Source organism: Malaya genurostris, chromosome 2, assembly GCF_030247185.1.
Source record: "Malaya genurostris strain Urasoe2022 chromosome 2, Malgen_1.1, whole genome shotgun sequence".
NCBI classification, from domain to species: Eukaryota; Metazoa; Arthropoda; class Insecta; order Diptera; family Culicidae; genus Malaya; species Malaya genurostris.
Genome location: NC_080571.1, coordinates 295,626,359 through 295,693,491, shown reverse-complemented (window position 1 = coordinate 295,693,491; position 67,133 = coordinate 295,626,359). Strand labels below are relative to the sequence as shown.

Here is a 67,133-nt window from a genome sequence, read left to right as displayed (position 1 = left end):
TTTTCTTCGGCGTTTGTTATGCGGAAAGGCGTGATCTTGATAAAGCATGGATTACTTCAGTTTCCGTTGATGGGTGATTATGGTGTGTGAGAACTTTTGACAATCTAAGTCGAGAATCGTCGATGGGCAGAGGGTTCTTTGAGCAGCAGGTAAAGAACACACCTGCCCAATAAAAAGATGGGATGGACGCGCTTCGATGTACCTTTCAACTTTTTTTCGGTTTGTCCTTTTTCTTTTTTTCTCGGCAAACGTTGAAAAAGGATAATTTGCCTTAATAGCCTTACTCCAGGTAATTTCTCAAAGAAGCAACTCAAACAGCACACGACGCTGTTTGATCTGAGACGACCGATAAGAACACCGTTGTTACTCGAGTGTGAATCATGTTTCCGTCAATGTTACTAGATAGCGGCACTGGTCTGCTCAAAAGAAACAGGAAGAAGTAGTTTTTCTCAACGTTCCGGACCGGGTGACGGTAAAAAATTACTGCTCGAAACGCCACCCATCCGCACGGGCAGACTTAAGTCGAGCACGCGTTGTCGTTTGGCCACTGTTGCAATGAAGGACGGTGTAGGATTTGCAGACATGATATTTTCCAACGTGGCAAACTCCGACCTTTTTCATGTTTCGTTGGGCTGAGGGCTCAGTTGCAGTGGCGTGTGCTTGATGGACAAGTACATGTCATCAAGATGGAATTAGTCAACTAGAACTTTTCGGCAGATGACAAAATTATCGTTAAATGTTACCATTTAGACAACATACATCGTGCAAGTTGCTAGAAAAATAGAACGATGCTCTTCTAAACACAATTATATTTTATAGAGTAATTTCTACAACCACGTTTCGACCAATACCGACCATTACGCGACTGTTAAATCAATCACCCTACATATAATGGAGAGAGAGAGCGCGCTACATAATTCATCGAACAAGATCAGGTTAAACGGTTCGAGTATGATGTGGTGATCAATATTCATTCCCGTCCATTCGGTCGCTCTGGAAATTATGCAAACATCCGATATGAATAGAAATGACACCACCTGGAGGCATTCAGATTGCGAGACTTTCAATAAAGCTGGCCAAATTACAGCCAGTCGAAGTCAATCTATCAACATTTTGTCGTAAACGTAAAATATTTCTGTTTTCGTTTCGAACCGACACCGGGCGGCACCGATTGCTAATCAGCCGATCGAAGGGGGAAATAATTCACCATATCTGCGCAATCCCCCGGTGAGGGAAGTGTGAGTATCATTGACTAGAGTGGTTCAGTTCACCGTTTGTTGATATATTGCGTATGAAAGGCATACAAAGATTCCTCGTGATTAGGGTGAAGAATCAGGGTGGTTGAAAAAGTTGAGGAAATATTTTGAAATAATCGCTTGATTGTTAAAAAAATATGTTGTACAAGAATGCATCATCTTGTGAACTGAAGTTCGAGTCCCGTTACATTCGGACGTAAAAAAATAATTTCTGCTTAGGACTTTTTAATAATGAAGTAAGTAAGTCTAAAGTGTCCAGTTAGAATCCGGAATCACTTATTGTGTTGCTGCGGTACGGAAAGTAACCGCTGCAAAAATTCTTTTACAACCTAGGTGCTCACTTTCTGTGGTATAAATTTCACGGTGTTTTGTGCAGTGAGTCGAGCTGAGAGGAGAGAAAAAATTCTGTGCACCCACTTTGATAATCCAACGTGCTCCGCAATAAATATCCCAAACACGTTGAAAATCGTCGAATCAAACGTGTATGATGTACTCAGACGTTTCAGAGAGCGTGGATCAAGTGCCTCAAGGTAAGCGTCGTAGTGAAACATATGTTCGTAAGCTGACTCAGAAGATGTTGAGAACCGTCAGAGCAAATCCTGGACTATCAGATAATGAAATCTGCTCGCAGTATCGTTCGAAGAATTCGTTGAGAGCAGGATATCGTTCTTATCAAGCCAGCAAGCAACCAAACAGAGCGTTGAAGCAAAATTTCGTCACCAAAACTCGAGTTCGGAAATTGTACCGGCAGGTTTTGACTAAGTACCAAGGATGCCTCCTCAACGACAATGAAACCTACGTCAAAATGGATTTCGGACAGCTTCCAGGCCAAAAATTCTACATGGTGACGGCATGAGGAGATGTTTCTGCGAAGTTTAAGTTGGCTTTTTTGGACAAATTAGCAAAAAATTAACTGATGATTTGGCAAGGGATATGCAGCTGCTGAGCAAAGACCAAAGTGTTCGTGACGAGAAAGACGATGGACTCGAAGTTGTACAAGGAAGAATGCCTCAAAACCGCGTACTTTAGCTTTATTAAAGCCCATAAAGGTCCCGTGGAGTTTTGGCCAAATTTGGCAAGTTGCCACTACAGCCGGGAAGTCATCTAGTTGTACTGCGATAATAACGTAGATTTTATCGATAAGAACAAAAATCCACCTAGCTACTCTCAGTTCCGGCCTTAAGCTTAAGAGAAGTTGAAAAACGGCTCGGGACGCGACTCAGATGTGCCAAGGACTTTATAAGGCTGGTGAACAGGTAAAGTAGTGTTTATTAATTTTATTATTGGGGGGAAACACATTTCACTCCTCATCTCATCTAATTAACAGTCTTTTTGTCAATTTTAACGGTCATTTTATTCCATATCTCTAAAGTAGCCAAGTCATTTCACAAACATTTTTCAGGATATACTTAGCAAGTGCCCATTATATCAGACTCTTTGCATGAAATCCACCCTGTTTTCACGGTACCACTGAATTTGAAAAAGCTCTCGTGTGCTTTGATGATTGGTAGAACTCGTTGTTTCAGATACTATTCTTCGTAAATCTTCAATTTCATAATCGCATAAAACTTTCTACCGGAAATCTACCCAGAATCCATTTTTGGATACCTCCAGGGAAGCTCTCGGTTTTGCTTCAGTGTCCGGTTTAAGTGCTTGCGCGATAAGAAACATATCCTTTTCTTAGTCAGATATTCCAGATGATGCTCAAAGTTGGTGCAAAAAATTGCCTTTCAGCTTTCATATATCAATTGTTTTGAATCTTATTGAAAGCTAATAAGATTTCTGCTACTGAAAGAAGATAGCTTCCTGAATAATCTGCCGTCAAAACACCCCCAAAATCAACCACTAGAGGTGCTGCTTGCGGCAGATATTAAGTGAGTTGAGTTTAAATGAATCCATACGAGCTTTCAATCGATTCTAGTACATTGAGAAAATCGTTTTAACCTTCTTATAACAATTTATGTGGATTCCATTTCGTAGTCTTCTGACCCCAACTTAGAAAAAAATAATCTAAAGTCAGGGTAATTCATTCCATTGTGAAACTTGACCCTGTGTTTTAACTAATTTTTAGGCGAACTCTTAGTGGTGCAGTCCTACGATTCTGTTAGACCAATGCCTTATCTAAAACATTCCTCTCTCGCGGCACAGAAAGAAATAAATATATTATATATCAATATGGATCACTTTAACGAATTCAATACAAATCGAAAAAGACATCACAGTAACACAATCTCGTGACGGAAAAGGCAATTAGTTCAGTCATGTTTAATAGTTTGAGTTTAGCGTGCACCCAAAAGTCAAATGTCAAAAATAATTGAGCATTACGCTCTTTTAGACCTATCGTCTTCACTTTCAAGAGTTATGAAGTAGTATTTAACTTTGCTCATGAATGTTATGAATAGTACTGAAAAGGAGAAACCTATAGGCTGTGAAGGCTATGTTTGGCAGATCACTTCAGATATTTATAACAATATAAAAATGAAATGAACGGTGTATTACAAGTTACATTGATTGCGATATTTTTTTCATTGCGTTCATGACATTGAATTTAAATTAGCTGCACATTATCGTTTCTCTCAGGGAAAGTTAGAATGTAAACGAAAATTGTCATTTTCATAAATTGTCCATGAATTAAAAGTGCATTTGTACTAAGCGATCTGCCCCTTGCTGTGAACTGTTTTGCGAATAGTTGAAACTTTTAGTCAAAATTTGAAACTTCGATATTTATTTTCTAAAAAGTAATTGAATTTAATTCAACAGACGAACCATTCCAAAATTCGACAAGTCGAAAGTTTGTTTAGCACTGGAAAAATGTTAAAAAATAGTATGATAAGTGCAATACAGTAAGCAAAAGAACAAGTTAGACTTATTACTTTTACTTCAATTGATAGCTCTCGTTGAGGCGAATGATGAGTTATTCATATACTAAATTGGTTTTGTTTTAAAGCATTTATTTATTTATCAAACAACCTGATATTGTAATTTATATCACCGTAACCGTAATTTTTCAAATCGAGAAATTGTAGTACATAATTCGGGAATGTTGGTAAAATTTTGGAGCTAACATTAAGATTAATTTGTTTAGTTCTGCGTGCACATTTCCCGATCAGATGCACATAACTAAATTATAACACAAGTGTATCAACTGCTGATATGTATAACAATTTGTGTTATTTTGAGATATGTAAAAATGGAAACTGTTGAAAATTAAAACTTATTATAACAATATAATAACAAAATCAGTTATGATGTTTTATTTTCATTTGCAAGACTCATGACAACGTTCATTATTAGAAAAAATGAGTTCTTCCGTTGCTTTATATCGAACAATAATGATCAGAGTTTCAAAAAACTAAAAGAAGAAATCAGATCACTAAATAAATTATTCATATCATAAAAAAATCATTCAAAAATTTTGAAATGAAACGATGCTAAAAGTTAGCTGGGGTATAGTTTTTCTGTGTTAAATTTGGTATCTAATTTATTACAACTATTGTTATAAATTTCTTCCTCCGGACCTCTGTAGTTATATCAAATTCAATAAAAATTGTGATACAAACGTTTCAAAATCTGTTACGATTTTGTTCCCGCTAGAGTCTTTTTTGTTATGATTTTTGTTATTTTAACAGCTTACCAGCCGGAATATTTCAAAATTTGTTACCAAATATTTCTGAAATAAATTACTCCAGTTGTTATAATTCTGTTATTCCCATCTGATAGGGTTCACATATATTTATATAAATATGGATTTTTATAAAAAAAAACACAAAATCATCCGAGTTAGTATCAGATTACGATTCTAAACCGTATTTACACCTTATTTTTTCATGCAGTGTATATCGAGAAATACTCCATATATTTGGAGTTCGGTTCAGTGTACTGATTGGGAAAACTGTCATATCTGCATTGAAAAATTTGTAGTGTATTAGTAACCTTTTTTTGTCACCGCATTTTACTGTGATGTCCCTCGTGAATCGCTAGAGTGATCCATATTGATATATAGTGTATTTGGAAAAAACTAACATAGGAAGTTAAAATCTTTTGGAAGTTTTCTCAAAAACTTTCCTTTGTAGGCATATTGGCAACAGTATTGACATCGATTTTCGTTTGCACCAACGATTTACGAAGTAATCCCGTATCATGACCAAACACCACGCTAGCAGGAATAGGCTTTCATAAGCGCATTCGCCGAATGGGTTGCCATTTTAAAAGCATAACTTCGGATATTATTCTTGAATAACTTTTTAACTTCCGTTGGATGGTCATGTATTAATATTTGTAATATTTGAAAAACTGTGGAAATGCTTGTTTCTGACATGTGGGGCGAGTAATGGATTGATCAGCAATAAATGTAGTTATGTTATGTAGTGAAATTGATACCTAAAACTATTTATACTTAAAGGGAATTGATACTTCTGGATTCAGAAGTAAGCATTTTGAATACTCGGCAGTAATCGATGAATCGCTAGTCGAGCAAATAGAAATAATGCTAACATTTCCAAGCTGCATGGAATAATATTCAATTGGAAAATGTCTTCTGGAAAAAAAACACCTCAAGTTTCCTAGAGTTATTGAACACATTAATAGTTACTCTCTTTTAGGATTCGAGCTGCCAGGAAAAACTTTAAAACAATTCTCATTTGGTACAATTTATTATAACCAAATATCTCACTCAAGTTGATTCACTCCGACCCGACCGACTTGATATCATTTCCCATTCAATATAACTTTCGTTCTCTACTTTTACAGCCCCCTTTGGAACCACCCTCCGTTCAGTTTTCACCTTTGGCCCATTGTGCATGCGGATCGGCGATAAATCTTCTTGTTCACACTATGTCAAATCTGAAAATAATAAACTTCCACTTCTCGCTGAACTCAATGGGAAACCGCACTCCGGAGGGCAGCTCGGAATGGGAAGCCACCAGCGAAGCAGCAGTTTATATTCAATTGGACTTTTATTCGCATCTCTCGTGCAAAATGCGACTGACTTTTGGTAAGGAAAATCACAACCCCTGATGCTCGTAGCTAGGCTCGGTGTGAGCCATCTGGGCGAGGAAACAAAGTCAAAAGAACCGTACAATAAAATATAAATGTTTATATTATTCACTCCAAAGAGGACTAATATTCTCTTACCACAAAAGCAACGATAATTTATAGCTTGCTGTTGTTGTGATATAGTGGAAGAATCCTGTGCCTCGAAGGGGTCCATCAGGTCGATATACAAGCAGCAAAAAGAGCGAGTTGGTTTGAAAAACCAACCGATACAAAACGATTGGATTAGATGATGATTTTATTAATGGTATTCTGTTCAGAGCGGTCGCGACACAGTCGGAAAAAGGACACATAATTTACCACTCTATTACCGGTGTTGAAAGTGAAGGATTTGACTGTGGGTTAGTTTATCATTAAATCGGTATGTGATTCGGACTGGAATAAGCATAGATGTCAACCACACTCACAGCTTCAAACCGTTGAAGAGGTGTGAAAAGGGATCCTGGTACAAGTGAGAAGTTTTATTTAGCCAGATGATTATAGTTTTCCGGAGAATTTCTTTTCAGCTACATGAAGCCATAACGGAGACAATATATTATGTGATAATTGGTTGAACATATGCGTGCATTTTGCTGCAAGGGCTGCCGGGAAAGGCAGTTGAGAGTTGTTGACATTGGGAGTAGTAAGCAAACAACAATATTGACATTATTTCATACCAAATTTATTATCATCATTGTTGTGTTCTGAACTGGCTTCAATGGGCTGTGCTGTATCATGGTTTTCATACTTATGGAGACGGTTTTTGCAAGAATGCTTCCACTATTCAAATTACATGTGATCAGAAAGGAACTAGTAAATAGTGATTTCAAAGCCATCTTACTTGGGTCGCATGGTTTCGTGTGTTCGCATCCTATGTGAGTCCGGCAAGACTTTCTAATGTAGATGTTTCAGATGAACTGAACAGATGATAAATTTCCTCAATTTTGAAAATTTGTTAAATTACCTTGAGTAACATAATACATGACCCAATATTCCGAAATAATTTTTAAAGCTAACTCTAGTAATTAAGTCGATTCGATAAGTCGATCGAATCTTATGGTCAAATTTACATAAAAATTGCATAAATTTCATAAAAAGGACTTTCAATTTTAAAAACTTACAATGAAACTTAGACTAAGTTCCATTGAATTGTTAGTATATAAAATATGCATTTAGCTTCCGAGAATTCCTAAATAGTTCCATTTATTTGGACGAAATGATGAATCACACCATCTCACAAAATTAACGTCGCACTCATCATTCAATGAGACTCAAAGAGACACAACGAATTTTCAATGTCTTTATCGTGCTATGATAGGAAGAAACCTTTATGAGACTAAAAATTGAAGAATTCCGACCGTGCAAAGTGTACACGGGTAAATATCCATTGCCGGTACCATAATTTAAAAACATGAAATCATGAGCAAAATGATTGATATCATGAATAATAACACTTCTTTCATGAATATTTTCATGATATCAATTATTTTGCTCATGAAATTTCATAAGAAGGCATGGTTCATGATTTCATGATTAAAAAATTATGGTACCGGTAATGGATTTTTATCCGTGTACTACAGTCAACACCGATATTTTGCATAGTGGTTCAGCAACTTGCTTATTGCTTCGACTTCCCCAAGTATTTTGAAGCTATTGCTTATGTTAATTTGGGTCCTTTATCAGCGAACATGAGAAAGACCTCGAAGTACGAGGCCTAAGTAGCACTTCTTTCGAAAACCCATACAGCATAGAGAATTGTGGTGTCTTCTGTAACATAGAAAATGAAATGGATCTCACTGAATTTTTCCGCGTGTAACAGTGTCACGCTGTCAATCGCATCAACTTTTATTGCAGTGGTCGACCTTTCCCTATTGTTTATACGCTAACTGCGCAGCTCCCGAAGCGCCACCGTGTGGCGCATAGCGGCTCCATCAAGTCCATCAGCTGTCCAACACGGTGTGATTGATTGTTCAATACAGCTGTTATGGTGCGGCAAAAACTCGAAGCGAATGCACCTATTTTCATCTTACCTTTCGAGTCAATGGATCGAATACATACCCTTACACACCTAGAAAAAATCGTGTAAATTTACGCCTTCTGTGACCGACATATATGATCGTCAGAAATGACTCAATTTTACGGTAAATCTAATTTATATTTAATGCATTCTGACCTATTTTTAAGTGCTAAAACATGTAAATTTACACGTTTGCTTGAAAGGCGGGGCTTGTTAGACTATATTTATATTATTCTTGTAGAATTCAGTCATTTCACGGATTACGTTCTTGTAAATTGAGTCAAATGTGGATTTGTGTCACCTGTAAATTTCATAATTATTTGCTATGTAGAGTCAACAATAAAACGCAACTGGTATTTTGAACACTCCTATCTGCTTGTTTATCTGCAAAAACGAGTTTTTTTGTGAGTTTTCAAATTAAAACCTGTTTTAATCAACCTAGTTGTGTAATGATGTCTTTCTCATGTTAAACATTCTTATATATATAATACTAATTTTCTTCGATTCTTGAAAGAATAACCGGAATCGGTTCAATTGACCGTTTACTGATAATGACAACCGATTGCAGGCCCGTGCACAGAATTCATCCAAGGGATCAAAGGGGGGTTCAAAAGGTGTGTGGTTCAAGGGGGATGGGCGCTCAAGAGGTGGGGAAAGCGCAAAAATTTGTAAGAAAATTGCATCATCCAAAATATTGATACTATAAAACAAATTCTGAGAACGAAGTATGAATTGTCAATTCATTTGCACTTTTATATAATAAGTACTCTATTATTCATGAAACTTAATGTTGAAAAATCTTCCATGGGGGGGGGGGGGGGGTGTGCTGCCGGATTGGAATAGTTTTGAGGCAGATTTAGAATATTTTCACATTTTCTGTTTCGCCCCTTTAAGTGATGGTATAAAATTTTAAACACACTTTACCCTATAATTCCGGAACCGGAAATCGGATCCGGATGAAATTCAGGAATTTCGCACAAGACCACAAGACCTTCCATTGAAAACTAAGGTTGTAAAAATCGGTCAAACCATCGCTGAGAAAAGGGAGTGAGATCCATTTGAGGAAATATGACCACTATTGTCTGTGCCTCCGGAATCGGAAACTGAGTATCAGCATTACCGAAATCAGTTTGTTTGGCCAGCTACTGCTAATGACTATCGAATGGAGTAGTTTTGAGGTCGATTTAGAATTTTTTTTTTCGTCTTTTGTTTCGGCCTTCTAAGTGATGGTATAACAGTTTTCAAACACTTTATCTTATAATTCTGGAACCGAAAGTCGGATCCAAATAAAATTCAGAAGTACCATAAGACCATTCATTTGAATCTAAGTTTGTTGAAATCGTTCAAGCAATCTCTGGAAAAAAACGAGTAAGTAATTTGAAATTCGATTTTTTACACTAATCACCTTATATTTCCGGAACCGGGGGCAGGATCCATATGAAATTCAGAAGTTATGTGAAGGACCATAAGACCATCATTTGAATCTAAGTTTGTGAAAATCGATCACGCCATCTCTGAGAAAAATGAGCACACATATTTTGATTTTTTTGCGCATTTTACCCCGTAACTTCGAAACCGGAAATCAGATCCAAACCAAATTTCATAAATTTTTTATGGAACCGTAAAAGCTTCCATTTAAATCTAAGTTTGTAAAAATTAGTTAAGCCTTCCTCTAGAATAGTTGATGCACTTATTTTCACAATTTTCTGTACATTTTACCATATAATTCCGTAACCGAGAATCGGATCCATAAAATATTGAGGAATTTTGTATGGGGCCATAAGACCTTTCATTTGAATCTGAAAATTGTGAAAATCGGTTCAGTCATCTCCGAGAAAAGTTAGTACAAAAAAAAAACGTTACATATACACATATTCACATACACACAGACATTTTGCATACTCGACGAACTGAGTCGAGTGGTATATCAGGTGTACAACTTTGCTTCCGCCGTTTTCCGATAGGTGCTGTACCGGCTGAGGCTGGTCAAAATACATAGATGATAATGCCTTTAAAGTGAGTGTGTACAGTGCCTAACGAATTGTCATCGCCGTTTCAGTGATAGTTGTTCTTGTTTTCGTATTATTCACGCTCGAAAATGTCTGTTTATGTGCCCAATTCTCGCCATTTGCATTTGTTACGAGCCTCGGTTTAAAAGTCGGTTTTCACGGTGATTGCAAAACCTTTATATATGAGAGAGGCAAAAAAATGTATGGGTGTCAAGATGGGATCATGGTCATTTCGCCGAATGGGTTATTTCGCCGAAAGGGTCATTTAGCTGAAAGAGTCATTACGCCGAAAGTCATTTTGCCGAATGTCATTTCGCCGAACTCTTCAATATTCTTCATATTGTGAGCGGTTGTGATTTGAAATAAAGACAAATGAAAAATGATAATGTTAACTCCCGTTTTGTTTAACTACAATCGTACTTCTGAAATAATCAGTGGCGTCTCGTGACAAAATTGACTAGTTGTGCACTGCTTATGTGGTATGATATATTTTATGGCTGAGCTGAGTAATTATTTCTCTTCTTGAATCTGTGCGGGAACTCATGTGCACGGAAAAGACACTAACACAGCGACAACAGATACTTGAAGTTTTATGTCTGATGTATATGAGATGCGTGTGAGTACACGCAATTTCGAATATATAAAGATTGCAAAAGAATAATTGAATTTGGTTGAGGTTGGGGGCGCAGTTCATCCCTTCAATTCAGTTGTGCAGTGCACGAGGTGCACATGAGGACGAGACGCCACTGGAAATAATCCATAGAGACTTAAATGATTTTCTTATTTTCTTTTTTATTTTATTTTTTAATTTCAAAATCTTCAGAACGGAATTCCCAAGCAAACTTGATGACTTTATTAGAGTATCTACCAGGCAATTGTTTGCGGTATTTCCCGTGCAAATGAAAAAAATATCGAATACGGCTTCGCCACATAGTTTTGCTAGTGTGCTATCTGAGCTCACTATCGCTCGTTCGGACCTAACTGAAGTAAAGAAACCTAGCTTAGAACAGACCGGGCGAACGAGGCGGTTACAAGTTTTTTGTATGCAAGAGGTCACGCTTCCGACGGCTGGTCGGCGGCCAACTCATTGGCGAAATGGCATTCGGCGAAACGACTTTCGACGAAATGGCTTTTGGCGAAAATATCTCCTCCCGTCAAGACATGAAGTTAATTGAATGGAAGCCGTGTAAAAAAATCGAGTTATCTCAAGAAATTGTGCATATTTTTTTCTAGAAACTTCACGAGTTGTTTCTGCATGTTCTATTGAAATAACACGTTTGTTTTTGCACGGTTTATTTTGAAGCACTTTTGAATGTTAATTGTGTGTATTCTCCGTGCAAAAACAGATATATGGTAGGCAGGCACGTACCCAGAGGGGGGGGGGGGGCGGGCCCCTCCCGAAATCGAAGTAAAGTAATTTCCATTTTGGGATTTTTAACCACTATTTCCGGAATCAGGAACAGAAATGAGTTTTTGGCCATCAACTAACAAGATGTGCTAATTAGAAGATTGTACCAACCAGTTTTAAATAACCCGCTTCTTTTTGCAATCGAATTTATTTTCGAGGCTCAAAAGTCGGATTTCACAGTGATTACAATCAATGTAAAAATTAAAGTAACTGGATGATCAGGAAGTGCCATGAAGATTAGTGTTGAGCAAACATATCATGCACTGTTGATACGTAAAAATAATAAAAACGGTTATGTGCCCTAGCACAACATTTGGCTAACCCCTAAATGACCAAACCTGCATCGGCCGTTGCAAAACAAAAAGTGTTCTGTAAATAGCAGAAACTTTACGTCTGCTTGGCGGTTCAAATTGAACTGCCGAGTTTAGCACTAAGCAGTTCAATTTGAACTGCTCTGCACTGATGAGTCAAAGACGAAACGTAAAAATAATAAACATATCATAGTTTTAGCAAAATTTTGCGAATGAAAGAAAAGGCCTGCCGCTGGTTGTTGCACTTGCATACTCAGGATTAAAAAGATGAACGCGAGCACACTTCGGATGCATGTTCGCCTATGCTGATGATGATGGTGTCGGTTAGTTACTGGTGACGAAGTCTAGATCCATTGTTTTACGCCAGAAAACAGAAAATTACCGGATTTTCGAAAATAGAAATATGTGTGCATTATTGGAGCGATTTAAAATCGGTGTGAGCTCTGAAAAAATTATGTGAGTTCCGTTTTTGAGTTTTTGAATGCTACTAAGAAAATTTTTCTGTTGTTACATCATCACTCCCAATGACGAATTTAAATTTTTATACTCATCACCCTGTAAAATTTCAAATCTGCGGGTCTGGCATCTTCCCCTTAAAATTTCAAATATATTCAAAAATTTTGACTCAAAAAAAGTCTGCGAACTCCAAGTTTTTTTTTTAAAGAATGAAGCATGGAATTGGTATAGAGAACAAAAAAAAGACCGCGGAAATTTCAAAAATCGGTAAATTTTTACAAACGTCTACTAAAAACGTGATTTTCAAAAGTCTACAAAAAAGTCTGCAACTGAAACATGTCTACAGCTTATTTTATAAATCTGCGGGTCTGGGATCTCTGATCCAGACACGGAAGTTGACTAGATGAAATTAAATCGGATCATGTGTTATTATAAGGCACTTCATTTGAATATAAATTTGTTAAAATCGGCTTGACCATCTGTTTGACAAATAATCCACAAATTTTGCAAGCTAGAAGAGCTTACTGAATAGTTTCGAAATATTTGTTCCTTTTTACATCGTGGCTTATAAGAACATACCATTGGAATTGAAGGTTTGAATACTCATCACTCAGCTTTCCATAGAACTTCTTGCTTTAATCTCTAAATTGAAAGAATGCTGCAGTGTTGTTCCTTTTATATGAAACCTTGAAAATTTCTTAGAGTAGAAAAAAAAAGTTAAGTGTTTTCTATGTTTGTTTGTCCCTTGTGTATAGGTAGTAACTTAAAAGGCCAGGAAGACATATTTCCTTGGTCTCTGTTTAGTAAGGAAGTGGAATTATGTTTGAAAATTTCTAAATTTTCAGCTGTGTCTAATTTCCATGGGTTAAAAACTTGTTCGAAAAAATTTTTATGTCATTAGTAGTGAATTCGTGGTTTTCAGAAAATGCATGTTCTGCTACTTTTGACTTGAAATAGTGGGATAATCCCTTTCCAAATCCTTAGATGCTTTCCCTAGTTCTGCTATGTGTTCCTTGAAACGGGTACCTAATGTTCTCTTTGTTTGTCCAATGTATAATTTATCACAATGAGAACATGAAATTTTATATACCCAAGATTTTTTCAATTTATCAGTATTGTCTTTTGTAGATCCTAGCAAAGTTTTCAATTGGTAGTTAGTACTACTGAATACTAAATCCAAGCCAAAGGCTTATAATTTTGATTTAAAGGGATATGCCATGTTTGTGTTGAAGTCCATCGATATTCTTTTCAAATTTTCTGATAAGGGGGTCAAAGTTGTGAGTGATAGTTTTTTCAACAATCTTACTTTTTTATCAAGGATTGTTTGGATTGAGCGCTCCGGATATCCATTGAGCTTTCCAATTTCGAAAATAAATTTCTTTTCTTTTATTAACGCCTCATCACTGAGAGGTAAGGTAAGCATTCTATAAAACATATGATGGAATGTTGCCATTTTGTGTTGGTGAGAATGATTGGAAGTGTTTGGTATGACGCGGTCCGTATTGGTTGGCTTCCTATATATTTCGAAAGTTAAAGATTTTGCCTTTCTAACAATAAGAATATCTAAAAAAGGTAAGCTGTTGTGTTCCTCTATCTCATAGGTGAATTTAATATTTTTATGTAAATTATTAATTATTTCTAAGGAATTTGATAAATCATTTCGTTTGATGATGCAAAATATATCATCAACGTACCTCCACCAGCGATTAGGTAATAATCCCGGATTACCCATTGGGGCCCCTTTTAACTGTTTAGAAAATTCCCCTCTAAATTTGAAATAATTTACATCCATGCAAAGTCGAGTTAGGTTGAGACAAGACCTTACTTTACATCTCCATAATCTGCTACTCTTTTGTTGAAGTAATTAATCGTCCAACTAATTGATTGAGTCCTTCACCGGGACACTTGGGAATTAGGCGGTTACATCGAAAGATACGATTATTTCGTCATCTTCGATTTCACCTGAGTTCAGAAGTTGAGTAGCGAACTCTTGCGTATTGGGAATAGACTTACTAACAAACTTTTTCGGCATATTCTTGAATTCTTCCACTAGCCATTTGGAGATTTTTTGGGTAGGGGCTCCTATTGAAGAAATAATTTCCCTTATTTCATTCCCCGGTTTATGGACTTTAGGTAATCCTTTGATTTTTGGTAATGAAGGGTTAATTTGAGGCGGCTGAGGTTGATATCGAAGTTAGGATTACATTCAAGGAGAGTTTTATCTACCCTGCAATGTTGCATGTTATATACTGGCGGTTTTCTCCAATAAATACATAATTTAGTTTCAACATTTAAGAAGTGTATGATGCATCTTTAACCTCAAAAACATCGTCATGATTTTTTTTTAACCATCGCTGATACTGGTGTGCCTTATCACCTTTTTTCCTAGCTTCCGCAGCGTTTTTTTCCTTTAAAAGGTATAATTGCAAAATATAATTGAAATGCGCACAATCTTGCTATGAAAACCAATAAATTTTCATGAAAGAACGACATGACTATTTAGCTATTCATCGGCTTACATCGCGAAGAGCGACTGGATCTAATCAGCATTTTTTTCGCTAAGTTCAACATTTAAATAATTCAATCGAAGATCTACACATAGCACCAATAACATAAACAGATAGCAACGATGTTGATGTACAAAGGCAAACTATGAGTGGAAGGTCTGTTGAATCAATCATGGAACCTAACAAGATAAATGATACTAATTGCTATATACACTCAAAAAGCCTTTACAAATGCGGTATATTTTTGTTAAACCCAGAACCTCCGAATACCGAACAGAGTAGAACATGCGCTCCTCAAAATTGCCGAAACGATGCTTCGCTAGTCTATACGTGCACCAATTTACTTATTACCGATCTCAATGCAGTTCAACGAAAATGTATTGCACCTCTTTACCTCACCACAAAGCATCAGGCATGTCGATTGCATAAGATCAGCGACCCTCTATTGCAAGCGACACACATTACGCCACGTTATGCGAGCAATTCGCAATTACACACTCCAAATGCAACAACGTGGTTCGGTTCGACGCGACCCGACGCGGTACCTCACACTAATGCTCTTTTGCCATCACCTACCTGCCGCCTACCGACTGCGCGCGTGCCAGCTGAAGTGTGTGGAGTTGCAATAACGAACCGAACCTACCTCAGCGTAACAGATTTGATCGTATCTCATTACGCGCTATGCCGGCCAACCGTACTCGGTCAATTGGCCACGCTCATCCGCAAGGAGTTGCATTTCGTCACTCCGTTCATTCACGAGCACACCCGTCATCATCAGTTACCATTGCTCCGATTTCGCCACCAGCGCTTGGCGGAGCTAATCGCGATCCAATCCGATACCGTTTGCTAGTTTATGCAATTGATTTCAATAATATTAGAACCAATTAATTAATTGGTAAGTGGGTGTATCAAATCAGGGCCAAACGATTTCTTCCGATCATTTTTTCGCATTATTCCCAAACAATGGCTAAATCTGGTAAATATGTGAAACGTGATCACATACCATACCAGCAATTGTGAAGGTGAGAAGGAAGTTGCAAATTTACTATCGAAATAATTACCTGTCGGTCGATTAACTGATTTTTCTTTCGAAGTTTAATTAAAAATAACAATGCTCGAATAATTTGTTATAGTTTTTATGCCGTAAAAATGATCAAAAGCTAAACATAATTACGGTTTCATTTTATTTACCTTGGTTGTTTACATCAGTTCGAAAACAGAATAGTTATATCACATTTTGTTTCCATTAGGAAAGATTGAAATGTAAAGAAATTTGATCAATTTTACATCATAAATATTCGGGAGTATTGGAAGTTCAATCATAGGTAACAATGTTTTTCTTTTTTTGGTACAGCTTTCAAAGTTCCAAATGTCGTCGCTGGGTCGATAACCAAATGATAGAATAAAGATTTAGTAGGTATTCGTATTCTCGTTAAGATATTTAAAAACAATAATTAACAACGGATTTACTTCTCGAAAACCGATTACCAGCATGGGAACGGTGCTCTAAGAAGTCAACACTCTCTACAAAACATTTCTCGCTTTAACAACTACATTAAGATCACAAGTTTATGAAATGATTCGTATGGATTTGCTCGTAAACTGCGGAACAAAAGAAGGAACGTTGAACATTTTCAAAATCAGTTCAGTTCAAGCGGAAAATTCAGGCGGGAACTGGGTGAGCTATGAGGTGACCTAAATAGTTTAGTGGAAATCGTGGTGCTCATAGGAATGATCATGATGTTCTTCTTTGTGCACATGGACTGGTACATGAACTGGAACCTTCACTGGGTATGGGACTTCCTTCTCAATTGGAACTTTCACCTCCTTGTAGACTGGATAAGGTCTGTCAACTGGAACCTTGACCTCATAGGGGACGGCCTTTTCGACGGTATAAGGTACCTTCTTCTCAACAGTGTAAGGGGCTGGGTATGGAACCTTGACTTCGACCTTGTATGGCTTGGGCACTTCAACCTTGTATGGTTTGTCGACTGGAACCTTCACTTCGTATGGGACCTTCTTCTCAACCACAACTGGGTATGGTTTGGGTACCTCAACCGGGTATGGTTTCTCTACTTCGACTTTGTAAGGCTTGTCGACTGGGACCTTGACTTCATATGGGACCTTCTTGATGACGGTGTATGGTTTTGGCACTGGAACCTCGTACTTCACTTCGTATGGGACCTTCTTTTCGACGGTGTACGGCACTGGAACGGGTACCTTGACTTCATAAGGAACCTTCTTTTCTACAGTGTAGGGCTGTGGGACATGAACCTTAACCTCATAGGGTTTGTCGACTGGAACCTTGACTTCATAAGGAACCTTCTTCTCAACGTGGTAAGGAGCTGGCACATGCACTGGGTATTTGACGTATTCCTTCACAGTGAATGGAACCTTCTTTTCAACAACGTAGGGCTGTGGAATTGGGACCTTCACTTCATATGGTACCTTCTTTTCAACGGTGTACGGTACATGTTTCTCCACGGTGTACGGGACAGGAACCTTCTTTTCAATGGTCACAGTCTTGATGTGCTCATGCTCATGATGGCTGCCACCAATATCATGCCAGTCGCCAATGGATCCGTACAGACCACGTTTCTCAACATTCTGCGACTCCTTGGCTTCAACTTCAGTTTCTTCTACTTTTTTGTTTTCTGCAGCAGTACCCTCGCATGTGACCAATGCCACAAACAGGGCAAGACAACAAGGAACAATAATCTGAAAAAATGGCAGAGAAAACCAAACATTAATGCACTTCTCTTCACTAGCCAAAAATCACGATATAAAGTCCATCCGTATTGCATCACGCTTGCACAACTTCATCACAGTCCATTAAATGCATTTCCAATCATTCCTTAATCCACAGTAGATTAATTATACTCCAATCAACTTTCGAAAATCCCTCGAGCTAAACAGTTTATTATTCATCTTTTAAAGCGTTTTATTTTTATTTTTTGTTTACGCATTCATGCTCCACTTTTAACACGTTCCACTCTATTTTCGATTCACTTTCAACCCGTGAGTTTGTCGGCTTTGTGCTTTCGGCCAGCTGTTTTTAATTAACAATTTTTCCAAAAAATAAACCTAACAACAACAACAAACAACGTACCATTCGCATTGTGCGCTTCAAGTGTATAGAATAAGCGAGACCAAAGTAGGTACTGATTTGAAAAACCCACTACACCGGGTATATATAGTTGATCGGGAAAACGCTTCGATCCCCACCTGGCCCCCAACGATCGGAGGGTTGGAACGGTGGAGGCATCCCTCCGAGAGGAGAAGAAAAGCTTCAAACACCATGAAGAAACTTTCGCCTATACGCCTGCTGAAGAAGCCGATGGTGCACGGTGCCGGGGTGCAATCCACCCCATGCAAGACATCAACAGGCAACCAACACTCACACACACATACACTCCGATATAACCCCATACCGCATTGTACGTAGTACGAAAGCCAGCCGCACAGGACGAAAACCGTACTGCGCTGGGGCCAAACAATTTGGACTTGGCAGCAGTTAGGCCAGAAGAAGTTTCGACGCACCACCGCAGCAAATAATCGGTAAGTAACCCATACAACAGTCTAATTGTTATGCTACTTTGATGAATCGAATGTGCGCACTTCTTCGCGCATGTGGTAGCTGTTGCGAGCACAGTTCATGGATCGTTTCACATAGAACTAATTTTGTTTTATTACCTCTGACCATGTTTGCAATGAATTGCAATGTTCGGTCATAAAATAGCACATACATACAAGACGTGTTCTTGCTGGTACCCTTGCTTTAGTTCGTTGGAAAGCCAGCAAACCCGGCCCGTGAGATGATTAGTTTAAATCTCTAAGTTACGAAATCGAGCTAATTATCTAAGCGTGGAAAGTTCATGCATAATGTTTTTTTTAATTAAAGTACAGATGCTTCGATGCTACAGACGGTCATCTATAGATTCGATAGTAAGATCTATTTGGAGTGACTACACACATTCTATCTGACTAGACATTCTATCTATTGCTGATGACGTGTTTCGATTCATCAATACTATCTAAACATAACTTAGATAGATGTAGGAAATACGCTGAAGCCTAAGTAGCAAGTAGTAATAATGTTCCGAGGAGTCAATTCTAGCACTATGAAAGTATTGGACTTTCATGTTAGACGCCATGCACAAGTGATGTCACGCTAAATTGCTAAAAAAAATTCCCCATCTTCCCCATGTCGCAATTAGACCCAAATTAAGAATTACCCTTCAAGAACTTTTTAGACTTCCGGTTCTGGATTCCCAACCATCATTTGAAGCGACGAAATAGCGATTAAAGCGACACCTTGTGAGGGCTGGCGACGTCAGCGCGGTACTCTGTAATATCCTTAATCATAGTTGTATAAGCCAAACTCGACAATTTTAACCCTCCGTCTGACAGATATTTTTATACCTTCGGTCTGTCTGATGGGTCTGGCCAGACCCCTATTCATTTACGTGGATTTTTACGCATTTAGGTGTAAATTAGAAGTGTATTCAGGTTCATTTCTATACAAACCAGGTATATTTCGTTTCTTACATTTCTTACTTGTCATGTCATATGATTTTCTGAAATCTTGTAAAGTAAAAATATAACACGGAAAAATGGAAATAATAAAACCAATAATGTTTTTGAGCGTTTTGCCTTTCTCATATACGAGGTCTGTTCAAAAAGTTCTCGGAATTTTTTAATTGCGCGTGTCTGGAGAGTCCGGCGGTCAAATTTTTTTTTATTGTGTTGGTACATATGTCCCTAATGTATGGTGAAATTTTCAGCTGTATTCATTGTTTACATTCTGTCTTGTAGCGGCTGGTGTAGACGTGTTTTTTGGGCTCGGCGATTTTTGTCTTGGTGACGTTGGGTGCTTCCACGTGGACGATTGTGTTTTTGTTTCGACATCATAACCGTACACCCATGTTTCATCACCAGTTATGACCCTTTCAAGTAAATTTGGATCGTCGTTGACGTCGTTTAACAGCTCCTGAGCGATGGTAATGCGTTTGTTTTTTTGATCAAAATTCAGCAGTTTTGGAACGAATTTTGCTGCCACTCGTTTCATGCCCAAAACATTTGAAATAATAAGATGGCATGAGCCAACTGATATGCCAACTTCATCAGCAACTTCTCTAATAGTGATTCGGCGATCATCCATAATCATTTTTTTCCACTTTTCCCACATTTTCATCGATTATTGACGTGCTGGGTCGACCGGAGCGTTCGTCGTCTTCAACGTCTTCGCGGCCATCTTGGAAACGCTTATACCACTCGTAAACACTTGTTTTTTTTCATAGCAGACTCACCGTAGGCTCTCTGTAACATTTCGCACACTTGGTTACACTTTATTTCATTTTTCACGCAAAATTTAATACAAATTCTTTGACTCTTCAATTCTTCCATTGTTTAAACTAACAAAAATCGCCGAGCTCAAAAAACACGTCTACACCAGCCGCTACAAGACAGAATGTAAACAATGAATACAGCTGAAAATTTCACCATACATTAGGGACATATGTACCAACACAATAAAAAAAAAATTTGACCATCGGACTCTCCAGACGCGCGCAATTAAAAAATTCCGGGAACTTTTTGAACAGACCTCGTATAAAGGTTATGCAATCACTGTGAAAACCGACTTTTGAACCGAGGCCCGGGGGGCCGAGTGTTATATACCATTCGACTCAGTTCGTCGAGTACGCAAAATGTCTGTGTGTGTATGTGTGTGTATGTGCGTATGTGTGTATGCAACAATTTTTTGCACCAACTTTTCTCAGAGATGGCTGAACCGATTTTCACAAACTTAGATTCAAATGAAAGGTCTTGTGGTCAAATTCCTGAACTTTTTTTTTATCCGACTTCCGGTTCCGAAGTTATGGGGTAAAAGGTGAAAAAAATGAAAATATGTGTTCTAACTTCTCTCAAAGATGGCGCAACCGATTTTCACAAACTTAGGTTCAAATGAAAGGTCCTGTGGTCCCATACGAAATTTCTGAATATCATCCGGATCCGAGTTCCGGATCCGGAAATGTAGGGATAAGTGTGTTAAAAATTTTATACCATCACTGAAAAGGGCGAAAACTGTAAAAAGTTTTCTAAATCGACCTCAAATCTTCTCCAATTGATAGTTTTTATCAGTAGACGGTCAAACCAAACGATTTCGGTTATTCTTTTAAGAATCAAAGAAAATTATTTTGAAGAATACCACAGTATTATATATGATAGTATGATTGATATGAGAAAACAATCATTACACTACTAGGTGGATTAAAACAGGTTTTTTAAATTTTATTTTATAAAACCGTATATTGAATTTACTATAAGAGATTTTTCATGAAATATGATTTGAACATTTTTGTGAGTTTGTCGTTGTAATATTTATTGAACCTTTGAATACTGTTTGAAAACTGGAGATGAACAAATTGAAGCAATAAAAACGAGTTTTTCGGTGAAGTTTTTCTGCTTCATGTACACATATCTTGCAGTCTCTCTTGCATATAAGGGTTTCGGCTCCGATGCTTGTACGATTAGCCACAACATTCAATGGAATGTTGATTGGTTTACTGAAAAAAGTTTCAATAGACGAACATACGACAAAATGTTTGATTATATGAACATTATTCATTCGGTTTTCATGTTCATGTTCGCAAAACTAGAGCTTTAGAAAAAGAATGGAGAAAATGGAGAAAAGTGCGTCTTGCATTATTTTTGTTGCATCGTCGAGTTCTTTGCAAATACAATAGGCCGCCAGTACCATCACAGTGTCATGTTCTTGAAAAATTACAGTCTTGTGTACGAGACTCGACCGATCATGATGACATTAAAGATGCAATTTTAAAACTCTCCTATCAACAGATTTAAATTTGAAAAATAGGCAAATAATTACGAAATACTATCTAGGATTCTGAAGCTAGTTTTAAAAATTCATTTATCAGCGTTTGAGCGTTTATTAGAATAATTTCACTAGGATAAAATTTCTATTTTTTTAGGTGTTAAAAATTCAGTTACTCATATATCAAGTGCGTTTAAGAAGTATTTATAATAATATTCAGGCCCGTGCGCAGGGGGGGGTTTTGGGGGTTTTAACCCCCCCATGAAGAATTTTTTTTAAATTAAGTTTCATGAACAATGGAGTACTTATTATATTAAAGTGCAAATAACTTGACAATTCATATTTTTTATCAATTTATAAACTGACATTAATTTGAAACCCCCCCCCCCCCCGCGCACGATCCTGTCAGAATTCGTTTTACATTTTTGGACACCCCCCTCTCCCCTTGAAACCCCCCCCATGGATGATTCCTGCGCACGGGCCTGATAATATTTATAGCAAAAGTTTTTTTTGCAAACTTCCGCTTTCGTTAGTAAATAGAGATTGCTGTGTAGCAAACAAATGCTATGTTTGATGTCTGTTTTTAAGTAACTTTGAATAATGGCTCGTGACTGTGTATTGTATGAAAATTGGACTTCATTACTCATTAATTTATATGAAAAAGTATCAATGTGAACAATCAAACAAATAGGCCCGTAAATAATATGTTTACTGGCACTTGTGTCCTATGCGTTCTACTTTCATTCCTAAAATAAGACGCAGATATGATGAATTTAGCAGCCGATACTAACAGAACACACGCAAAATATATACACAGACGTATGTGTGTTTCCGTACCATTTCCTCGGGTTAAGTGTTCGTTTACACGGGGGCGGCCCGTTTGGCATAAGATCATTTGGCATAATACCGTTTGGCATAACGCTATTTGGCATAATGGTTATTTGGCATAACGGTTATTTGGAATAATGGTCTTTTGGCATAATGGTCATTTGGCATAATGCCATTTGTCATGATAATAATTGGATTTGTAAATTTTCGTTTGCGTTTCGATCGAGTTATGTTGTGCAAGGAAAACTCGAACGAAATATGTTAATTTTATATTCAGTCCACATACTTCGATAATATTAGGTGAAATAGCATTTTTGCATATTTTTACATATTTTTTATATTTAAAATTCTGTAGTAAATAGCACACTATCATTTTATACAAGCAACTCACTTAAAGCTAGCATAGTATTCTGTTCGTCATAGATGATTCAGGTCAAGACGGGCGAAGGCCGCGAGTGCGCCGGCGACCCGCCGTCGGAAGCGCTGGCAACTTCGGAGGGGCAGCGCCCCCGCAGAAATCACCTCTATCTAGTCTATGTACGATGTGTGCTTAAATGGAGGTTAGGGTGGAGAAATACAACCAGAGAGGCCAGATCTGCAGATTTGTCTGTAAATCTGCAGATTTTGTACATAGTGCTGCAGACATTTTTTGTTGTGCAAACTTTTGAAAAGCTAGTTTTTCGCAGACTTTCGTCAAAATGTACAGACTTTTGAAATTGCCGTGACCTTTTTTCGCTCGCCAAGTCAGTTTAGTTTAGAAATAAAGACATACTTGCTAACTGCAGATTTTTTTCGGATATACAGACTTTTGCAACCCTGTCGGAAGATATTTGAAATTTTTACCTGGTATCTCTGAATACAACAAAAACATTTAAAAAATCATGAACATATATTATATTATATGTCTTTCTATACTACATGTATGGGGTCCAGCCAGATAACATTAGTGAGATCGAGGGTAATGTTTCAAACCAGCCGCGTTTCATCCTTTTCGAGGACACTGTCTATATTGCAAATTTCATAGATCGAAACCTCAAGTCGATATATAAATTATTAATTTGTAAAATTGATGGTAAAATACGAAAAAGGTCTGGTTGGACCCATCAGTCAGACGGAGGGTTAATTACTATTATTTACAAAATAAGTTGAAGTATGAGCTCGGTTATTGAAAATCTCTTTCAAACTGTAAAAATCCTAAGTTTTCACCATAAATCGTTGAGGAAGGGAATAAAATTAATTACTGAATTCCGCGCAAGTTCAAGGAGCGAAATGATAATGGGTTTCTCCCGGGAACTGTTTTACGCGCCACTAGCTTGTATTATTCCGTTTTTTAGGTATCTTTACTTCTTCTCGATTAAGACAACTCGCGTACAAAAAGGATTAACCACATTTAATCCTACTTCATACATTTGAATACTCTTGCATCAATGTTTCTGTAATAGAATTACCTTATTTCTTCTATAAAGGGTAATAGAATGACAGGCAAAACCGACTTTTGGTCGAACTCGACCAGACGATCAGCTCGACGAGATCGGAAAATGTTTCTTAGTGTGTGTGTGTTTGCCTGTGTGTGTATGTTTGTGAGTGTAACATCTTATATGTATCTGGTTTTACACAGAGAATACATACTATGACAAATTAAAATCAGAATGAATATGTGTGATTTAAAATAAGCCTTGCAAAAAGCACCAGATTTAAATTAAGCCTTGAAAAAGCACCATAGGGAGGAGTACATGAAATTTCCGAAAATGAAAATCTTGTTTGATGCCAAAAATCTTAAAATTGCATGAATGGCCAAGATTTAGTGTTATATCAAAAAAAAATTTTTTTTTCGAAAAAATTGACTTTCTTAGACCTAAAAAAAGTCCCCAAAAGTCATTTTTCTCGAAAAAAATTTTTTTCGAGATGACACTAAATCTCGACGTTTCATGCAATTCTAAGACTTTTGGCATCAAATTTTTTTTTTCGATTTCGCAAATTTCATCTATGAAAATTCCACTTAGTGGACTAAGATGGTTTTTTTAGATTGTGCATCACTGTGCTCATACAAATAGGCAACGCAAATGTCAAGCACTAGTTTGGAAAAATGATGCTGACTGTGTGACATAAACAATGAAGCATGCTTTTGTGAACTACTCGAATCAATCTGAATCAATTGGTGTCAAAATTAGTATCCGAAATTATTTAATAAAAGTATGAATTATACTTTCATAAAACTGTTATGAAAGAAGAGAAAGGCATTATCACACCACTAGGTGGATTAAGAAGGGTTTTTACCTGCTTTTTGTTTTTCGAATGTGTAAATGAATCAACAATTATAATTATTGTTTATAGTATTGGGGGGTCACTAACTATGCCTTCTTAATCAACCCAAAGTCACAGAAAAAATAGCTGCTATCGTGAATGAGTAATGCATATTATAGTGCTAAGTTTAGTAGCGAATCCCAGCGAATGAGACACTCTTTCGCAAAAGTGTATTTTCATATTTATTTAAGGCCTGTGAATAGTGAGTCGCATAAAAAAATTGTGAATCGACCACGTAGCTCCCTCAATTCCCTTTTTCGTCTGTGTATTCAAGAAAGTTATGATGAAAAACTACATTTCAGGAGCCCCATATCAATTATGCTCCATCACCAATGCATTTTAAAGAGTTCGTGTGTTTGCCATATTTTCTTGTAGTAACATGTTCTACCATTTTTCCGAAGGCACGCATTCTCTACCACACAATGTATGAAAATTAGAACTTATAACTCACTTCTAAGTGGATTGATGACAACTTTGATTTTATTCAAAGAAGAAGACAGTTCAAAACAAAAATTTTCTGAATGCAATGAAGCTCTAAAATTAACATCTGAAACTTAAACAGAAAACATATTTTGATGTGTTTGTGACCACTGAGCCCTCTGTTAAAAAAAATGGATTTTCACAACATATGGTTTGAAACTATGCGATCCATTTATTACAATTGCAAAAAAAATGGAAATTTTGGCATTAGACTATGTATAACTTAAAAAGTAAACATAAAATCGAAAAACCAGTTCGTGCTCGCATCTCACACGACACAGTCGAAAATCATTCACGGTCAAAACAACAGAAACAAAGACAATACGCCAGTGAACAATAGAGTGTACGGAATGGTCAAGTACGATTTAACAAAGCCTGAATCTTGGCCTACAAGACCAAATTCAATTTGTATAGATTTCAAGCGTTGCAAAGTTAGACCAGCAGCAAATGAAATTGAAATCTTATTTAAAAAACGAATGCATCTAGACGCTAATAATGTAACTGAGATTCAATTCAACAAGGCGTCTAACTGTGTGTACATTATGTTTAAACGTGAAAGCGATGCAATTGCATTCGCTTCGGTTAACAACGAGGTGCACAGCGTTGAGTGTGACAACATTAAATACAACATTCCTGTGCACATGGTGGACAATGCCATACAAGTACGCGTGCATGACCTTCCCCCGCAGTCCACCGATGAGTATGTTCGGGAAAGTATGTCGCAGTACGGTGAAGTTCTTTCCATCGAAAGGGAAGTATGGCGGAATTTTTATCCGGGTATCCGGAATGGCGTGCGAGTGGTACGTATGCAACTACGTAAAGCAATTCCATCTTACATCATTTGTAATCAAGACGGAAAACATCCGTGTAAAACGCTGATTACGTATGAAAATCAACTGGTAACATGTCAGTTTTGTGCACAACCTGCACACTACGGTAAACCTTGCACTGAAACTGCGAAAAGAACATCTTCAACAAAAGACAAGGTCAACCGTTCAACAACGAAAACTAGTGAGCGTAGTACTCCTGTTTCACCATCAAACCAACCAACAACTGCAACCAATGTACAACAAGGAGCTCCTACAGCAACTAGCAACGAGCTCAAGACTGCGAACAACAAGGAAAACGAAAAGAAGACGGAAATCAACAACAAAACCACCGATGCGGCAATGGAGGACGAGACGAGCTACGAACAAAGTGCCCCTCAACCCTCGCAGGAGGGAAATGGAAGCTCTTCTCCTCCTAGAAAAAGAGTGACAACGAGATCCACTTCGAAAAATTGTTTATTTAAAAAATCGGCTAATTCGGCCACGTAAAGCTTGTACGCAAATAGGCCTGAATAAAAAACATCTTTTAAATAAAAAAAAAAAAAGTGAGATTCAATTTAACAAAGCGTCTAACTGTGTGTACATTATGTTTAAACGTGAAAGAGTTTCAATTGCATTCGCTTCGGTTAACAATGAGGTGCACAGCGTTGAGTGAAAAAAAATACAAAATCCCTGTGCACATGGTGGACAATGCCATAGAAGTACGCGTGCATGACCTTCCTCCGCAGGCCAGCGATAAGTTCGTTCGGGATAATATGTCGCAGTATGGTGAAATCCTTTCCATCGAAAGGGAAGTATGGCGGAATTTTTTCCCTGGCTTCCGGAATGGCGTGGTACGTATGTAACTACGTAAGGCAATTCCATCTTACATCATTTGTGGTCAAGGTGGGACACGTCCGTGTAAAACGCTGATTACCTATGAAAATCAGCTGGTTACATGCCAGTTTTGTGAACAACCTGCACACTACGGTAAACCTTGCACCGAAACTGCGAAAAGGACATCTTCAACCAAAGACAAGGTCAACCGTTCAACAATGGAAACTAGTGAGCGCAGTACTAATGTTTCACCATCAAACCAACCAGCAACTGCAACCAATGTACAACAAGGCGCATCTAAAGCAACTAGCAACGAGCTCAAGATTGCGAACATCATGGAAAACGAAAAGAAGACGGAAATCAACAACAAAACCACCGATGCGGCAATGGATGTCGAGACGAGTCACGAACAAAGTGCCCCTCAACCCTCGCAGGAGGGAAATGGAAGCTCCTCTCCTCCTAGAAAAAGAGTGACAACGAGATCCACTTCAAAAAATGCATTATTTAAAAAATCGGCTAATTCGGCCACGTAAAGCTTATACGCAAATAGGCCTGAATAAAAATACCTTTTAAATAAAAAAAATCGAAAAACCAATCAATTGCGTACTGGCTAACGAGAAGACCTTTCATTTGCGACTATTCTCGCCATCTCTGAGATCTTGACCTATTTGTGAACAACACATAATTAACCACACACACACGGTCATTTGCTCAGTTCGTAGAGCTGAATTGAATTTTTCCAAAGTTCGAGCGAATCCTAAATCTATCGTTGTTTTTCGAAGCAGTTGTGATGGAGAGTTAGGAAATCTTATTACAGTCTCAAATAGCTTGCAATTCATAGCTTTCTTGCCAAATTCGTTGACTTGAATCGTTAGTTAGCTATATCCCAAATTTAATTAAAACGAACATTAGTTGAATTTTTTGACCGTGTTCATCAAAAGTCCTCTTCACGGAACTTTCTGTTCAATCTTCGCACAACTTTCCCATTTACCTAAGCCTTGGTATTACATTCCTATAGTGGAATTTGACCTTCTATTTCAACAGGCTTCGCAGACGATTCAGAGTGTACAGAACCCTTGCATGGCTGGTGATACGATTCTACTGACACTACGAATCCTTCCAGGTCGGGACTCGAACCTACGACAACTTCTCACTTACCTGCTTTTTCCATTATTGCTATACTTCTCAAAGTTGATCCAGGTTCTTTGCACAATATTTAGACGTTGTTCTACTAAAAGTTCACATACTTTGAGCCAAACTGATATAAACCAATAAACGGCTACACAAGTGATGCGAAAAAAAGTGTAAACAACAGAACGCAACATTGATAATTGATAAATTCTCGATTATGCGAAATGATTTTTGCATGAGCTTATAATTCCGCAACCGGAAGTCGGGTCCATGAGATCTTTCATTTGGATCAAAGTTTGTAAAAAAATCGATTCAGATATGGCAGTAAGCTTGTTTCAGAGGTCTAAAGTAGGTTTTGAAATTCCGTGTCCATCGTCATTCAAAAACTATCAATTTTCTCCCAATTTTTCACACAGTTTCTACATGTAAAATACCAGACCCCAACGTTCTCCTTTTCATTGTTTGTTCCTTTGGGGAGGTTTTATGGCACGAAAATGGCGGATTTTTTCGCGAAAAATCGTAGTTTTGACTTTGAACAACTACCGAAAATTAAAAAATATACAAAAATCAAACAGAAACGTTAGGGTCTAGAAAAACATCTACTCTATTCATGCTACTTCGATTTGTTGACTTCTGATTAGCCTGCGCTGAGATACAATGAACACCGCAAATCAGAATTTTTAAGAAACGCTCTCAAAAATACCTCCTCACCGACTCATTTCTCAATATATTTCCACGAAAAAATAACTAAATATTGTTCGAATGATATACGTATTATACAAAACGTTTAAGTTTATATTGTTGAACGATAGTTATAAAAACGCAGTTGAAACAGAAAGGCACCAAAGGAATGTAATGCCAAGACTTTACTTTTTTTTATTTGAAATATTTACGCTAAACTAGTTGTGTTTATTTGACCATCCGCAAAAATTGGTAAGTATTTTACATCAATATTTGTTTGTTGATTGTTGATGGGGGTTTGAGGCCAAGGTTAATTTTAGTAAAGGGGTCCATGACCCAAAATAGTTTGGGAACCCCTGATTTAGACCCCACACTGATAGGATAGAAGAAGCATATATTACTGGAATATCCGGAACTTTAATTAAAAGTCGGGTTTCCTGACATTCTACACAAAAGTGCAAAACAAATTTGAATTTCAAGCAATTTTTGGCTTCCGTGGCTTTAACAGGTTTCCGGTAGTTTATAAGAAACCAATGTACTTGACTTGGGTATGATGTTGAATATTCATGAATTTTAAAATGTAGAATAGATTTTCAGACGGAAACACGTATTGCGTGATGGTTATGACGATCGCGTTTCATGCAGACCACCGGGATTCGATTATAAACTTCGCACATTGAGTCAGAAAATCGTTCAAACCCGAAAGATAAATCACCATAACATTTGATCCTCTATAATCCACATATTGGATTAACACAAATTCACTTTAATCAATTCCCACTCCGGCTTTTAGAAATCAGCCATTGTAGCGTGAATTTGCGGAAGTAAGACCAGATTTTTTACGTCCATATATGTTATATGTGACAAATTCTTTTGTAATGTAATACAATGTTGTTATCCTACTTAGTTTTAGTCAGTTAAAATTTTCGCCACACTTGATAAAATCCATTTTTCTAATCCAAAACCAAAATGTAACATAAAGTTATAACCAGCAAGGCCAGCTGACATTCGAATTCGGTATTCGCTGTGCTGTGTGCACTCCAAGATTTGACCATCGATGATTTCCTTCGGATTGTTACGCTTAACGGGTACACAGCATAAATTTTCATTTATTTCTCAACAATTTTTTTTCTGATGTTCAGTGCCAAAACGAATGGCGTAGCTAAAACATGCGGTGACCACAAACGTCACGACTAATTCGGCTGGAGGTGTTAGTGTCCCATACTAGCCAGTTTTGCTTCGTGGATTAAGTTCGGTCGTTTCACTCAAGCGACTTGCCGCTTTCCGTTTTCAATAGCATTGTGCCAAATCTTTGGACCATGGAACGTGCACCACCGTTTCGTTTTGAACCAATTTACCAAATTTCACCTTGAACTTAATTAATGTGCAACAATGATAGACGCACATTGATGGATGAAATGCCTAGTAGAGTGCATATTTGAGAAATATCAATCCATATTTTTAAGCGAGACAATAATATGACACCGCCGCGGGTTCAAACTGCCTCAGGATAGCTTGCTATTCTCCGAAGCTAATTTCTCATCTGTCCTACAAAAATCGCGATCAATAGTCAGTATTTTAGCGGTGAACATGACATAACTTGCTAGCAGGTTGAACTGACCACTAGTATGCAGCTCAGCAAGTGATCGTCAGCGATGTTTCCAAATAAATTTGAGGCCTGGCGGGTAAATCGGTATTAGCTTTTTGGTAATCGAGTTGCATCTTGCGGGTTTTCCGTTTTCATTTTTCTTTGATTCGGTACAGTGCATTGATTGAAGTTTCACTGGCCGTAGTTTGGCTTGTTATTTTCGGATTATTTCATTTCTTTTCCTTTTGGTTTCGACTATTCATGTTTGCTGAAGATTAATTAACTTGATCCCTTTTTTCTTTTGTGTAACGTTTTCATTGAAACAAAATGGATTTTGTTTTGCTTAGTTGAAAAAAGTTCTGGGTGTGTACCTCGGTCTGGTAATAAAAGTTTTGGATTACCTACCTATTGCATATTTCACCATGACATCTTTTCGCAATGTTTCGTTCAAAGACAATTTTTTATCTGCTAGCCATCAGTCGAACGTCAAAGTGTTTAATTGCTTTTGTTTAATTTGCTCATGTTTCACACGTCTGTATTTTATCGACATTTTGCGCATACGGGTTTGATTTTTGTTTTCGTCGAACCGATTACCAGTCCACATCGGGTGTCCTGGGCTGAAAAGTTCGAACAACAAAGAAAACGCGGCTTCACTCAATGGGGTACCGGTGCGTGTAGTACAGACATAGACAAATTACAACACAAATGCGAGATCGCGAAAGACAAGCCGATGTTGCAACAATCGTTAAGGCTGGCCGAAAGCTACACGTTCACTGCTTCATACATACATGCGATCAGCAATTAGAGTAATAATCTTACAGATCGTAGCAACGTGCGCGCTTCTACTGAAATAAAAATAAAGTACAGAACAAATAGTATTTTATCGAATATATCTATATATTCTTATTCTACACTTTCACTTATTAAAATCCATACAAATCATTCGCAATTGTACTAACATTCAATTTTTTAGTGACAATAGAGTCTTTATCTCAATTTGTCGAAGAATTCAACCGCAAACGATAATTTGTTGTAGTCAATTTAGGTTGACAATGTTGCATGTCGACAGTATAAATCTTTTTTTTCTAATGAGCTTATATTACACGGACCGTGGTGGGGCTGCTCTGGATTAAATTAATGGAAGTTGTCCACGAGCGAATCGGTTGTTTCTTTTTGTCTGTGACTTAAGCGAGGAAAAGGCGAAGTAAAGCTTTGGGAAGTGTGAAAGTAACTGTTTTTATATCATTAGTGCACAGAGCCGGATATATATATATATGTCCTTAATTAGTCGAAGTAACAACACTCACTCCGATATTAGGAACCCCCATTATTGCAATATTATCGAAAAAGTGTTAGTGTTTAATCGACAAACAACCCGACTGAAGTGAACCGATAAATAAGGTTGTTGAGATGAAACATTCCGGATGTCAATTATTACTGTTTGTTCCAATATACTGCAACTAATTTTTAGTTAGAGAATAGCTGTTCATAATGAAAGAAGAAGGGCAGATAGTAGATCAAGGTTTCAGTTGTATATTAAGAGTAACGTAGAACTAAAAAAACGCTTTCTAATGGTTTTATTCATTTTTGTCCTACTAACCCTCGTTCGCATAAGTCGTACGTATTGCTGGGAATTCGAACTGCATATTCTTGGGCGACAAAACCTACGTCCAGCTCGATTACAAATCCTTGTCGGTGTGAGAAGGAAAGTATTAGAACAGTCCGAGCCCGCGAGGTAAGTCGAAAAATTTGGTAAGAATGCTGTTATCTAGCAAGCTGTCTGTGGCAGTGGTAAGATTTTACAGCCCTTCAACACAACTACTTCGATAAACAGCGAAATAAACATCAAAGAATTTTTAAAAACTGACATGACAAACACATATTCAAGAAAACTATTATCAAAATGACAGTTTGTTCATTGCGGAATTCATCCCATCCAAATAAATTTAGTGTTGATCGTAAAACTGGTCTGAAAATTTTCTTGAATTGAAATAGTGATAGTTAGTATTTCAAATTAGTTAAGGAATGTTTTAATTTTTTTATTGTTCTCATGTATTTATGTTATAGTTCCAATTAGGATACTGTTAATCTGTCGTTATAAATAAAAGGAAGTTTTATGCCTGTTGGAAAAAGAGATTACATAATTTCAGCTCGAGCAAGCTTTTCCCTGCTCAATACAAACAAATAAACTTTCATTCATTCATATTATTCTAATTTAATCATTTGATTTTTGGTTATTTTGAGATTGACCTTGTGATTTTCATTACTCATTTTGCCTGAGTGTGAAGCAAAAATTTCAGAGATGTAAATATTTTATACTAATCGAACATTTTCAGAAACTCGCATAATTTAAAAAAATATTATTCATTCAAAGTGTTTTGTATGCATGTCTGTATGTACACAAATCCAATGTACTGCATTCGTTTTAAAAGTTTATCATTTAAAATTTTTTTAACCCATCTAGTGGTGTAATAAAGTCTTTCTCATATTACTCAAATTTTCAAAAACATCGCTTAAAAATTCTGTCAATTTGCGAGGCTGGGGATCAAATCCAGGTCTGCAGCGTGAAAGGCATCGACTTACCCATCACGTTACACCCGTCCCCCATATAGATTTGAATGTGGCAACCCTGCACGCTATACAAAATTGAACAAAGCACGCTGTGTGCTGGCGGTAGCGTTTTCTTCTATGATTTGTAAAAAACCGGTTTAACCGTTGCTGATAAATCGAAGTGAACTCCGTTTTCGGAGCATTTCTTCACTATTACTGATGCGTTCGGGAGCGGAAACCGGGGGCCAGTAGTCTCAAAGTAGATTTATATATTCACTAACTAACATAGTCTGCCCTAACGGGGGCGGCCCGTTTGGCATAAGGTCATTTGGCATAATACCGTTTGGCATAATGGTTATTTGCCATAACGGTTATTTGACATAATGGTCTTTTGGCATAATGGTCATTTGGCATAATGCCATTTGTTATAATAATAATTGGATTTGTAAATGTTCGTTTGCGTTTCGATCGAGTTATGTTGTGCAAGGAAAACTCGAACGAAATATGTGAATTTTATATTCGGTCCAAATATTTCGATAATTTTAGGTGAAATAGCATTATTACATATTTTTTATATTTCAAATTCTGTAGTAAATAGCACACTATCATTTTATACAAGCGACCCGCCGTCGGACACCTCTGTCTAGTTGCGGGCGTTTGCCCAGATTACCCAAAGGTTGGAGCTATTTCTTAGTCATGTCCGAACGAGCGGCAGCGAGGTCGGACAGCAGGTCATAAAAACGATGAGGCTTAGCCGCAGTAGACCTTTCAAAATTGCAGTAAATTAGAACAATTTCTATTAAGCAGCATGTTCATCTGTTATGCCAAATGACTGTTATCCCAAATGACCATTATGCCAAATAACCATTATGCCAAATGTCGTTATGTCAAACGGTATTATGCCAAACGGCTTTATGCCAAACATGGTAGCCCCCTGCCAACAAAATGAATTTACCAGTAAATTTTATAAAAATTTGCGCCTCGTTTCGCCATCACTTTTGATTTTTTTTCACTTATCACGCTGTAATACCGGAACCAAAAGTCGGATCTGGATAAACTTTTCGGGGACCGTCTAAAAAAAAATCAAGACCTTAATTTGCATCTTAGTTTGTAAAATTTCCGAGAAAAATGAGTGCGCATTTTCTCATAGATTTGCACATATTGCCTTTTAATTCCGAAACCGGGAGTAGGATAAAGATAAAATTTAATAGCAAGGTATGGGATCATAAGTGATAAATGTCATTAACGATTATGTTAGTTGAGTCTGTTTGATTTTGGTAACAAGAAATTTATTAAAAATTTTAAAACAATAGGAACTTTTTCAAAATTCAAACATAAACAACGATCAAAACCCTAAAAAAAACAACCAAAATATTGATAACAGTCACAAATTTTTTTGTTTTAATTCCTGCTGGTTCATTCAGTCCCACTCGATCAAACCTAATTTAACACTATTTAGCATGGGTTCAATTCATAGAGGAACGCTGCATTTTGCTTGTCTCTTGTTCCCAGCACGCGAAGCGTTTGAATGCTTGTTTATATTTGCAGTATTTATTGTGTTCACCAGACAAGCGAAATCCTGCGATCCGGTCCTAACTGCTATAGGCCTTGGGTGTCCTTTGCTGTATCAAGCATACGTCTCCACATAACTCGGTCCATGGCTGCTCGTCGCCAGCCACTCAAGGCACGGATGCTTCTGAGATCACCCTCCACTTGATCGATCCACCTTGATCGCTGCGCTCCTCTTCTTCTTGTACCAGTCGGATTAGATTCAAGAACCATTTTCACTGGGCTGTCGTCCGACATCCTTATGACATGCCCACCTGTTGCAATTCGTGATTCATACGCCGTCTCCACGTTCCGTCTTCCATCTGCACTCCGCCATAGATGGTCCTCAGTACCTTTCTTTCGAAAACACTGAGGGCGCGTTGGCCCTCTGCTAACATAGTCCAGGTCTCGTGGCCATAGAGAACAACCGGTCTAATGAGCGTTTTGTAGATGGTCAATTTCGTGCGGTGGTGTACTTTTCTCGATTGGAGGGTGTTTCTGAGTCCAAAGTACGCACGATTCCCTGCCAAAATACGTCTATGAATTTTTCTGCTGGTGTCATTATCGGCGGTCACCAGTGAGCCCAAATACACGAACTCGTCAACCACCTCGATATTGTCACCGTCTATCAATATTCGTGGAGGGAGGCGTAGTGTTTCTTCTCTAGAGCCTGTTCCTCTCATGTATTTGGTTTCCGACGCATTTATGGCCAGTCCGATACGCCTAGCTTCAGCTTTCAGTCCGATGTAGGTTTCCGTCATCTTCTCAAGGTTACGTGTCACAATATCAATATCGTCAGCGAAGCCAAAAAGTTGTACAGACTTTCGGAAGATCGTGCCACTCGTGTCGATCCTCGCTCTTCGAATCGGTGTGATTCCAGGGCAATATTGAACAAGATACAAGAAAGTCCATCACCTTGACGTAGCCCTCTCCGAGATTCGAAAGGACTCGAGAGCGTCCCAGATACTCGGACGTAGAACATCACTCTATCCATCGTTGCTTTTACCAATCGCGTCAGTTTATCCGGGAAACCGTATTCGTGCATTATCTGCCATAGCTGTTCTCGATCGATTGTGTCGTATGCCGCTTTGAAGTCAATGAATAGGTGATGCGTGGGTACGTTGTATTCACGACACTTCTGGAGTACTTGTCTTACCGCGAAAATGTGATCCATAGTGGCGCGGGCTCCAGTAAATCCCGCTTGGTACGACCTATCCTGCGCATTTTATATTTTTGAAACATCAGTATAAAACATGCTTTGTGATTGGATTTTCATTATTGCTGTTGTTTTCATGATAATTGTTCCTAATCACAGCATGTGAGAAAATATTACTTGAACTAGGTCAAACCCCGAGTACCAACCCATAATCAATGGCTCAAAAAGTTTGTTTCATATGATTCTTACGAATTAAAGTCTTCGTATAACTATTTATCAACACCTAACGATAGGCAGAATGGAAAAAGCAGTAGAGAAATGAATTTATGAAAGTAAAATAAAAAAAATTGATGAACTAATTCCAGCAATCTCCAGTTCAAAAGAAACACGCATGCTCCAATCTAACGTTTCAAACGTTAGCGTAAAAGGAAGATTTTTAATGACAATCGGAACATTACCATTAAAAATCTGCGTGATATCTAAGCTTAATTTGCGGGATTAACTTAACTTGATGTGAATTATCATAATTTAATAAAAAACCTGTTGAAACGTGCCGTCAATTGACAAATTTACATTTTGTTCAAAACAAACATGTGCATCTGAAGAAAGTGTAAACCAGGCCTACATTGTATTCCTTTCTAAATGATCTTTTGCGCGATTAATTTTCCCACTCACCGTAGACTCTCACTGGAACATTGCCGGCAGACAAAAGATGAACGCGCAATGCAGCTACATTATCGCACATATTTTTTTTCAGCTGCCTCTGTGCGGTGGCGCAAATGCAAGCATGAATACTACTGATGTATGCGACTTGCTCGTACCAGCTGACTGGCTGTCTGACTTGCAGATCAACGTTGGAAGAAGAAAAGCCAAAGCCGACGAATGATTTTGGAGTAGGTTCGGTTGGTGAAAAAAAAGCTGCTGAAACATGCAACGTAAAACGCGAATCAAAGTCCGTTAGCCTCCAAAAGTTTCAACGATGTTGCACACTCTTTCACTAGATTAACGTACACCCGTCGCGTAAGTGGGGTAAAACCATGGGTGTCCAACCCACGTGTGTTGTTTGTTGGCAAAATTGATCAAAACCAGAGTTGGCTAAATTTAGTTCACATACCAGCATCAGAAGCCTCCGGTCTCACCTAACCTAACCCCGCCTGAGGTGCGCGTAAACATTGAAAAAAACCTGATTAAATGCAATGTATTACAGTAGTCACACGTTACATGTACCAGTCGGCGAGCGTTGCTTTACCAATCGACTAGCTTTTCTTCATTTTTCTTTTTTCCAGACCTTCGTCAGCTTTCGAGGCCTACAGCATGAGCTTCAACCTCAGACGAGTTACACAAAAAATTAAGCGGCGCCTAATGCAGCAAAGAAAGCGTTACGTAACTCATTCAAGTTGCACCTTTCTAGCATACCAACAATGGTACTGAGGTAGACCGTAACGGCGAGAATGTGGACCAACTGTGTAACTGTGTGGCTATCCTGAATAGTAAATGACACTTTTCATTGATCCGCACCGTCAATGGACCTATCACCTTATACTGTTGATTCGCTCTTGTGGTTTCGCACTCTTTAGTGACTTGTTAAAAGTGTTTGGATCATAACATAGAAAAGAGATATAGCCGGTTGGATCACTTGGACATATGGCAAAGTTGATGGGCAGCACCATTTATGTCATATGCCGGACAGGTGGTAGAAATGAATCGAATTTCAGACAGTGTTAGATAAGAAAGAGTGTCGTGTAAATTCTGGTGTTGAGTGAAAATTTTCTTGCATACTTGCATCACGAATAAAAGTGCATAATTTTTTTTCTAGACCCAGCTCACGGACATGAATTTCACTTTTCAAAGGAACTTACTGGCGGACAGTGCAATAACACTAAATATGGCATATGTCTTGTTGGATTCACAAGAGAATAGTACGGCTATGCAATTAGTGCTACGTCAACTCACACAATTGAACATGAATATGACATACCTGTGATTTAATTAAATTGATAATTCAGATTCAATACAGCTTCATTACCGCTACTAAAACTACATGATACGATCGCGATAGACGTTATTCAGTTAACCATTGCTCAATGGCACGAACGGCTACTTCTCAATTAAATTATAGAATACTAAAAACAATTCATTGTTGCATTTTCATCAATGACGTGACATTAATGGTGTACATTTTGTCAACAACCGACGTGCAACTGTGCATATATTTATCCTACTTAACCCTTTACTGTCCATCCCACACGAGCCCAGTGGAGGCCGAATCCCTTAATTCAATTGCATGCAAATCACGTACAATATCAATCGCAGCACACAGTCGGAACCTATTGCCATCATGTCTATGACGGAGTGAAAAACTCATTTTTCAAAGCCGCCGATAGCGATAGATGAAAATAAATTTCTACCAGATCTAGGGCAAACATATACATATTGATACCAATGAAGTAAGCAAACAGAAAAGCCAACCACGAACTGATCTTGGTCAGTAAGGTGAACGCTATAATCGTCATAAACGATGTGGAGACGGTGACCCGTTCACCGGCACCAACGTCACTAACCTGCCTGCTGATGCTGATTGGAGTGGGTCTCTTGGAGATCGATATATGAAGAAATCCACTCCGTACAGCCCGCATCGAGAGGTAGCTCGGCCGGTTTTCCTAGCAGATCTCTATCGGTCTCGTGCAGACAGGCACGAGCAAAACAGTAATTGAAGTCATTATTCCATTATAAATTATTATGCAAGCATGCCCGTAATTACGTGTTTATTCATTATTTAACGGGTATGTCATTTTTTTTTGTTTGATGCAATAAAATGCACCTTTTTGCAGTCGAAGATAGATTCGATCGCTGATTCGTTCTTTTCTGATTGAATCAAAGAGATACTAATCGAGGGTAAGTGGTTCCAGGTCAAATGCTACTTCTATTATTTACAGCCAAGTTTGTTCAACTCTTGTCTTTGTAGCATAGTGACAGTCCCAGCGAAGAATTTTATTGTGACATCCAAAATACTTTTTTAAGTTATAGAATAGCCCTCTCGACGATGTATTTATGAACTGGATGGCCTTTATATGTCCTTTCGATAAATAAGAGTTAAAACCCTGACTGTAAAATCTATCGATGCATATTACTGCCGTGTGCCTCTAAAAAAACACGTGATTTACTGTGAGCCTAAGAGTGCCACTCTGTGCCTCATAGAACAGCTATTTGTCAAAACTGAGCCCTTTGTGTGCCGCAACCGTGCAACTGTATGAAAACGAAAGTGCCAATATTGATAAATGCACCAACGCATTGTGTTAATGTGTGATTGGCACATTGTTCTAAGCGTCCTCCTCTTGCTTTACAGTTATTTTTTTGATTATCATTATAAGGCCCTCCTTTCAAACAAATCCACTCGATATTTCCTTCAAAACAATTCCAAAAACTGACAGCAGAAAAGGTGGTAAAATCAGGATTTTTTTAAAGATATTAATATATTTATTAAGGCACACTACACAAGTTTTTCGATGCCAAGGGCATTTCTTATAGCTATTTAAAACTAGGAGAAAACTCGTGACTGGTAGATGGGATCAAGAGGAACTGTTCAGATGACGTTGGTACTGTCGATGGTGGTAGCATGTTCTTGATGTGGGTCCGCGGGAAACACCCCCGAGCCACTTAGGCCCGCACGTTGGTTATCGACTGGAGCGGCTCTTCTTGGGCGATGTATTTTGTGGAAGAGAAGGAAGGAAAACAGAGAGAAGTAAATGTTGTAGCCAGTGTTGGTGATTGCCGAAAATTTGACAGAAGCTGCTATATTGCTATCTACCTTATGATCAAAAAAGAACCGGAATTTTCATTTTAAAATTCCCGCGCTTGTCCAATCGGTAAACTTTTATTCTCTCAACGTTGGCAACACTTTTATACACATTCTGTCAAATTTTGACGCATATCGTACGATTAGTTTTTATTTGGCGTCTATACAAAGAAGTTGAAAAATTTTCGTGTGGCGATTTTTATAATGGATGAAAATTTAGAACAACGTGTGTGCATCAAATTTTGTGCTGCAAATGGATTTAAGGGTTCCGAAACGTTGAAAATGTTAGAAAAGGCCTTTGGTGAATCGTGTCTAGGAAAAACACAGGCATACGAGTGGTATAAACACTTCAAAGGTGGTCGTACAAGCTTGAATCATGATGAGATCCCTGGCCGCCCAACAACATCTGTTACTGAAGAAAACATTGAATCGGCGAAGCAAATCGTGTTGCAAAATCGTTCTGTACCGATTAGAGAGATTGCTGTGTTGTTGGGCATCTCTTATGGATCAGCCGAACACATTTTAACTGATGTTTTGGGTTTGAAACGTGTCGCTTCTCGGCTGGTGCCAAAAAAGCTGAATTTCATTCAAAAACACAGCGTTGGTTGTGTCGCAGTTTTTGGCCAAAAACTTAACCAATATTATCAATCAAGCACCGTACTCTCCAGATATGGCCCCGTGTGACTTTTTCCAGATTCAAATTGCCATTGCGGGGAACGCGATTTGAGACCATAGAGACCATAAAAGAGAATTCGCTGCGTGAACTAAAAACCATACCTTCGGCGGCCTATAAAACTTGTATGGAAAATTGGATCAAGCGTTGGCATGCATGTATTGCCGCAGGAGGAGAGTACTTTGAAGGCGATAATAAAGAAATTTAATAAAAATTTAAATTTTGCGATTTTACTTTTTTTTATATATATAAAAAATAGGTATAGAATTCGCTCAAACTTTAGAAAATTTTTCCGAGGCCCGGAGGGCCGAATGACATATACCAATCGATTCAGCTCGACGAACTGAGCAAATGTCCGTGTGTGTGTGTCTGTGTGTGTGTTGTCAACTAAGAGGTCGAGATCTCAGAGATGCCTGGACCGATTTTGATCAAACTAGTCGCAAATGAAAGGTCTCCCCGTCACCCAAAACGCTATTGAATGGTTTTGAGATCGGATGTTTACTTTTTAAGTTATACGAAGTTTTATGTCAAAATTTTCAGTTTTTTGACAGTATCTGTCACAATTGACCTTGAAAACAGAATATGTTTTCAGACTTAAATTCCGCACGGTTATAGCTATCCAACAAGCCATAGATTGTTAAAATCCGTTCATTTTTAACGGAGATATCAATATTTTTGTGTAAACGACTATTTTCCTATTCCAGCAGTAGGAGTTTTGAGCGCTGTATGACAAAGAAATGCTTGGGAGCAACGGAAAACACGATTTTTTATTCTGTTGCATACAATTGTTTCTAAATACCAAAGAGACTGTGAACAGCATCCTTTTTCATGACATTTAGCCTCGGACCGATTTTAGCACGGCTCGTTTTTGGCAATATAATCGTTCGAATATGACATATATAAACCAGACGATGGCCGAATTTTTTTAATTATATTGTTTTAAACTACTTACAGCAATAAATGCTGGAAGAACATAACATCTATATACCATTCGAATCAGTTCGTCGAGATCAGCAAATGCGTGTGTGACAAATAATTTCAATCAATTTTCTCGGAAAATTTCTTTTCTACAAATTCAGATTCATACGAAAAGTCGTATGCTCCCAAACAAAGTTCCTGAATTATGTTTGGTTCTGACCTTTGGTTCCGGAACTACAGGATGATATGTGAAACGAAATCAAAATTGTGTAACTCATTCTTCTCGTAGATGGCTGAACCGATCTAAGATTCAAATGGAATCTAAGAATCATCTAAGATTCCAATGAAAAGTTTCAAGATAAAACAACTTCCAACTTCCGGTTTCGGGGATACAGGGTGACTGGTATAGAAATGTCTATTCCACATAAATTAATCAGGTTTATCGGGTTAGCAGATTTGGATAGTCGATAAAAAAATTAACTTTTTTCAGTTTTAGTGGTATTCAGTTGTCGATTCAGAAGGCACCTAAAAATTTAATTCGTGCTATGATTTCTCAAAGATGTCTTCACTGATTTTCAAATATTTTGAAACAAATGTAAACTATACAGCTATTCAGGTGAATTTATCTGACTTCGGCCATGCCGATTTTAGAATTCCGGTTCCAGTATAAAATCGTTTCTCAAAGCTCAATCGTTTTCTCAAAAAAGCCTAATCAAATTTCAGAAACAAAAATTCAAATTAAAATAAACTTATATACAAAAATTTATTAATTTTATCCAATTATGACTTCCGGTTCTCGAATTACATGATGATGAATTTTTAAAATTCAATCCGATATAGAAGATGACAATCCCGAAAAGCTTCAAAGTTGGACTTAAAACTGTTGTAATTTATTCGTCATATGGCCAAACGAATCGGTTCGGGTTATGCTGGTTCCTGAATACCGGCTCTGGAAGTACCTTAAATTACCGTAAACTCTAAAGTGGAACTTACATATCATGGCATGTTTAATCGATTATCACACTTCTAGATATAAATTCGATCCGATTTGCAGTTTCGATATTACAGAGTAATGAGTGATTAAAATCTCAAATTGTCGCTTAAAACGACGGTCGTTAAAATAATGTCATGAAAACTTAAACACCGAAGAATATTCATGCAAAAAACACATGCGGATTGATAAAAAAAAAGATATAATCTCACTGTTAGGTGTATTAAACACGTTTTTAATAAAATTCCGGTTCTTTTTTTATCATAAGGTATATTGTATACAACATTTTCAATCCGGTAGAAGATGCTACAAGAACACGAGTCTCTCAAAGCATGAATCGCGAGAGAATTTTTCTACATTTCTTCGTTCCACTTCATACTCTGATTATTTCACGGCCCTTAAAAAATTTACAGTCTGATAATGATCGTTGCTGTGTAGAATTTCCCAAGAGAGAATCGCAAGTTGATAATTATCGCAGAAAATCGAATCGATGATTCAACCTGATGATTCTCATACTAGGTTGCAATATTTCAAAACCCTTGTGTGGAGCATTCACAGACATTTTCATAGAAACAACTTATACAAAGGTTATATGCACATAGTTAGAATATGCGGCAATAGTAAAATGATTCTAACGCAATTATCAACTGCCTGTATAGAATCGGATCCCGAAACGAGAATAAGCAACCGTTTGTTGCTTCAGAGAGGATCTCCACAGCAGCGTCCTAACCTTTGATTCTCAGAAATTTCATCGAGCGAAATTCGCTCTCGCACTGGTGTCTATTCTATGTTAAATGAGCCATGCCGGGTTTTTGTTGTTGCGATGATATCCGTCTCTCTTCGATGGCACTGATTCAATCGTGTGAAGAGTTGCGGGTGAACGTTCTTTGATACGATAAAAGCCATCCTTGGTTGTAGCAAACGGGTTGAAATAGAGGTAAGAAAGCGAATTGGCTTAGGTCGGCAAAAAGATCTAATTAGCAGATTGATCTTTCAAAAATATAACCTTCTAATGCGCCCACCTTAACCAACGAGATTGCCTTTTCATTGCCCGGAATGGAACAATGCGAAGGGATCCAGACTAACGATATTGAATAAGACCGTTCAGATAAAGTTCGCAAGTGTTCCCGTATTTTCCCCAGAAAATGTGGGGGATGCTTTCCTGACTTCATCGCCCGGAGAGCTTCTATTGAACTCAGACTGTCCGTGACAATGAGTAATGGTCTTTGGGCAAGGTCTCAGTGATCTCAAGGGTGCACTGAATAGCAGCTAGTTCTGCGACGTAAATTGAATCCGGATCACTGAGGTCGTACGAAGCGGTGATGTTTTGATTATAGATATCGAAGCCTGTAGAACAATAGATGTTTGATCCGGTAAGGGTTTTTTTCACAATTGACCGTTCTAGATTTATTATTAAAAATGTTAGGGGTCAACCGAGGGCGTGTGTGATCCGGAACTCCACGTATCTCTTCTTTCATAGATATATTGAAAAACACAGTAGAATCAGAGGTATCTAAGAGATCGACATGATTGGGTAAAATAAGGATTGACTAGTTTCGAAATTGTTCCCTGTGGCAAACCATCAACTTTGCTCGGATGAAGAAACCGATTCGAATCAAGGCTGATTTATTCAATACGCGAATGCATTTCCTTCAATATTTATAATGCTTATTTGCTAACCCGTCGAACTTTGTCTCGCCCAAAAATTATTTGTTTGAACTTATGTTTCCGGACAGCAGAATTGTCAAACGACTAAGTGGTTAAAGTCCCTCTCCATTATTTTCCTGATTCCTCAACCTACAATCAACAGAGTTCGGCACACATTCGCTTTAACCCAAAATATATATCACAAAAAATTAATATGAAAATGTGGAATACTTCTGTTAAGCAAATGTTGAGCAAATGAACAGATTGTCATCTCATCATTTGAGTCAATGCATTGAAAATAGGTCCATCAAAACAATTCGAAAGCAAAATGTATTTGATCTTAGCGCTTCTACAGCACAATCTTTTCATTGATTCTTTTAAAAATTTCCTGATTTGTTAAATTCACGCTCAAAACGACAAATTATTCATCTGACTCCATTACACACAATCTATCAAATGGTGAATGATATCAGAAATTTCTCTCTTGCCTACAGCGGTCATAGAAATGAAGAATCGCATGGATCAAGTATGTATGTGAAATCTCCACACAAAACAACTTGTTGCGGACCATGCGATTTTTCTACGGTCTAGTATTCTTTTTCTTTTTCAACGAAAATTCCATTCTCCATACAAAACAAGTTTATGAATTTTTCCAACTTTTCCGGCTAATTTTGCTAATTTTTTATGTGCGAACCCAGCGAGGGTAGAAACTAATCAAACAAAATAAGAATCATATAAACCCATCCATCCGTTTTACGTGATGCGATTACAAAGAATGACCTCTGCAATGTTATTTATTTATTTTATTATTTTGAGCAGGAGAAAGCCCGCTTGAGTTTATTTTTGTCAAACTTGCTCGCCAACATGTCTAGTCTATTTTTCGCATGAGCAGATTACAATCATGCAAATAATATATTGAGGCTTGTTCGCGACAAAATCTGGACAGTTCTGAAAACGTATATCTCTGGAAACACTTCATCAACGCGCGAAATATTTTGCAGACGTATGTCTGTTCATTGGGTAAAATCAATTTTTGGTTACATTACAAGCCTTAAGATCGAAGATGGCGTCGAAAGAAGAGCAAGTGCGAAAAGCAATTGTGTGCGGTCGCAATGAAAATCCGTAACTGTAACGAATCGTAATGATAAACAGAAAGTGACGGCTAAAATTCGGGATCGCAATTTGTATCGCGAATATTTGACGAAGTTTTCCTGCGTGATCATGTACGATGAAACTTATATGCTGAAAGACTTCCCGAAATGTTTTTTTTTTGCTGCCATGCAACGGACTTGCGTAGAGGAGCATTGCAGGACGATGAAAAAGGCCAAGTTTCTTAAAAAGTACTTGGTTTGGCAGACAATATGCAGTCGAGCAAGTGATAGCTTCATCACTACCGGAACGGTGAACAAGGAAATATTTCGCGAAGAATGCCTAAAACATCGATTGTTACCATTCCTACGATGCCATGATGCTCACTCGCTATTCTAGCCTAATTTGGCATCTTATCACTACGCCGCAGATATTTTGGAACAGTATACAGTGAATGGAGTCCATGTAGCACCGAAAGAGGCAAATCCACCTAACTGCCCGGAGTTACGACCTATCGAGAGGTATTTAGCTCTCGTGAAGAGAGAACTCTCTCTATATAAACAACAAGCTACAACTATAAAAAAATCGAAAATCTTCCACAAATCGGGAAATCAGCATATACTCTAATTGCAGGAGTAAACTCATAAGTTCGTAGTTACCTTATGCAGCCTAATTAAGTAACTGTAATTAATTTTAATATGACTAATAATGCATAATTAGATGGATTAAAATGCAACTTGGATTGAAAAGTAAAGCCTTGGTATTACATTCCTGTAGTGGACCTTCTGTTTCAACAGACTTCGCAGCCGATTCAGAGTGTACAGAACCATTGCATGGCTGGTGCTACTGACACTACGAATCCTTCCAGGTCGGGGCTCGAACATACGACAACTGGTTGTAACTGGTTTGTAAAACCAGTGCCCTATGCATAGAACCGCCAACTTGGAATGAACTCACAGAAATTTTGTTTTATTCCAAATCTAATCTGTCTGGATTTCATCGCGAGCAAGCTTTACCCTTAAATCTAGTGTTTCTACACTGGCGTTCTACGCATAATTGTCCCATATATGTTTAAAAAATCCTATAAAACATGGGACAATTATCGTGATTAAGGTAAATCTGCCCCAAAAGTCTAATTACTATAAATTGTTTCAGCTGTACATTTTTCATTTAAAAAACAATGAGCAATTTAAAGTCAAAGGTTGGTTCCAATAACAGACTTGAAATAAATGCATTTGTAAATATTTATATATTTTCTAATTTCTGAAGAGGGATTCAACTTTTTTTCTGTGTGAGTTTTTGTAGAACGCTCAATTGTATTCTTGCAACTTATTCTTCTTGAACACCATTGTGTATAATTCACAGTTTTAGAGTTACAACAATTTGAAGAAAGGGGAAGCCAAAATACCTTCGACTTTTTTTAGGAATCAGTCTTGAGTCGAATTGATATACACAAGCGGGATGCTTGGTTTAAAACGTGAATTTTACGTAACATCCCCAAGAGCATACATATGTAAAAAATTGAGTTCAAGGTTTTTTCATGTCTTAACGCAAACCCCAAAATACACACTTAAAAATTTTTACATCTTATTAGATGCACATAAATGAAGTGTCGTCATTCACGCAAATTTACGTGGAAGAAGATTTAATATTGTGTCTAAAACTCCATGACATGAAATTCATTGAAATAAAAAAAATAATTTTTTAGCAACCCACCGCGACTTGAACCGAGAATCATTGGATGGCAAGTTCGTCTGATAATCGACTGAGCCACAGAAGCATGCATCTGCCTGGCCGGTAAAAGGTGCATTTAAATTCATAAAGTCGCACCTGCTAGTAGAACGCAAGTTACAGTCGAAACCAGTAAAATTCAAGCTCATCTAACATTAAGTCACTAAAAATAAAATTTTCCGTCATTTGACAAATTAGGTCTTTATGAATTACATCGTATGAGGGATTAAGTCACCTGTAAAATTCAATTTTTTTAGAGTGTAGGTATCTCAAGTTAATTCGATGAATTGAATCATCCTGTGCTCGTGTTCCTATTTTTATAGTTCTTTTGCACGTTCAGTAATCGAGAGACACTACACTTAAAAAGTGAACACAAACAAATGGTCTATCAACCGAAATTACCTCAACAACCAGGTTTAAACTATTTTTTTCCTTACCGTAACCTGTTGAACATGGTTTTACGTCAAACTTGATTTGATACGTTGATATGATATCTCATGCATTTGCAACGTACGATGAATTGAATCAGCACAGTACACTCTTCAATTAATTTGAAGAAGTTTTTGAAGATGAGATACGAAACGGCAGTATTCAGAAAAAATAGAGCCATCATCCATTAATTTCGCAAGTTTTTTGACTTTGTGGAGGATATTAATTTCATTGATATTAATCGTACAAATGTAGAAGAGACCACCAAAACCATTGAGATTTCTATAAAAAATGATAAAAAATGAACGGGGACCATAGTGAAAAATTGGTGGCCAGTATATTTCCTGATGAAAACATCATGCGACTATCACCGGCATGGAACGGTTACGTAATAGCACCATTAATTGTAAGCAATTCTTATGGAAAAACACAACGTCATCAGTGAATTGTAGCAGCAAACATTGATGACTTGAATGTCTTGGGCAATTTGTATCAAAATCGTTAAATTGTGGAGTAACAAGCAGTTAACTTTTCAAAATATTGTCAACACACGTACTCAGTTTACTTTCATATCTCGTTCGAAACAGTCAACACAGCATACCAGTCGTATTGGGCCTTCATTACTATGAATGGATTCATTTTAAGAAGCAAGTGCAGATCGGCTTTAAGAAATTCAGTTCAGCCAAAGTCATAGCGCAATATGCATCCAATTCAACACCAACACCTCCATACACTATGTCGTACATGAAAACGTGAAGTTTCAATACGGAGAGACTCTCTCCATCGAGTGGCGAAAGAATATTTTTTATCAACGAGGCATAATATAATTTTGTTGTTCAATGCTATCGCGATAAAGTCAAATTGAATTTTCAAATAAGAACACCTAGCCCGGTCAACCAGAAAAGCGATTTTTTCGATTAATCCCATAGCAATGATAGCATTATTTCGATCCGGATAGTCTATTTTTGCTTTTCCTTTTTCAAGATTTATTAGCGCAAAAATTTACTTCCCGATTTGAGAGACTAAAACAAAAAAAAATATTTGCTACGGATTGCCTTTGGCAACGGAAAAATCAACTTTTGCCATTTTATAGTGTTTTGTTGAGATCCACATTGATGTATTAGCTGTCATAAAATTTATACTACACATACATTAAATTCAAAATTATGCTTTTTATATGGCCAATGCGTTGAACGTTGACTTAGCAATAGTTTAGCCTTAGTTTATCGCCTAAGGGATTTTATGCGGTATTTTTAACGCGACTTTTCTATGCGAATTTTCAGAGCTATGCGGTTTCCCTTCTGCGGTTTTTTAAAAGAAGTTTCAGAGTTATGCGGTTTATTCCCAAGTAGCAATCCGCAACTAGTTCTGATACGACAAAGTCCAAACTATGTTGCAACAAGAGCACGAATATGTTTTTTATGTTATACTGGTTAAAACATGGTGACAGTAATGTTTCATCATAACATAACTAGTTACGAAATAGTTATTTAGGTTCCCAATAATAACATACTTGTGTCATATTGAATTAAATATAATTTATAAGCTATCGTTACTTAATCCAAACATATCTTTAATCACAACAATGCTTCTAGCTACTAGTTGAAAATAAGTTTATTTGACTTCAATAGTAGCAACCCGCAACAAGTTTTGATACCACTTAACCCAACTGTGTTGCAACAAGAGCACGAACATGGTTTTTATGTTATATTGGTTAAAACAAGGTGACAGCAATGTTTCTTTATATCAGGAATCAGGAATCAGAACAAATTGGCTCAAATGGCACGTTCCCCTTGATATTTGGAGATTTGTGCCTTGCCATCAATTTGTTTTTAGCATCATTTTCCCGATATATAAGAGGGAAGGATTGAAAGGAAATGGTAAGGGTTGGACTAGGAGGATGGGAAAAATTGACGACACAAAAACACATAAAAGCAGAAGTAAATTCTGCACCCCTAAGGGATGCTGAACAATCTGCTGAGGATCACATTTAGTGGAAGCAGAAGGAAATTCTGAACCTCTACGAGGTCCCGAACAGTCTGCTGTTAATAAAACCTCCAACCCCCGAGAGGATTTAGAGATCTTACAAAAGCGACACCATTCTGCACTCCCGGAAGAATGCAGAACGACTCGCAGTATGTACGAGAAGAAGTAAATTCGGTACCCCTCAGAGGATGCCAAACAATCTGCCAAACCCTATTTAAGGTGAATACAGAAGGGATTCATTCACTCCAGGAAGAACGATGAACCCTTCTGACTATAGCTCCTTACCACATTGGGTGAGAAACGAGAGAATATCCTTCAATTTTAGCTCCGCATACACAGACTCAACCATGTATGGAGAACCAAAAACCCGGATACGTAGCTACGTCAATGCGGGACAGTTACATATCAGATGATATGAAGTACCATAATCGCATTCACACAAATCACACGAATAATACTCAGCACGTTGAATAGTAGCCATGTGATAATTGAGTTTGCAATGTCCAGTCAGAGCTCTGACCAGAATACTTCAATGATACTTGGAGAAATGCAGTAGACACTTTGACATTTTCAGATTTAAATCTGGTAGAAATGCTTTTGTCTGAGCGCAAGTTTGCAAGCTGCGCCAGTAGCTGGCATGTTTGGATGCAGCCCAAGAACGTATCTTGTGCTTTATCCAACTAGTTGAAAGTGGTAAAGCTGGTTCAGGACCAACGAAATCATTCGTTGCACCAGCTCTAGCCAACTCATCAGCCCATTCATTTCCAGTAATACCAGAATGGCCGGGTACCCATATGAAGTAAACAGCATTTGAAATGCTGAGGTCTTCAATTTGAGTTCGACATGCGATCACTTGATTCGACCGTGAGTCATTCGAACTGAGTGCTTTTAAGGCTGCCTGACTGTCGGAACAAAAATAAATACGTTTACCACAGATCCTCTGCTGAAGTGCCGATTGTACTCCACACAGAATTGCGTAGATTTCTGCTTGGAACACAGTACAGCATCTACCAAGTGAATGAGACTGCTCCAGCCTATTTCACGACAGTAGATACCAGCACCAGCACGACCATTCAACAGAGAACCGTCCGTAAAACAAACTATGTGTTCATCAAGTTGTCGTTCCAGACAACCAGACAATCATTCCTAACGAAGAGGATAGCTCACATTTTTTTTTTATAATAAAATTTTTATTGGGCTCATTTGCGTTAGCTTAACGTGGCCGATTATCTTGTTGTTAGGTGGATATGAGTGGAAGCCGTATTATGGGGCGACCTGCTCCCCTAAAGTTAGTAAAGGAGTGTCAGGAGGGTGGGACCTATACTGTATTGATTTTGAACATATTTTGGTATTACAAATCATTCATTAATAGCTTGCATCTTCTTAACACACTTTTCATTTCCGAGTTCTTGACGTTCTCCAGATTGTAACGAGGAAGAGACTGTACTAGACTCGGATGCTTTGTTGGTGTACTTTGATGTCGGTGTGTCATTTATGGATGGTTTCCAGCAATTCAGCTTGACCAGTGTTTAGTTCATTTGGGGTAGGACCACTGTAGAAGAAAGAAAGAGAAAGAGAGGGCACTAGATTTGCACGTTTATAGCTTTGAGGAAGTTAGAGATCTCGGGTTGCCAAAACGTCACGGACTGGAACATAAGGTGGTCTACCTCGGGCCCGAAGGGAATCAATTAGCTGGAGTCTGACGTCGCAATACTCGGAGCACACTCAAACAACATGCTCGATGTCATGATAACCGTCTCCGCAAACGCAATGATTACTCTCACTAAGGCCAACACGATGAAGATGCGCTTTGAGCAAAGAGTGGTTGGACATAAGTCTTGACATTGTGCGAATAAAGTCCCGGTTCACGTCCAACCCTCGGAACCAAGCTTTCGTCGATACCTGCGGTATAATGGAATGTAACCACCGTCCTAGATATCCATCATTCCAGGAGGTTTGCCAGCTGACGAGTGCCTCTTGACGAGAACGACTGAAAAATTCATTGAAGCAGATTGGTCTTTCATAGGTTTCACCTTGTAATGCGCCCACCTTGGCCAGTGAGTCCGCCATCTCATTGCCCCTTACGGAACAATGTGATGGGACCCAAACCAAGGTAATCCGATATGATTTTTCAGATAAAGCACTCAGTTGTTCCCGTATTTTCCCCAGGAAATACGGCGAGTACTTTCCAGGCTTCACTGAGCGAAGAGCCTCGATAGAGCTGAGACTGTCCGATACAATGAAGTAGTGGTCTGTGGGCAAAGTTTCAATGATCTCAAGGGTATACTGAATTGCAGCTAGTTCTGCGACGTAAACTGAAGCCGGATCACTGAGTTTATAGGAGGCGGTGAAATTTTCATTAAAAATACCGAAGCCAGTGGACCCGTCGAGATGTGATCCGTCAGTGTAAAACATTTTATTACAGTCGACTTCTCTAAATTTGTCATTAAAAATATTTGGGATCACTTGAGGGCATACGTGATCCGGGATTCCATAAATATCTTCTTTCATGGATGTGTCGAAAAACACCGTAGAATTAGAAGTATCATAGAAACGAACACTGTGAGGATTATATGAAGAAGAATAATTGTTACGTGACATGAAATCAAAGTACAATGTCATAAATCGGGTCTGAGAATTAAGCTCGACTAGCCGTTCAAAGTTATCGATAACCAACGGGTTTAAGACGCTACATCGAATGAGTTGTCGATATGAGAGATCCCACAAACGGTTTTTCAGCGGTAGAATTCCCGCTAGTACCTCGAGACTCCCCGTATGAGTCGACTGCATACAACCCAAGGCAATACGCAAGCAACGATACTGGACTCTCTCCAGCTTGATAAAGTGTATCTTCGCGGCTGAACGGAAACAGAAACATCCATACTCCATCACTGACAATATCATTGTTTGGTACAGCCTTATAAGATCTGTTGGGTGAGCTCCCCACCAAGTCCCGGTCACTGTACGGAGAAAGTTGATTCTTTTTTGGCATTTTCGTTTCAGATACCTAATGTGACATCCCCAGGTACCTTTGGAATCGAACCAGACTCCGAGGTATTTGAATGTGAAGGCCTGAGCTATGGTTTGACCCATTAGTTGAAGCTGTAGTTGTGCAGGTTCACGCTTCCTGGAAAATACTACCAACTCAGTTTTCTCCGTGGAGAATTCGATACCTAGCTGTAGAGCCCATGTAGACAAAGCGTCTAAGGTAGTTTGTAATGGTCCTTGCAGGTCGGTAGACTTGGATCCTGTAATAGACACCACGCCATCATCTGCAAGTTGCCTTAACGTGCAAGAATTTTCAAGACATTCATCGATGTCATTGACGTAAAAGTTATAAAGAAGGGGGCTGAGGCATGAGCCCTGGGGAAGGCCCATGTAACTAATTCGTGAGGTCGTCAAGTCTTCATGTGTAAAAAACATGTGCTTTTCCGATAATAAGTTGTGCAAAAAATTGTTCAAATGTGGGGAAAGACCATGCTTGTGCAGCTTCTCCGAGAGAATTTTTATGGAAACTGAATCAAAAGCCCCCTTTATGTCCAAGAATACTGATGCCATTTGCTTCTTGTGAGCGAATGCCATTTGAATTTCTGTAGAAAGCAGCGCAAGGCAATCGTTCGTTCCTTTGCCTTTACGGAAGCCAAATTGTGTATCTGAAAGCAAGCCACTTGTTTCCATCCATTCATCGAGACGAAACAGAATCATTTTTTCCAGCAGTTTCCGAATACAGGAAAGCATTGAAATCGGCCGATACGAGTTGTGGTTGGAGGCTGGTTTGTCCGGTTTCTGAATAGCGATAACCCTCACTTGTCTCCAGTCTTGAGGAACAAAGTTCTGTTCGACGAACTTGTTGAACAAGTTTAACAGACGTTTTTTCGCGATATCGGGAAGATTTTTAAGCAAGTTGAATTTAATTTTATCACACCCTGGGGCATTGTTGTTGCACGATAAGAGGGCTAGAGAAAACTCCGTCATCGTAAAGGGGGAATCGTTTTCACTGTATCGAGAGGACGCGACGCGATAGACATTCGATTCGCGAACAAAATCCGGGCAAACTTTCTTGGCGAAGTCAAATATCCAGCGATTTGAATATTCTACGGATTCGTTATTAGTGGTTGCATTTCTCATACGACGGGCTGTATTCCACAGAGTGGTCATCGATGTTTCCCTAGATAGGCCATTGACGAACCGACGCCAGTAACCTTTTTTTTTTGCTTTAATCAGATTTTTCAGGGTCTTTTCTAGTGATGCATATTTCTCGTAGTCTTCGCGCTTGCCACTGTTCCCGAATTTTTTATACGCGGATGATTTTGTTTTATATATTTCCGAGCACTCTTTATCCCACCATGGGGTTGAGGGTCGCGTAGTGATTGTAGTTTTGGGTACTCGTTTGGTCTGGGCTTGAATCGCGGCGTTGAGGATCAAGTCAGCTAGGGATTTGTATTCTTCTTCTAGCGAATCTGGTTGTTTCGTTTCGAGAGCTTGGGATATCGCGGTCGAGTAGGAACTCCAGTCGATGTTTTTCGTGAGATCATATGTCATATCGGCTGATGTCGGTGTTTGTGCACCAGTGGATATTGAAACCAAAATCGGCAAGTGATCACTACCGTGGGGATCAGGGATTACCTTCCACTTGCAATCTAGCTGTAGTGATGTCGAGCAAAGGGATAAGTCCAGCGCACTAGAGCGGCCTGGCGGTCTTGGATTGCGTGTCATTTCACCCGTATTTAAAATTGTCATATTGAAGTTGTCGCACAGATCATAAATTAACGAAGAACGGTTATCATCATATAGGCAGCCCCACCCCGTACCATGCGAGTTAAAGTCTCCTAAAACTAACCGCGGGGTGGGAAGAAGCTCAATGATGTCTGCCAGTCGTCGATGCCCTATCGAGACTCTGGGAGGTATGTAGATAGAAGCTATACAAAGATCTTTGCCTCTAATTCTGATTTGGCAAGCAACAACTTCAATGCCCGGGATCGAGGGGAGGTTAATTCTATAAAACGAATAGCACTTTTTGATCCCTAAAAGAACCCCTCCATAGGAGTCTCCTCGATCCAGGCGTATGATGTTGAAATTGTGGAAGTCAAAGTTTATATTTGAAGTGAGCCATGTTTCACACAATGAAAATACGTCGCAGTTACGCGAATTTATCAAAAATTTGAAAGAATCTAATTTTGGGATGATACTTCTGCAATTCCACTGCAGTATAGTGATCATATTCTCGATTTCTGTAGGTATTTCAGCCATCGATAGATACGATCGCTGCAAGGAGGGGCCATTGTTCTGTCAACTGTTTTAAAAATGTTCTTACTGTTGGTAATAAAGCCGTTAGAATACTTTTAAGAGGATCAGTTATATTGAAGGCTGTTAATATCCAGTCCACGATATCAGAGAATTTTAGTAATCCAGAGTTTGTCGGATTTTCTGGTTGTGTTTTGGGATCACCTGGGTTTTTCGGTGTCCCTGGAAGCGCAGGAAATTCCTGGTTGTATTTTAGAAATCCAGGCGGTATTGGCTTGGGTTCAACGGAATTTTTCTGGTTCAACTTTAATGTTTTATTTTCATTTTGATGTAGTACTTTTAGACCTTTGCGAGGAAGGTTAGGAGAGGACATAATTGGTCTTTTCCTATTTGTTCCAAGCTGAAGAGAAGAAGGTCCTACGCCGGGGTCATAAGAAGCATCAGCGTCAGTCGACAAAAGAGCAAACGGATTGTTAGGGGTAGGGGGAGTGGCTCGTTTGAGGATTTCCGCGTAAGATCGTTTAGAATGCTCCCTTACGGTTCGCTTAAGCTTTTCCTCGCGTTGTTTGTACTTGGAGCATTCAAAAAGATCATGCGGATTCTCGCCACAGTAAATACACTTTTCGGTCGTTTTCCTGCATGAGTCATCCCCGTGTCCCTCGCCACATTTACCACACCGTGGTTTGTTACAACAGTATGGTGCCGTATGTCCCATCTTTTTGCAGTTCGAACAGTGCATTACCCTCGGTACATACAACCGGACAGGTAGACGAACCCCTCCCACTAAAACGTAATTCGGAAGTGCAGAACCGGCGAAGGTCACACGAAAAGAGTCTGATGGGTAGTACTTCCCATCTTGTGCCGATTTAGAGTGCAATTGCTTGCACTCCAATATCTTCACTGGTTGAAGATCTACATTCTTGAAGCGGCCAATCCCATCCTTCATAAGATCTTCAACCGTTAAACTCTCCTCGCGAACCACACCGTCGATCTCCACCATCCGAGAAGGTACGTAGACGCGATACTCCCTCGTGAAGATCTCATTGCTAGCAATATCGTTTGCTTGTTTCAGATCAGTCACGACGACGCGCAGTCTATTTGGTGACACCTTGTCAATGTGTTTCACTGCCGAGTAGTACTTATACAGATCTCGAGCTATATTAAGGACTCTAAGAGATTTAGCTATGGGCCGGAAGTATACCACCCACGGGCCAACCGATCCGTCATCCTGATAGACCTTCCGACGGAGGGGTGGTTTTTCCAAAGGGGTTGCGGGGATATCCATGTAAGATGTGTCACCATAAGAGTATTCATCTAAATGTTCCACCTCTTCAGGTACATCATCATCTTCCCCGGGGTTCCCCCCATCGGAAGACATATCTCCCACAACAACAAGATAAATAGAGCAAATAGATAGGGTAGTAAGAAATAGAAAGATAAAAATAAGGAAAAAACTACTTCACCGGTATGGTTTGTTGAGCCGATAGATGAGTTCGCTTCGATTGTTTCCCTCGCGTGACCTTGATGAATCAAACACTGCTTGTGCCGATGCTATTCAAGCGACAGGTAGAAACGCTGAAGCACACAACTGTCTGCTGCCGGTGTGTATCACTGCCGGTGTGTATCACTGCCGATCACTTATTAGATCTAAGAAAGATCTCACAACAGAAATGTTTCCGCTAGCCCTTGCTAGGGAAACACCTTCGCACTCGAGATTTTGTAATTAATACCGTCCTGATACGGAGCAGAAAAAAAACAAGTGTATCGCGGACGACTGCTCGGATACGAATGATAGCTCACATTGAATGTTTTAAAAGGAAAACTGCTTGTGAGAGTTAGGTCACTAGGAGCGAGTAAATACTCATCCCACGGAAACATTTGAGACCACAAGCGAGTGTGACTGGTAGCATATTCTAATGGGTTACTGTTCCAAAGCCCTGTAACCCTAAGACGGTATGCACAAGATAATGCTTCTTGTTTTAGGAACACATGTAGTGGTTTAATGCACAGTAGCGCCTCTAGAGCAGCAGAAGGAGTTGTCGTGAATGCTCCTGTCATCGCCATTAGGACCATCCTTTGGAGATGATTTAGCTTTGACTGAACTGTCGCGACTTTTCCTTTCTGCCACCATACAAGACATCCATATGCTAAAATTGGTCTAACGATAGTTGTGTAGATCCAATGAATATATCTGGGTTTGAGTCCCCATGATTTTCCAAAAGCTCGTCTGCATTGGCCGAAAGCCATGCAAGCTCTTTTAATCCTGAAATCAATGTGAGCAGACCAATTCAGTTTTGAGTCAAGAATAACCCCGACGTATTTAACTTGATCGACCACAGTGACCCCTGAACCAAAGAACTGCAACGGACGAGCTCCTGTAATTATCCTACGATGAGTGAAAAGCACCATTGATGTTTTGCCCGGATTTACAGATAATCCAAACCTGACAACACCATTGTTCAACAGATCGCAGGGCTTGCTGCATTAAATCAAAGAGAGTGTTAATGCTTATACCGGTCATCAATATATGATAATCGTCGGCAAAACCATAAGTCGGAAATCCAAGGTTATAAAGTTTCCTTAACAAACCATCAGCGACTAGGTTCCATAAAAGTGGGGATAGTACACCACCTTGAGGACACCCACAGACACTCAGCTTTCTAATCTCTGGCCTACCGAAGCGATGATCAAAGAAGTTGATTGCTAAGCATTGCGTGTATCCAGTAAGGGAAAAACCCAAGATATTCCGTTCACGACTGCAATGTTTAACCTCCTGCAGCCATTCAGCCATCGGCACGGAAATACACCTTGACTTAGGAGTTCCTATTTTTGTGGCCTTTTACGACATGGAATAGGAAACCAGTGGATCAATTCTTGGTAAAAAATAATTCCGCCGGATGCCACACGGCTTACCTGTTTGGTGGACTTATACCACCGGTACAGGTGGACCGTAGCGTTATTCTTAGCAGTTGGGAAACCGCTACCGACACTACACGGCTATCTAGGCTGCTCAGAGAGGGAAGTTAACATTGATGGTCAACTTCCATGGATGGCCGAGCAGCCGTTATGCGGTATTTTTAACGCGACTTTTCTATGCGAATTTTCAGAGCTATGCGGTTTCCCTTCTGCGGTTTTTTAAAAGAAGTTTCAGAGTTATGCGGTTTATTCCCAAGTAGCAATCCGCAACTAGTTCTGATACGACAAAGTCCAAACTATGTTGCAACAAGAGCACGAATATGTTTTTTATGTTATACTGGTTAAAACATGGTGACAGTAATGTTTCATCATAACATAACTAGTTACGAAATAGTTATTTAGGTTCCCAATAATAACATATTTGTGTCATATTGAATTAAATATAATTTATAAGCTATCGTTACTTAATCCAAACATATCTTTAATCACAACAATGCTTCTAGCTACTAGTTGAAAATAAGTTTATTTGACTTCAATAGTAGCAACCCGCAACAAGTTTTGATACCACTTAACCCAACTGTGTTGCAACAAGAGCACGAACATGGTTTTTATGTTATATTGGTTAAAACAAGGTGACAGCAATGTTTCTTTATAACGTAAACATTGAACTAACTATCATTTATAAGTTATCGTTACTTGATTCTAACATATCTTTAATCACAGCTATGCTTTTAGCTACTAGTTAAAAAAAGGTTTATTTTTCGTTGCGAAACCATTATAAATACGTAAGCGTTTATGTAAATCGTTACTGTGAATTGATGTAGTAATAACTTAGATATTATAAGATTCTAACATATAATTTCTTCATCGATTCAGACGGTTATCGGTTGGTTTTCCCAACGTTATGATAACGAAAATGCAAACAAAACAACCATTGTTGGCTTTAATATGGCGAACACAATATGGAGTCTCAAGAAGTGTGTGAAACATAAATAAAACCAAGATATTACTTTTTTCAAAACTACTTTTTGCCGAAAATAGTGAAAGGCAGAATAGTCATTTTTGTTCTATGCACTGTCATAAACACGAAGAAAATAATATAGGGATTGAACATCGGTTGTGATAATTCTATAATTCTCATGATATATGAATTTAAAATGATGAGAAATCACTCTACTTGGAATAATTTTGAGCATTCTGAACATAGGGTTATTTTGCTGTTTATTTTTTATATCTTTATAAACAGATTTTGATTGACGGCGCATAAAAAACAGTTAAGTAAAATTTAATTCCGCTCGACAGTTTTAAAATCGTTGTGAAATTTGTACCTTGTATCAAGTTTGTGATTTAAAGCACTCTTCTGCTTTTTTATTGATGATAAAAAAGTGTTCTGTATTCATTCAATGTTTATAATATCGATGGCGACTAAGTTTCAACTAGTTTACTTGAAAACAAGTTATTTTCAAGTTATGAAAAGATAAGTTCTTTCAGTATGACATTACAACGTAAGGACAACTTATTTTTAGCCGACCTAACAACTAGTAGAAACTGCGCTTTTTGAGTCATGCAAGTGGTTAGATGTTAGTAACAATCACTCAAATATCTGGTTGCAAACTAGTCACAAACAAGCTAGCGTAACAAAAATTGTTACTTGGGTTTTTATGCGGTACGTAAATTCGCATAAAAAAGACTTCAGTGTATATATATATATATATATATATATATATATATATATATATATATATATATATATATATATATATATATATATATATATATATATATATATATATATATATATATATATATATATATATATATATATATATATATATATATATATATATATATATATATATATATATATATATATATACATATATACAGAAAGAAATTATGAATTTTACAGGTGACATAATCCTACAAAATATAAAATTAATAACTCCTAAGCTTGTCATATGACACCATATTCCATTCGTACAGAATTTTACATGCTCCTAGGGTAATTTGCACTCGGCTACCAAGTTCCGCTGTTTGGGTTTATATGTATCAATTATTCATTCTGAAGATATGTGCTTCTGTGGCAGTGCAGTCGATTAACTGGAGTGTTCCAAGCTGCACTGTTGCTATCGGTCTTTTGGTTTTTATGTCATTTTATTTCAAGCCATGTTATTTATAAATCACACAATTTTGCATGTTCTTGATTATAAATTTGTGTGAAATATGCCGCTCCATATATGTGCATCTTATAAGATGTAAAATCACAAGAATTTTTCGAACTGTGTATATATATATATATATATATATCATACATTGGGTCATATGAACACTTCGGCGAGCGTAACACTTGTTGGACTTTTCGTGTACAATGAAATCGTGCTGACATGATGGAAAAAAATCTTAAGGCCAGGTTCCTCCGAACAATTTTCATAAAACCATGTTTTTTCAACTAACTGTCACTTCTATTCCAAAATTATTACAATTATTAATATGTATCCACCTTATCACTTATTAATATATATCAACCTTGCGGTGTGATGATCCCTTTCTCATTAGCATTTTATTAGAAATCCATGCAGTTGTTGACAATCTATTCCTAGAGTCGGAACTCGGAAACCGTCACAGTTGTAAAAAGTTTTTGCGACTACCAAATTGCCAGGCCTGCAAGTTCAAATAGTTACACGACGATTGAACGTTTTGACCAACATACAATAAATTCTGCGAAAAAATTATCACATTCAAATATTGATTATAGAGACGGAGACTTTGTTTGAATTAAGGCTGGTTGGTTCATCTCTCATGCACTACTTCGATTGAGTCAATTAAACTAAAATGAAACAAAACGAAAACCTGTGCTCTTGTTCTTGATTTATAAGAAAATTACATTTAATGGATAGTAATACTTTTAAATCCGGTGCGTACCGTTTTTGTATGACGGTTTTAAAGTTTTAACACTCATCGTGTAATGATTTCGGAACCGGAAGTCGGATCTGGATGCTACTGCACAGTATACTTTAAGGTAATGAGAACTTTAATTGAAATCATGATTTGTGAAAATCATTTTAACCGTTGCCAAGAAATCGAAGTGATTTCCGCTTTTAGAATTTTTTCACTATTATCGGTACTTTCTGAACCGGAAACTGGGGACTAGTGATAACAAAGTAAATGTATAGTCCTTAATTTTGTTATTTTCTCGGTAGAAATGTTTGATCGTAGCTCCGGCCACAGCCAATTCGATACATCATATGAAACAGTTTTGATTTTTGCTTTCAGATGAAATGTTTTCAAAAAATGATGACACCATCAACAAATCGGTAGATTTTGAGGAGCTTTTCCAGAGCAGTCATTTCGAAAAAAAAAACATTTGAAGTGGAATATATGTCTGAATATAAAGTTGAATACCTGTTAAAAGTTTATTTGCGAAATATTGTTTAAACAATGAATGGAATTCAAAAATAAACAGATATTTTGAGGAAAATGACTTAGCAATTCATATAGATTTACCATTGCCCTCCACTCCAAGACGTAGCTATTCTCGTTTCTTTAAATCGTTGCAGCTCTATAACCATTAATTGTATGGTGTGTCTATAACTAATAAAATGGTGTCTGGGGACGGGTATAGCTTGAAGGATTAGTCGATGTCTTTCATGCAGTGCACCTGGGCTCGATTCCCAGCACCGCACATAAGGTCTCAATAATCGAAAAAAAAACCTGTTTAAATTCACCTAGTGGTGTAATAATGCCTTTCTCATATCAATTAAACTATCATATATAATACTGTGGTATTGTTCAAAATAATTTTCTTCGATTCTCAAAAGAATAACCGAAATCGGTTTGTTTGACTGTCTACTGAAAAAAACTATCAATTGGAGAAGATTTGAGGTCGATTTAGAAAACTTTTTTCGGTTTATCACTCTTTTCAGTGATGGTATAAAATTTTTAACACACTTTACCCTATAGTTCCGGATCCGGATGAAATTCAGAAATTTCGTATGGGACCACAGGACCTTTCATTTGAGCCTAAGTTTGTGGAAATCGGTCGCGCCATCTATGAGAAAAGTTAGAACACATATTTTCATTTTTTTGCACATTTTACCCCATAACTCCGGAACCGGAAGTCGGATCCAAATAATATTCAGGAATTTTGTATGGGACCACAAGATCTTTCATTTGAATCTAAGTTTGTGGAAATCGGTTCAGCCATGTCCGAGAAAAGTTAGTGCAAAACAAACTTTACATACACACACATACACCCATACACACACACACACACACCGACATTTTGCGTACTCGACGAACTGAGTCGAATGGTATATGGCACTCGGCCCTCCGGGCCTCGGTTCAAAGTTCACAATGATTGCATAACCTTTCTATATGAGAAAGCCAAAAGACTTGAATGGTGCCTAAGAAGAAGTTGTAGGAAATCAAGTGAACACTCGAGTTCGTGCTCGCATCGCATCCGACACAGTCGAAAATTTCTTACGGTCGTGACGACAGAAACAAAGACAATACAGTGCAGTGAACAATAGAGTGTACGAAATGGGCAAATACGATTTAACAAAGCCTGAAACTTGGCCTACAAGGCCAAATTCAATTTGTATTAATTCAAGCGCTGCAAAGTTAGACCAGCAGTAACCGAAATTGAAATCTTGCTTAAGGAACGAATGCATCTAAACGTTAATGATGTAAGTGTGTATCAATTCAACAAGGCGTCTAACTGTGTGTACATTATGTTCAAACGTGAAAGAGATACAATTGCATTCGCTTCGGTTAACAACGAGATGCATAGTGTTGATCATGATAATGTTAAATATAAAATCCCTGTGTACATGGTGGACAATGCAATAGAAGTACCACCTGATGTACCTGTTCGAGATGTGTTGGCAAATCGGGATATTTCATATATGATGCTCATATACAAGTACCTTAAACACATAAATATACAAGTGTGATCCGTTGCATCTGGCATAGAAAGTTCTCCTTTCCTTGGCGAGGTTAAGAATAATCTTCACCTACAGGTTCGGCACTAACATCCGCTCGATTCTCCCGATCCCCTGCCTGTCTACCATCTCTATCGAAACTAACAAGATCTTCTTGCTGTCACTAACTTTTTCGCATATCCCTTCCCCCGTCTCTTCACCATCTCGATGTAAACTAATTAGATCTTTGTCGTTTTTAGTCATTCGTTCCCATACCCTTTTTTCCACTCCGTTTTCCACAACATTTACTTCCCCATGTTTTTGTTTTTTTTTTTTTCATTCTCTTCGGCAACATCATTATAAACGCACACGGAAAGCCGCCCCAGTCAACATGCGGGCCACCCGCCGGGTTCTCGTAACCCGGGGGTGTTTACCGCGGATCCACAAAAGAATACGGCAACCTTTGAAATGTTTCCATGTCACGAGAATTTTTCCCATGTTTCCATCATCACCGCCACGAAGAACCACTCCCATCGATGAGGGACACACGCCGGATCTTCAAGAGTGTTTCCTGAGGACCCACAGGGACAAGCCCTTGGCATCATAAACTTTAACAGATTGTGCCTTAATAAAATATATCTGAAAAAAAAAGAAGTACGCGTGCATGACCGTCCCCCGCAAACCAGCGATGGGTATGTTCAGGAAAGTATGTCGCAGTACGGTGAAGTTCCTTTCATCGAAAGGGAAGTATGGCGGAATTTTTCCCGGGTATCCGGAATGGTGTGCGAGTGGTACGTATGTAACTACGTAAAGCAATTCCATCTTACATCATTTGTGGTCAAGACGGGATACATCCGTGTAAAACGTTGATTACGTATGAAAATCAATTGGTTACATGTCAGTTTTGTGAACAACCTGCACACTACGGCAAACCTTGCACTGAAACTGCGAAAATAAAAACAAGGACAACCGCTCAACAACGGAAACTAGTGAATGCAGTGCTCCTGTTTCAAAAACACCTTCACCATCTAACCAACTATCAACTGCAATCAATGTACAAAGCGCATCTACAGCAACTGCACATGAACCCAAGACTGCGATCAACAATGAAAACAAGAGCACGGAAACCACTCACGACTCCAACGATGTAACAATGAATGATATGAGCAACGGACAAAATGACCTCCAATATTCGCTACAAGGAAATGGAAGCTCCTCTCCCCCTAGAAGAAGGGTGACAACGAGATCTAATAATAAAAAATAATATTATGTAACAAAAACATGGGTGAATCGGCCACGTAAAGCTATACACAAATTGGCCTGAATAAAAATTGTTAAAAAGAAAAGTGAACACTCTAAAAATAACACATTATAATGAAACTTCATTGATTTGTCAAGAATTAGAAAATTGACCGCCAAATAAAAATAAAACAACTGAATTTCATAACTATTGCGTCACTTAGTAGAATGATTCCACTTAAATTTATTTCCCTTTTAAAAAAGTCCCCGGTCCGACGAAGGAAACAACACTTTTTTCATTTTTTTCAAATTAATAGACGAAATGAAAGTAAATCAACTAGACACAAGAAAAATCGAATTTGAGAGGTGACCTTAATCCCTCACACAATGCAACTCATAAAGACCTAATATATCAAATGATGGAAAAATTCATTTGTAATGACTTAATGTTGGATCAGCATCAATTTTACCGGTTTCCACTGTAATTTGCTTTCGACTAGCAAATACGACCGTATGAATTTATATGCACCATTTACCAGCCAGGTAGATATATGCTTTTGTGGCTCAGTCAATCAACGGACGTATTGTGGTATCCAATGATTCCCGGTTCAAGTTTGTGGCGGTGGCTATCAGTATGTTTTTTTATTTTTTTTTATTCAATAGTATAATATATATTTTTAGGCACACTGCTTAAGCTCTAAGATGCCAAGGGTATTTCCTAATCTTAATTAACGACTAACTTAAAACTACAATAGTATCATTAGATTATGTCGTCTAGAATTTTTGGAAAAAGCTTTTAGCTGGCGTTCGGCAGTGATCGGTGAATTGAATATTGCATGATTTCCAGTTGGTGCTATCTATGGCCGCTTCCTTTCAGTTCGTGTGGGTCCGCGGGAAACACCCCCAGCCTATACAGTATGTTTTTTTATTTCAATGTATTTCACGTCTTAAAATTTTACAATCACCTAATATTACGTAAATTTGCGTGAACTGCAACGCTCCATTTATGTGTTTCTAATAAAACGTAAAATCACGGTTTTTTTTCGAAATGTGTAATTTAAAAATAAGCGACAGACTAATCCATTTCAACCACAATCCACCTCAACACGGCATTGAATATACTTCAGTAATACGATGGCAAGCCGAACTACCAGGACTTGATTTCAGATGGGCTATAACATACAAACCAGCCCATCCCATTATTCGTTCTAATGTTATTGACCATTTAAGGTGAAAACGCTCCCATTTGTGGACGATATGGACTACTTTTGGAACCAGTGCTTTATACAGTTTCATAATTAGTACAGGTAATCTCTGAACACGTTTATAGTTCTTCAAGAAAATTTCAAAATTATTTCATATTTTTCACATTCAAATAAATTCTCATTTTGTGGTATTATTTGAATACGTAATAATAATTTGCATTGATGAGATTCCTACTTTGCTACCCTAAATACGTATATTAATACCAACATTAGATGAATGAATGGTAAATTAACGTGTAAACATTAATACTCTTAAGGTTATTATTTATGAAAGCATTTTTGTTTTTGTACATCAACCCGAATGACTTGTTTCCACACAGCTAAGTATAGGACAAATAAAAACAAATCCTGCCTAATGTGTTCAATTGTGATAAAACAGCCAAAATTATGACTTAAGCTTCTAATAAACATTAATTGTGCGATGCTAATATACACATCCGAAACAAGGGCCCGATTTTATTCATTATAAGTAGCCATCAACTTTACTGCTAATGGTAGGTGCTGCAATTTGTGGCATCGACATTTTATGATACTCTAGTTATGATTATGTTGGCATTTATCAAAACTTATGCACGCATACTCATTAGCGACAGTCGGCAAATGATCAAGTGAAACTCGCTTTTTTATCGAAACGGCGCAAATAATAGCTGTGAAACTTATCGTGTTAAATCAGTTGTATTTTGCTTTTGGGAAAGATATAATTCATATGGTCCTTACTGCTGCCATTTGAAATGAACCAAATTGAACCTTAAGTAATTATGGTAATTCGAGCACTCGGAGGGTTCGGAAAACTGCGGAAACCTTGAAGTGTGGTTGAAGCGTCAAGTAATGATTTGTGGCTGATTTACCACCGACCGCCAAGGCGTGATTCGCCTAAGGTTGTATGTGTTGTAGAGTGATGCTACGAATATGCTACGCCGGTGGGTTCATGTTTATTAAAAAAAATCAACATTACCAATGAAAACGATATCGGAAAGCGCCCGAGAAACCGCAGCACTGCACTACCCAGCCGTCTGTAGCTCCAACATCAGCCACAGATCACTCGAAATTGATCGTTAAGCTGTTGCTCAATACCTTCGGTGCATCGCATTCAAAGCCATCGCCACACATCGTCGCCGTTCGGAAACTGTAAGTCATTACCAAATCGCTTCAAGGTGAGTCGACCGGATCGAGATGTGAAATAGTAAGATAATCGATTTCAATTTAAGCACATTTTCGCCTGTAGAAAGTTGCACCGGCTGTGGAAAGTATGATTTATACATTCGCCTTCCAAAACTTGCAAGGTCGTTTCGAATGGCACAGCGTTGGAGTATCTAGAGCGCTAAGGAGCTCCGGCAATGTCCGTGCAATTCCCATTGTTTTAAATGTCGGTTGATTATATCAGTGAAGTAAATGATTTAATAAAGAAATAACTTTTTGGGGTGCCATACGTCTAATTTGAAGAAGTGTCAAATTATGAGTATTAATTTCAATCGCATCGTTCCATCAGATAGACTGCCTTTTCGCACTCTCCTTGAAGCTTTCTGCCGACTGCTGCACTCACCTTTGGCACTTTGGAATAATTAAACACCGGCACACATTTACAGAAACATTAGAGAACCATTTTTGTAACTGCACAAATTGTTTCAAAAGAGCATTGTTGGGCTAGAAATCTATAAACGCCGGGCATAATGTTCACTGCCGTAATCAGTACCCTTACTTCAATAACCGATTTAATTGTTTTCGACTGCATCAGACTCTGCTGCAATTCTTTGCTGCATCGGCAGCTATCCGAAATTAAATAATTATTAAAATTTTCCAATAAATTCGTTCGTTGGCGTGTTTCTAATGTTCACTTGAGGACGAATTGAACGGCCGCCAGAGGCACATGTTCGGCGTCAAATACGACTTCCTCCTTCCTCGAAAAAAAAAATAGCACCGAAGGTTATCCTTCGGCGGACGGCACGTTTCGATGATTCACAACCAAGAAACCACCTGTCCATTCGTAGCGGATGCGCTAAGGAGAGAAGACCTTCGTAAATCTGAACAGGTATGTTTCTGAGCGTTTATCCGTTTGTTGGTGCCGGCAGGTAGTGAAAGCTGCTGCGGTGTTGTTCGGCCGTAGGGGAAAAATTGAGCCGCAAAAAGGAAGCGAACCGAGGACGTTGAAATAGTGGGAGGCGTTGAAAATTGATTTTTCGTTAGCGATAGCGATTACGGAGCGGGCAATGCGCCGTAGACCGAATTAGGCCCGAAATCAATAAACGGGAAATTTATGTCGCACATGGATTGTTTGGCCACTGTCCACGGTCAGTCGGGGTCGATTCAACATTTGTTTTTGGTCAATTGTTTTACGATTATGAGAGGAGGTCCCTTTATTCTAAAACAATAATTTAGAGACGTCCTACCCTAAGTGACCGGTGTCCGGTGCGCTTTGCGGATGACCCATGCGTGCAGTTCAGGAGGATTTATGATCGGTCGTGAAGTTTTCCAGAGTACAACTTAATTGTGTTGATATGTATTCCATTTTGTGTTGGTAGTTGACCACCATAGGAATGATTTATATTCTGAG

General features: G+C 38.2%; 1 protein-coding gene across 1 annotated transcript; it reads right to left on the bottom strand.

The window, feature by feature from the left end:
- Positions 1-16,115: 16,115 nt before the first annotated feature.
- Positions 16,116-18,145, bottom strand: LOC131430651 (uncharacterized). The gene is made up of 2 exons (XM_058595776.1): positions 18,105-18,145; positions 16,116-17,713 (listed from the first exon to the last, which is right to left on the bottom strand). Exons 1-2 carry the CDS (start codon positions 18,111-18,113, stop codon positions 16,700-16,702), a joined length of 1,023 nt encoding a protein of 340 aa, XP_058451759.1. The 5' UTR covers positions 18,114-18,145; the 3' UTR covers positions 16,116-16,699.
- Positions 18,146-67,133: the final 48,988 nt, after the last annotated feature.